Raw genomic sequence first — 72,089 nt, forward strand, 5'->3', positions numbered from 1 at the left:
GTGTATTTTTTGAGTTATATAAGAACATATGCTAAGAAGAACATATGCTCTTTCTTTTGCTAAGTTTAACTAGAAGTAGTAAATTGGATTGTATTTCTTTACAATCAGTCACGGTTTTCTTTCAGATAAGTCAAAGTTGGCTTTTGCTTTTAACATATAATTGACTTTTATTATTATTTGTTTAATGTCATGTTGAATCGGAATGTTTCAGATGGTAAATGTAAAACTCTTCTCAAATCTATAACTGAGGTTCATTGGATTAATTTGTAACATTGTGTCATTGACATGATCATGCTGAGTACTGCAGTTAAATTGCAATCAGCTTGATTATGCTATATGGATTACAGATCTGATCATAAACCGAGAAAATAATATCCCAGGAGCTGAAATGGAATGATATACAGTGGTCCCTCTACTTACGAAATTAATCCGTTCCGAATGCACATTTGTAAGTCGAAAAGTTCATAAGTCGAAAAGCGGTTTCCCATAGGAATGCATTGGGAACGGATTAATGCGTTCCGGAGCCTAGAAAAAAGACCCAGACCCCCAGTAAGGCTTGCAAACTGCACAGGAACATTTCTTTTCAAGAATAAACAGGCAGTAAACAGGCAGGCAAGTCAAGGAAACCGCATGTAAAATTCGTAAGTCGAGGAAACCCCATCTAAAAATTTGTAAGTCGAAAAAACCGCATCTAAAACCGGATCTAAAACTGCTGTTTGTAACTCGAAAAATACTTATGTCGAGTAGTTTGTAAGTCGAGGGACCACTGTAGTTAAAACTGACTGGAGTCCACACAATTGTGATAAGTAGGGGGAAGCACAAGAGAATTTACCATCGAGGGAAGGTTATATTATCTTTTTGACATTTAAAGCATGGAAACATTCTGAGTGGAAAATGGAAAGTAAGTCAGAAGATGAACATCTTGATTTTTTATTAGAGTTGGACAGCAATGCTTCAAAAGAGAACTACTGAATGAACTGGGACCCTGTTAAAGGAGAGAACATAAAGGGATTGTTTTTATTCTCTACATCCACTGATCATCCAAATGTCTGGCTTTTTCAGATTCTGCATTATTTATGTATTTAAAACATTTATATCCTGTGCTTGAGACAACTTACAGCAATACATAACATCAGAAAATATTATCAGAATATTTTAAAAATAATATAATACATACAGTAAAACAAATCTGCTGCAGTAGAAACTGCTGCAGCTTTCAAATGCTTTCCCAAAGAGTAGCAATGGGCGAACTTCTCCCACTTTCTAAGCTCACTTCGTAATTACCTTTCCCACAGCTTTTTATAACAAACATTTTCATTTTCAGCTGATTCAGGGAATGTTTGGGGTCTTTCCGAGAGGCCTTCGGCAACCCATTACAATCTAGATTCAAAGTTCAGGGCATTAGAGGCCTCACTTTATAATGGGGCCATGAGTAGGGGTGTGCAAGAACTGGTCTGCAATGAACTGTGCCAGTTTGACAGTATTGAGGATCTGGTGAGGATTCCCCTTTACAAGCAAAGGGGAATCCTGCCTTTAAAAGGCTTCTAAGGGCAGCTGCGGGCAGGTCTGGTGCTACCATTAAGCCAACTAGGCAGCCGCCTAGGGCGCAGACCGCAGAGGGGCGCAGAGTGTAGAGTGTCAATGTGTTAAGAGTGTGAGAAACCAGAATAATGAATAGAAATATGAGGGGGAAACCAGTTCATAGTTTTCAACACTGACAATACTGTTAAATTTAATTCAATTTGTATCACAGTGATCTCATACTATATATTTTTATTTCATTTTACTAGTGAGCTTTGGCTGATAGAAAATGACCTTCTGGAGCTCAGTACCGCAAACGAAAGGCAGAAAAAGCTAAGGAGCAAGCAAAGCAAGAGGGGTTCTTCTTCCTGAAATACCTTCGTACACAGAAAGCAAATCAAGAACAAGCATATGACTGTACTCTTGTTGAAACTAGCACTGGGGGAGCTGAATATGGTGCTCCTACTACAAATTATAGAAACTATAAGACAGAAGTTTCACAAATTGGAGATATTTCTGGAAAACTCACAGGGGGGAAAGGATGTTAAGAAAAGTGAGAGTACTGCAAAGTTTGCAAAAGAAGATGGTATTGTGCCCGACTTAAATTACAGTGATCCTGCCAACTGGCCTTCCTGTTGCAGTGATAATTTGTGACAGCTTATAATATAACATGAACCACAGCAGGTTGTATCACTTGATTTCCCCAAAGACTAAAGAACCCGAAGATTTTCTCCTATACACTACAAGAGGAGACAAGCAAATGGTGAAGAAGTGTGCTCTCAATGGTTGATATATTCAACCTCAAAATATGTGCTTTTTTGTTTTTGCTGTAAATTGTTCAGCCAAAAAATGGTGCATCATCCCTACAAGAAACAGATTCAAAAGACTGGAAGAACATTGGAGCAATTCTTTCTTCACATAAGAGGAATTCTGACCATTTAGAAAACTATCAGACATGGAGTGAACTTGAATTGCACTTATCTAAAGGAAAAACAATTGATGATATTAACCAGAAGAAAATTAGGCAAGAACAACAATATTGGTGACAAACCTTGGAATGGTTGATAGCTTTGGGCGTAACTATAATAGGGCAAGGGGAGACAGTTGTCTGGGGGCCCACTACCTTGGGGGGCCCCCAGAGGCAAGTCACATGACTGACTCCCCCAGCCACACACCCGCCTGGGCTTCCTTCAGTTGTATTCATCCTCCGAGATTGATGTGAGTGTTAAGACCTGGAGCTACCAGAACAGCATGTCTTTCTCTAGTCCCATTAAATGACTTGCATCGCCCACAATTTACAAAATCTTTAAAAAAAATAATTTAGGATGATGTTCTATTGTGGCACATAGGGGAGATGGGGAGATAGCTAGCTAGCTAGCTAGCTAGATAGATAGATACAGTGAGGGAAATAAGTATTTGATCCCCTGCTGATTTTGTCCATTTGCCCTCTGACACAGAAATGACCAGGCTATAATTGGAATGGTAGGTTATTATTTATTTCCCTCACCGTAGATAGATATGCTTTTTGTTACCACTATTCAGCTTCATTTAAGATTTCTTTACTTCATGAGCTGAGCTTCTGTGTGTGTGTGTGTGTGTGTGTGTGTGTGTGTGTGTGTGTAGGGGGGGCATTTTAAAATCTTGTCTCTGGGCCCACTCCAACCTTGCTACGCCCCTGCTTTGGTGAGAGTTCTTGGCATGCAAAACTTGTCATTCTGGGGTACAAATGAGAATTTGTACAGTGCTAGCAATGGAAATTTTTTTATATTTGTAGAATATTTAGCCCTTTTTGATCCTATCATGAATGAACATTTGCGCAGAGTTAAAGTTCAAGAAACAATGGTTCACTACCTAGGAAAAGATATCCAAAATGAGTTTATACAGCTTCTAGCAGGTGCTATAAAGCAGCAAATTTAACACATACAAACTCAGCCAAATACTACTCAATTATTCTGAACTGCACACCTGATATTAGTCATATTGAGCAAATGACAATGATTGTATGTTTTGTTGATGTAATCAAATCATCAGATAATGAGATGTCAGTGCCTGAAGTTATCATAAGAGAACATTTCTTGGGATCTGTTTCACTAAAGGAGACTACAGGTGCCTTTATGACAGAAACTCTTTCTTGGACAGCTTGAGCAAATGGGATTACCAGTTGAGAATCTGCATGGTCAAGGTTATGATAATGGGAGTAACATGAAAGGCAAAGAAAATGGCGTACAAAAGAGAGTCCTGGACATAAAGCCACGTGCCTTTTTTGTGCCCTGCAATGCACACTCTTTAAGCTTGGTAGTCAGTGATACTGCTAAGTGTTGTCTGGAAGCAACTAGTTTCTTCAGTTTGGTTCAACAGATCTATAATTATTTCTCTGCATCGACTCTGTTAGAGGTTGTTGATTTTTCCCCACAATAGGTAAAACAGCAGAGCACTAAGGAATGAGCACACACTCCAGTTACAGAGTAGGTAGCAGAGGATGGTTTGGATATTGCAGCTATTTAGAGAAAACACATGGAGATCCTTGTATGACTAAACACTAAATATTTATTGGTTAAATACACTTAGATAGGAAAGACCTATATCTAATCTAAAGGACTACATAATGGATAGGTAAGGAGAGAGAGAGAGATGTTTCCATCTGCTCTCTAGGAGGAAAAGGAAGGATTGTGACTCAGCACAGGAAGCGCTGCAGAGTCAGTTCAGTGGTCATAGAGTAGGGACAGATAGGGAGACCCTGACTGACTGTCTCTACTCCCAATGCCCCTAGTAGTCATTAGGAGAGTTGGTGCAAAAGGTCGATGCACTGGAAGTTCATCTCCAACAGACTCGGCATTGGCAAATTCTAACTAGCCATATATCAGACTTAGGCATAACTGTTAAGCCATTGAGTGAAACAATATGGAAGGGCTGAATCGATGCTTTGAAACCACTGAGATATCATCTTGGTAATATATATGATGCTTTAATAGAGCTCTTTGATAACACAAGGCTAAAAGGTTCATCTGGCAATACTTCCTAAATTGAAGCTAAGGCCCTTGCTGATGCAATTTGTAAGTTCAAGTTTTTGGTATCCCTTGTTGCATGGTACAACATACTTTTTAGTTAGAAAAAGGAGAAAGAAACAGCTGTTTGAGTATGAGGCCCAAGAAGAGGCACTGCAAGATCCAAAGCAGAAATTCAAAGTAGGTTTCTACTATAATGTCTTAGTCATGGCCATATAATCTGTTGAAGAGAGATTCCAACAGCTACAACAATATAATTCCCTATTTGGTTTCCTGTATGATATATACATGATAAAGAAAAATTCTACTGAAGATGTACTTAAGGCCTGCAAGAATTTGGAAAAATCATTGATGCATAATGGAAACAAAGATATTGATGCTGAAGATCTGTGTTGACCAGATCTGTCCTCACCAGATTCCCTCATCAGACTATGCCTGTAAAAGGGATAGATAAAAAGTGAACAGATTCCCTTTTACAGGCATAGTCCCTCAGACCGTCAGACCAAGTGGAACTGGTTCGAGCCAGTTCGATTGAACAGAATGGAGTAAATTTGGTGTGGATTTGAACCGAACCACAAAAATCAGTCTGTGCACACCCAATGTCACTATTGTCCTCTTTGCCCCAGACTTTGGTCAGTAGATCGTTGGCCTGATCTGGGTAGTTTGGAGATGATCTTAATGGCTGTTGGATAGGCTCATAACCAGTCTAAAAAAATTTGAGGGCTGCCAAAATAGTAGGGGGCAGCCACACAGATGCCCCCCCCTCACCTAGGAGTCCTTAATATTTTGTTTGGAATGTATTTTTTTTAGCTGTTGAACATTGCTATAAAAACAGCAATATTTTATTATTATTATTAATAATAATCATATTTATGTACTGCTTGATATATAAATCTCTAGGCATTGTACACACTCCAAATTACAATATAAAAACAAAAACAAATAAAACACTTTCACAGAACAAAAAATATTAAAAACAATTCACAGGGTGAAACAAAGTAATTTCACAGGATAAAAACAATTAAACAGTTTAAAATTAATTTTAATTAAAAGCCTGATAAAACAGGTGTGTCTTAAGGGTCTTTTAAGAGATGGAGAGGCTCTTATTTTGACTGGGAGTGCATTCCAAAGCTCTGGGGCAGCTACAGAGAAGGCCAGGCCTCAAGTTGCCTCCAGACAAGCTGATTGCAGCTGTAACCGGAGCTCCCCAGATTATCTTAACAGGCAACAAGGTTCATGACAAAGAAGGTGATCTCTTAAATATGCTGTATATCACCTTGTGAACAAATGATGAAAGTTGGTATATGCATTTATTATTTATTGGCTGAGAATCATCATAAAAATCTTGCTCTAGCACGAGGCTGCTGTGCTAGTTACTTGTGCTAAGGCTGGAGGTTGCATTCCAAACTAGTATTGTGCTAGTGCAAACATGACAGTGCTTGTGCAACTGATGCGCAACCTATGGCACACCTCATTGTTTTAAAGAGATCTTTTACATAATTGCACAACAGAGCAATTCTGAAAATTCTCATGATTTTTGCATAGCTATATGGTCCTCTTGCACTAGCACAATTGTTCATTGAGTAAATTGGCCAATAAATTATGTTGGCCAATAAATTATGTTGTTGATGATGATGATGATGATGATGATGATGATGATGATGTGGGTTCTCATGACCTACGCAATGCTGGCTGACCAGGAAACATGAAACCCGTAAAGCATGCACACTCCCAATTTCCAGCTAAATTTCCAGCTAAATTTTTGTGTCGAGCTGACATTTAACTGGGATTGGCCACTCTAGATCAAATCCTAGATTACTGATCCCAGTTCTAGCCAGCATGGAGCAGTAGGATTTCCATCATCTCCCTTCTCACTGTGTGAACTGGATACTAAATGAGAGGCATGCCTACGCCTGGATTAGGCATTGGGCACAGGCGTGGGTCCCATTTAGTATCCAGCTCACACAGTGCTAGGAAGTTTGGTCGCATCTCTCCTGCTTCAAATGAAAAGGGAGGCAATAGAACTCCTTCATGATGTAACTGCAGCATGTTGAAAACGACCAGGAAGCCTTGGGGAAGGTGAGGAGCGGCAGTGGAGTGTGTCTGGCTTCCTCTCTGCTACCCACCGGGCAGCAAGAAGAGTTTGTATGTATTTCTTCAAAAGGAAGGCATGGAATGAAATATTTACAGCTTTCCCCCCACTCCCTCTCTGATGGAGCGTGGCTGATGGGGAGTCCCACTTGCCCCTAGTCTTGCACCCGGAGCATATCCTATGCCCTCACTTGCTCCAAGGACACAAGGCATCACACACACACCCCCCAGCCAGTTTTCTCTCTAATTTTTTTTTCATCTGCGCGTGGAATGAATTTTGTTCCGAGTGGCAGTACCAGGACAGTGTGTGCGCACACATATATATTCAGAGTATGCCCTTCCTGATTCAACCTGAGCAGACTTAACTGAGCAGACTTTTTTTAAAGGGGGGGAACACACATGCACACCTTAGAGGGAACACTGCCCCCTGAGCATGGGGGGTATAAAAGGTACAGGAGGTGGCAAGGCAAGGGAGGGCATGGGAAGAAGCTGGGTGCAGGGTTTCTAATTTATTTTTAACAAGAGCCACACAAAACTGTGGGCTCTAAACAGGTGTGGGCACTTGCCATGGGCAGGTTATTGGTGCGAAAATATAGTACTCAAGAGCCTTTGGTGGGAAATTTTGTCAAAAGCTTTTTGGAAGTTCAAGTATCCTATGTCAGCCGGTTCACCTTTATCCACATGCCTATTGACACTCTCAACGAACTCCAACAGGTTAATGAGGCAAGACTTGCCTTTGCAGAAGCCATGCTGGTCCTCCTTCAGCAAGGCCTGTTCTTCTGTATGTTTTAACAATTTTGTCCTTAGGTATGCTTCCATCAATTTACCCAGCACAGACATTAAACTAACTGGCCTGTAGTTTCCCAGATCCCCAATGGATCCCTTTTTGAAAATGCCTTTCCTATGTAATCTCCTTGGAAACTTTTTTGTTGAAAAGTAATATATAAATTTGAAAAGCCTGTCTCACAGGATTGTTGTGATGATAAACATAACCAAGTACACTGTTCATGACTCCTTGGAGGAACAGAGGGCTATAAATCAAAGTAAGTAAGTAAATGAAATGTTCATATAAGAGCCTCTGTTCTCACCAACATCACTTCTATCCATCTTATTCCCCTCACCTGGTTTACCAATAAGCAGCAGTACTACTTAGTTATACTCATAAAACACCATATGCTAGTTCCTGTAGGTTCATCTTTCCAATCATAACCTCATGACAATGTGCCTTTAAACAGAAGCAAAACAACCCAAGGGTCCACCAGTAACCTAAAAGGCCATTTTAGCCACTATGGTAGGATATTATGGTCCACAGTGTCAAATGCCACAGAGAGGTCCAACAGATCCATTGAGTTCCAGATGAAGATAATTCACCAAGGCATTCAAGGCTGCCATAATGCCATAACAACACCAGCTAATTGGGCAAAAGGACACTTTTTAATGTAATGGCTTTCTTATGTTTGCCAGGGGAAGAACAACTGTCCCTGTTCAGCTCAGCAGTGTCCTTCCCAGTGACTGTTGCTGGTATCTCACTTGAGTTTCTTTATTCATTGTGAGTGTTTTTGCTATGTAATCACTTTGGAACTTTTTTGTTGAAAAGCAGCATATAAATATTCTTATTTATATAAGAATATAAATTTTTATTTTTTATTACATTTATTACATTATTACATTTATTACATTTGTATACCACCTGAAACAAACCATCTGTTAAAATTAGGAACAATTAAAACATTAGCAGGACAGTTAAAACACAGATTAGATTAAACACCTCCAAATGCCTGAGTGAGGAGATTTCAAAGCCTCCTTAAAAGCCCACAGAGAAGTCAGACCCCTCACCTGCGTGCATTCATTAACTGAGGAGTGGCTTCTGAGAAGGGCCAGTTCTGAGTAGCTGCCAACCAAATAGATCTCTCCAGCTGATCTTCCATTTATACATACCAGAGCACTTATTAATTGATCATACAGAATGCAAGCAAATTGATTAGTCTGGAGGCCTTCTATAACGTATAAACCAGGGTAAACTATATGCACAGGGCGCTTTCCAGACTAGCTGCTGGAACAGCAGCAAAATGCCTCCATTCAAGCAAGTCAGAATTGAAAACGTAAACAGCAGGGGGAGCAGTCTCGCAGCAACTAACAACCCAGAAAAACAGCAACTTCCTTATGCCGAATATACAACATCCTAGCTATATATCACAGCGATTAAATTCGAGACAAGGATGTGAATGGCACCAGGGGCGTAACTATAATAGGGCAAGGGGAGACAGTTGTCTGGGGGCCCACTGCCTTTCACATGACTGATTCCCCCAGCCACGCACCCGCCTGGGCTTCCTTCAGTTGTATTCACCCTCCGAAATTGATGTGAGTGTTAAGACCAGGAGCTACCAGAACTGCATGTCTTTCTCTAGTACCATTAAATGACTTGCATCATCCACAATTTACAAAACCTTTTAAAAAATAATTTAGGATGATGTTCTATTGTGGTACATAGGTTCTAGCTATCAATCGATCTATCATCTATCTATCTAAATTTTACTCTGCTTTTTGTTACCACTATTCAGCCTCATTTAAGATTTCTTTACTTCATGAGCTGAGCTTCAGTGGGGGGGGGGGGCATTTTAAAAGCTTGTCTCTGGGCCCACTCCAACCTTGCTACACCCCTGAACGGCACCCTGCTGTCTGAGTATGGACTGCGGTGTCACAACGCAGGAAGTGTGAAAGCACACATCCGGAATCCGACGTGACCCTGTTGCAGGTTCTAATCTGGAAAGCGCTCAGGAGGTCCCTGTGCTGCTGCTTAGGCCATCTTTCTTGAGATGCTGCCTTCCCAGCTAGACTTCCCATCATGCCTTCCCAGCTGGACTTCTTTCACTGCAACTTTGTTCACATCACGTTGCTATTTGGTTCAAGCTGGAACAATGCACATTCTTGGGCCATTCAAGGACCACGCAGCTAAAGACCAGGAGAGCCAGCATGGTGTAGTGGTTAGAGTGCTGGACTAGGACCGGGGAGACCCGAGTTCAAATCCGCATTCAGCCATGATTATTGCTAGGTGACTCTGGGCCAGTCATTTCTCTCTCAGCCTAACCTACTTCACAGGGTTGTTGTGAGAAGAAACTTACGTACACCGCTCTGGGATCCTTAGAGGAACAGCGGGATCTAAAATGTAAAATAAAATAAAAATAAATAAAATAAATGCTGCAGAGAGCCTTCCATTGCTGCAGTATGGACTTGACTGTCCATGGAACTGTGCACAGTTCCATGCGTGACCCCTGCTAACTGGGCAAAGAGGCACTTTTTAATGTGGCGATTCTTTTTAGTAAGCAGGGGGAGAGCAACTGGCCCTATCCATCCCCAGCACAGCATCCCTCCAGTGGCTGTTGTTGGTATCTGCCTTATGTTTCTTTTTTAGATTGTGAGTCCATTGGGGACAGGGAGCCATCTGATTTATTTGTTGTTTCTCTGTGTAAACCGCTCTGAGCCATTTTTGGAAGGGTGGTATAGAAATCAAATAAATAAATAAATAAATAAATAAATAAATAAATGGACATGGTGCAATGGAAGCTCTTTTTTCTGCAGCTCCCAGAGGGGCTAAATGCTAAATGGATATCTGCTTCCCCTCCCTCTAGTTGCATGTAGAAAGGCCTCCATGTCCTGTCCTTTGCTTGTGAGTTCAGAGGGTATGTTGTGTGCTCTTTTGAATAAGCTTGTGATAACAACATGAAAAAATAGTCTTCTGAATTTACCCTTTGTTGCATGGTTTTAGATGGCAGACAGATGGGAAGACAGGCAATTGTCTTATACGAAGCCAGATCACTGGTCCATCTAGGTCTGTATGGTCAACATTGATCGGCAATGGCTCTCCACAGTTTCAGGCAGGAGCCTTTCCCAGCCTTACCTGGAGTTGCCAGAGATTGAATAGGGGATCTTCTGCATGTGAAACCAGATACTCTACCACTGAGCGATGGCTGCGGCCCAATCCCCAAAATAAAGAAGAGCCGCTCTCACTATTTACAAGAATGGCAAAGTGGCAACCAAGTGGCTGCTTTTCTGATCTACTGAATATCAGTTCCAAAAGTTACCAACGGAAGTACGAGCTTTTGTGTTGCAATCAATGTTATGGATCACTGGAAATTTATGCAGTGGCTAAGGAGAGGAGAGAAGAAATTGTGTTTGAAAAAATCTGTTTGAATGGAAGAACCCCCCAAAAGGGCAAAGCTTCACATTTGGAATGAATGTACTTTAACTCTAATGGATCCCAATATATCACTAACTCACATTGACTCTTAAGCATGACAGTTTCCTCATTTTACACCAGTGTCCAATTAATTCCGAACAATAAAATATCATCCTTTACTGTGTTGATGTCCCTATATGATACTTACCACCATGTGTTGCAGAGAGGCTTGGTGGGGTGACAGAAGGCAAGCTGTGAACACAAGTAGACTTTGAGAATGAATTCTTTTACATGATATATAGAAGGGAAGACCATCCATCACAGTTATAAGCCATAAAGCTGACAAGAAAAAAGAGAAAATATGACTCGTTGGCTTGGAGGAGGAGGGCCAGAGAGGGAACCATAAAATGAAATGTTCATGATGAATTAGTTTGTATTTTCTGTTTTCATTTCTGACACATGGAAGGAAATGCTCCATGTTTTCTTAAGGAAGTGCAAATTTCTCCACTTCATCCATTTTAAATCCTCACCCTTAGGCATTTTGTACTGAAGCATAAAAGCTTGGATACCTTAAATGGACATAATGATTCCCTGCAGATTCTGTCCTCATCAACTCACTAACAGTTCAGCAGAGCTCAAAAGGAAAACCATTTTATAGCAATTTGGCATCATCCATTTACCAAAAAAAAGAGGTTCATATGGAGCATCCATTTATTCTCATGGTTCCTTTACCATATTTGATGAAATATAAGATGCAACTGGAACAAGCACTCAAGGAGAAAAAGTCATAAACTTTGAAACAGTGCTGTAAAAACACACAGTGTGTTAACGTGAAATAAGTTACAGACTTGAAAGAATTTGCAATGGCTTGCTCGTATAGCAGTAACACAATAGGACTGTGAGTTACTGACTTTTATTGGCATATCTGCTTTTTAAATACTTTGTCCCCCTATATGTGGAGGTTCAAGGTGCAGATTCAGATGATAATAACACAAAAAGTGGGGGGGGGACAAATATAAAGATAAGGAAAGCAAAAAAAAAAAAGATTTGAAAGAGTAACTGATGATGTTAGGTGGAAAAGACTGGGAAAAATCAGGGGGGGAGGAATCCTAGGAGACCCATTTATTTTCTTTTATTAATTTATATACTGTCTGACTCCAAAGGCTCTAGTCCTTGGTAAGCAGAATACTTGATCTAAACAAGGAAATGGTACTGTTATGTGAAATAGCCAACATGATGCACAGTTCTAACATCTTTGGTAGAAACTGTAGTGCCACTGCTGCAGTGCAGACCTGGAAGCAAGATAACCGGCAGCACCACTAAGGGCATTACTACAATATTTTCCATTCACGACAATGGGAAGAAGTACAGTAACATTCATAGCACTTCCAGTGTTTCTCTACAGTCTTCCAAGTTTTCAGCAGTGGCACCACAAGTTCTGCTGAAGATGTTAGAACTGTGCATCATGTCGGCAACTACATTTTGACACATTAATTCTCTTGATCTACTAAATCTATCAGGGTAAAAAGATATTAGTGGTGTTAAGAAGTGCATAACTAAAGCAGTGGACTTGATGTTTGTCATCTGTGTGGTGTGCCTTCATGCACAATAATGCAGCATACGCAACTGAAAGACCAGATCCATTTCTGCAGTCTTGAAAACAGTTGTCTCATTTGTGTGACACGTTGCTTATCTCACTGAACTAAGTACAGCTGGACCACACCATTAACATTATTGGAAGAGACCTATGGTTATTTAAGTGAATTAATTCAAATCCTTTTGTAAAACCTGCTCTGCTTGAATAACAATGTTCCCACAATCCAGTCATTTATTAGTCGACATTAAATTGATAACTAGATGAAGTTGTATATTGTCATGCCCTCTTTCCTTTTGTGCTCTTTGGCCCCTTGCTCTGTTGTGTTATATTAATAAATCCGGGGAAATTGTCAAAATATGCTTTCACTGAAGATTAAGGTCATATAGGCTCCTTTCCGTTTTGTATGACATTATGTTTTAATTATTGTTGGAAATGTCAATAAAATAGGGATGGTTCTGTGCTATAATATTTGTGATTCTGTGCTTCTGAAGTAAAAATAACAGTCACTATTTTGCAAACATGCCCTGAATTAGCGGTAAATTTGCCAATAGCTTTAACAACTCACAGAAACCTAGGAAGTAGCCTAATACCAAGTCTGACCATTGGTCCATCTAGCTCAGTATTGTCTACATGAACTGGCAGTGTTTTCAGGCAGGAGCCTCTCCCAGCCCTACATGGACATGCCAGGGAGTCAATCTGGGAGCTTCTGCATGCAAGCATGAAGATGCTCTTTCACACTAAGCTTTGTCCCCATCTCCTAAAGGGAGGTATCTTACAACCCTCACATGTAGCCATCCAAATGTGAACCGAGGCAGGCCCTGCTTAGTAAAGGGGACAATTCATGCTCATGGCCACAAGACCAGCTCTCCCTCACATTCTCTCCATTAGAAAAGGTTAAAAAGTTATGTGCAAGATTGCAGAATTAAGCCAATAGCATGAAAGTGATTTAGCTGGACTTTTGTTTGGGCTTCCAAATGGAGAACCATGTGAAAATTAAGCCACTCCCCCATCTTCATATTTGAAACACTTTAATATGGTGAAGGATTAATGCATATGCCTTAATCTGGCACTGTTACTTTATTCTCAGGTGGAAATAACAGGGAACACCAGGCTCAGTTGAGTGAGACTACGAGATCAATACAGTGAGACTACGAGATCAATAACAATATTGTGGTTTTTATATATTTTCATGCATAAGTGACTCATCAAGCACATGTGTGTTCTTATTCAATAGAGACCTATTGTTTTTCCTTGTACAGTTCAGTCCTGAGGTCACCTACATTATGAAACAATTCCAGCACATCATTTCTTTGTGCAGAACTTGCCAAAATGCTACAGTTGATCTACTTCCCGCACCCTTCATACATACATCCAAACAAACCAAGAAGAATTTTCATTTTCTACATTCCCCATTGGAGGGTTGAAGAAGCTGCCAAATTATATGATTGAACAACACCTACACAATAAACCTGGTAGATCATTAAACCCCTGTATATTTCTTAAATTATAACTCCAGATGCTTTTATCCTTAATTCTCCTCAATGACCTTTCACTTGAAAGTCAATTTGTCAGTCTACTTCCAGCATCTGAAGAAATCATCAAAGCCACAATACTAAATTGTTCCAAAAATGGTGTTCCTGACACAATTGCAATGTTCTTATGCTCACTTCCTGATGATGGGAACACAGCTTCTATTCCCGCTAGCAGCATTTCAATAAATTCTGTGTTTCAATCAGCAACTCTAGTACAAAGGCTGCTGTTTTACCACCCAAGGAAATGTATGCACCCTTCCTGGTGTAGTCTCTGAGGACAGACATTGGAGAATCTAAGAGCTCTGCAGTTGGTTAGTACATGCCATGGGTAAATTTGTCATCCCAAACTTTTCCTACAGTTTTGCAACTATCTAAGTCCATGGTGTCAATCTTAGAGATATCCAAAACTTCATAAAAGGAATTACATAATTGACTCATTTTAGCATGTGATAGGCCATGTATCTCTGTGGGAAATTCATTTTCCCTGTTGGGTTCTAGTTGGTTGTGGTCACAGTGATATATTTATTAGTATTAACAAACTGAGTGTATAAGTTGGAACCATGATCTCAGGGATGGATCTAGTTGAAAGTTTGGTTTATTACAGTCATAGACCAGCAAAAGGGGTGGATCTACCCAGAGGCACTCTTACCTAGGAATGAGCCCGGACCGGTCTGGAGGCCATTCTGAAGGCCTCCAGACCGGTCCGGACATGAGGGTGGTCCGGCGGTCCGGCACTGGTGTGTGGAGCTCTTTAAGGGCAGGGAGGGTGTACTTACCCCCGACCCGCCATGTTTCCCCCACCAGCGCGTTCATTTTGAAAAGCTTTTGGGGCGGCAGGATACCTCCCTGCTGCCCCTTCCCCCAGTCATAGGAACATAGGAACATAGGAAACTGCCATATACTGAGTCAGACCATTGGTCTATCTAGCTCAGTATTGTCTTCAGACTGGCAGCGGCTTCTCCAAGGTTGCAGGCAGGAATCTCTCTCAGCCATATCTTGGAGAAGCCAGGGAGGGAACTTGAAACCTTCTGCTCTTCCCAGAGCGGATTCATCCCCTGAGGGGAATATCTTGCAGTGCTCACACTCAAAAAGCCTTTTGCGCATGCGCACGTTGCACGCACACGTCACGTCTCCGTGTCACGTGCACGCGCATCGCAGAGACGTGACGTGTGCGCGACATGCGCACGTGCAAAAGGCTTTTTAAAGCCTTTTTGCCGACAACTGGGGGAAGGGGCAGCAGGGAGGTATCCTGCCGCCCCAAAAGCTTTTCAAAACGAACGCGCTGGTGGGGGAAACATGGCGGGGGGGGGGGTAAGTACACCCTCCCCCGCCCCTAAAGAGCCCCCCACACCAGTGCCGGACCGCAGCTCCGAGGTTCTGTGCACATCCCTACTCTTACCCCTGGACTTTGAGGCCGAAGTCCAGGGCCTCCAAAGTCCCTGGGGGCCCCCAAATTCTCTTTAGTTTGGTGTGGTCACGTGGCTGAGCATGATGATGGTTAATTTGCAGGGAGGGGGAGAATCATAGGAACACAGGAACATAGGAAACTGCCATATACTGAGTCAGACCATTGGTCTATCTAGCTCAGTATTGTCTTCACAGACTAGCAGCGGCTTCTCCAAGGTTGCAGGCAGGAATCTCTCTGAGCCCTATCTTGGAGAAGCCAGGGAGGGAACCTGAAACCTTCTGCTCTTCCCAGAGCGGCTTCATCCCCTGAGGGGAATATCTTGCAGTGGTCACACATCAAGTCTCCCATTCATATGCAACCAGGGCAGACCCTGCTTAGCTATGGGGACAAGTCAAATCAAAAGGCCTTTAGGTCCAAGGGCTCCAAAATTACCTAGGTACACCTCTGGATCTACCGTTGAGTGAGAATGTGCAGTGAACACGAGACATCCAATGGGACTAAGGCAGACTGCCCAATGTGGATGAGGTTAGCAGGGGCGTAACTATAATAGGGCAAGGGGAGACAATTGTCTGGGGGCCCACTGCCTTGGGGGGGCCCCCAGAGGCAAGTCACATGACTGACTCCCCCAGCTGCACACACCCCCGGGCTTCCTTCAGTTGTATTCATCCTCTGAAAGTGATGTGAGCTACCAGAACAACAGGTCTTTCTCTAGTACCATTCAATGACTTGCATCGTCCACAACTGACAAAACCCTTTAAAAAATAATTTAGGATGATATTCTATTGTGGCACGTAGGATAGAAATAAAAATATAAATTATACTCTGCTTTTTGTTACCACTATTCAGCCTCATTTAAGATTTCTTTACTTCATGAGCTGAGCTTCAGTAAGGGGGGCCCATTTTAAAATCTTGTCTATGGGCCCACTCCAACCTTGCTATGCCCCTGGAGGTTAGTGTTGGAAGAGCTGTGCATCACCTGCCTCTGTAGCCAGCCACTCCCCTCCCTCCCTCCCTCAGCCTTCATCACCAGTGGCAAACAGCCAGCACACAGGCTAATGATGTCACTGCCCAGTGGCACACACTAGACAGTGATGTCAACCCACATGCTGGCTCTTTGTCACCACTGGCAAGAGGGAGGGAGGCGGACAGGTGGCTGTGGTCATTAGCAGCAGCAGTGGCAGCACTAGGAACCACCAAAAAGATCTAACCATGGGCTGCCACGCATGTCATTACACCACTGCATGATCTCATGACTATAAGAAGCTTTATATGATATTATAATGTTGCATGTTTTAAGCATATCAGGATTTATCTTGCAGCTTCAGGAGTGTAGATTTTGAGGGTTGATTTGGGGTTGCCTCCATTGAAAGTGTGTGTCCCTAATTTTCCATTTCCTAATTCTGTTTCCCATAGACAGGTTTAACAATAATTGTATGGTTCATCATGGTTGTGTGGATCATAGGAGGTTTGTAAATTTGCTGTTACATTTGCTGAGCCCAAGGCAGCTGATGGGAAGTTCAAATGTCACTGTCAGAGCTATGGTGAGAATGAAGATGGGACATTTAAAATTTCCATCTCTTAAGGAGGGGATGGGCAATATAATGTTTCATATTAAGAATAAATAAAATAATCACATTAAATAGCATACTAATGGAGGATTAGAGAAGTCAGTGGAAGCTACATTATATTCAGATGCAAACGTTATTTTTCCCTAAACCTTCCTTTCAGAAACCTTCTGCTAAATGAAAGTTACGTGTTATGCTTGTATGAAGCCTGCTTCCCACTATAGATGACTGGAGGCCAGAGCACACATCACAGACCTGGTGTCAAATGCTTTATATTGGGTCAACCTGGAATTTCTTTTATATCTCCTTCATGTGCAGATTCCAAAACCAGATGATGCCACTTCGTAATCTTCAGGAAATTTGAGATATCTTGCACCAAACTTTCAGCAACTGAGAAAGCTGAAAATGATCACACAGTGATGCTAATTGAAAACAACAACAATACCCTCCTCTCCGGTCCCCAGAACCTCTTTCACTGCCACCAGGACCCCAAGAATGGAGGCAATGCTGCAGAAGGCCCAACACTGGAGGCAAAGTGCTCACCTGGCTGCCAATGGGCCTATTTGGGAGGAGGGGGAAGCCAGCTCAAGCACATGATTTAGATCAGGGCCCATGGAGCTCCAAGAAGTGGCAGTGCTCCGGCCTCATCTAACTCCACCTTTTGCAGCCAACCTTTGATGATTCAGTAGCTGCTTCTTTGAGCTCTCCCTCCAGTTGCTGCCTGGCTAAAGGCTATGGACAGCTTCTTAACAAAGGAGACCTGGAACATACAATTCCCAGCAACCTTTCTGTGTGGGCTGCTGTTGCCATAGAGTTCTTTAACGTCTAGAGCATAATCAAGAAAGTAGCAGCAGCACTTGTTGTTCCCACTGCGACATATGTTTTGAGGAGAAGGAGAAATCAGGGTCAGTGGAGAGAGGCTCACAAGGGGGTTAGGAGGACTTCCAGGCCATGCCTCATCACAGGAACATCGAAACATAGGAAGCTGCCTTGTATGGAGTCAGACCACTGGTCCATCTAGCTCAGTATTGTCTACACCAGGCCTGTTCAACATAGCCCCCCCCCGCAGCTGTTTTTGAACTACAACTCCCATAATCCCCAACCACAGTGGCCAATAGCCAGGGATTATGAGAATTGTAGGCCAACATCTGCAGGAGGGCTGAAGTTGAGCAGCCCTGCTCTGCACAGACTGTCAGCGGCTTCTTCAATGGCTTATCTTGTAGTCCTGTCTGGAGATGCCAGGGAGCAGGCGCGGCTCGTGAACTCTCCTCGGGGGGGGGGCAGCGGGCAGTTTCTTTAAGGTAAATGGAGCCGGTGCTCCGTGCCGCCCAGCAGCCCCCGCGGCGGGGAATCGCCTCCACCACTCACCTGGCCGCTGGAGGGGGCTCACCTCCGCGGGAGCCAGGTGAGTGGTGGAGGCGATTCCCTGCCATGGGGGCTGCTGGGAGGCACAGAGCACTGGCTCCGCTTACCTTAAAGAAGCCACCCACTGTTACTCCCCCCCGGAGGAGAGTTCACAAGCTGCGCCTGCCAGGGAGGGAACTTGGAACCTTCTGCATGCAAGCATGCAGGTGCTCTTCCCAGAGCAATCCCATCCCATCTTACCGTGCTCACATATAGTCTCCCATTGGAATGCAAACCAGGGCAGACCCTGCTTAGCAAAAGGAACAATTCATGCTTATTACACAAGACCAGCTCTCCTCCCTTATGTTCCTCCATCATGTGCCTGTTGAGATCATCTGGAGTGCAACAAGTCCTGGAGCTTGGAATGGGCCTAAAAATGAACTAATTCAGGCCAATCCTAAATGGGCCCGAATTAATTAACTTTAGGCAGACCCATTTTGAAATGAACCCTAGAGAAGCTTGTCCATCACAACTGAATCATGTTGAGCTTAGCAGAACCTGCTCATCCTGCTTCTGTGCATCTGAAAATCAGAATGGGCTGATGAAATACTGCAGCTGTCATGGGCTCACTGGGTGGTCAGAGTAGCTGGATAGTGAAATATTTATTATCAGAGTAATTATATATTGAAATATTAATAATGATATTAAATATAGGAACATAGGAAGCTGCCATATACTGAGTCAGACCCTTGGTCCATCTAGCTCAGTATTGTCTTCACAGACTGGCAGCAGCTTCTCCAAGGTTACAGGTAGGAGACTCTTTCAGCCCTATCTTGGAGATGCCAGGGAGAGAACCTGGAACCTTCTGTTCTTCCCAGAGCGGCTTCATCCCCTGAGGGGAATATCTGACAGTGCTCACACTTCTAGTCTCCCATTCATATGCAACCAGGGCAGACCCTGCTTAGCTAAGGGGACAAGTCATGCTTGCTACCACAAGACCAGCTCATTATATAGCACCTGATATAAAGCACCTTCAGGCAGTTTATATAAACATTTGAAATTTTAAAGCAGCTGACAATTAAAAGCAATTAAAACTGTTAACCATTTAAAACTTTTGGTTTGTTAGTTAAATTAGCACTGTATTTTAATTAACCTTGATTGGCATACAGAGCAAGGATGCACTGGTGCAGTGAGAGAGAGCCTAACAGAACTTCTCAGCTAACTCTACCAGTGCATTGGGGAGCCCCCTGCTTTTCCAGGAAGCCCTTTGTGCCACCCCCAAAATATGTCCCTGAGGGCTACTCTCTTCCTGCACCAGTGCAGCCACCCAACACTTTATTTTAATTAACTTGGATTTTGATTTTATACTGTGATCTACATTTTATGTATATTTCAGTGAAAGCTGTCAAACACCTTGGAGTAGGACCTTTGAATTCTATGGGGTGAAACAGCACCTCCTCCCCTAAAAAAAAAAAAACCACATCCCAGCAATGAGCAAGTTGCAATGTATAAAAGACACCACTTCTCTTCTGACAAGTACTGCACATTCCACAGAACTTGCTCATGCCACTTCCTTCCCTACGGAGCTGCTGCTTGACTTTCCCAAAGCCAATATTAATATCACAGACCATTATAATATAGTTATTTTGATGGAAGCTTGGGAGGAAGTCACGTGGCTTTAATTGGCCCCAGGTGACAAGAAGGCCTCCATTTAGGTTGTTGTTTTTACTCATATAAGCAGCAATGGAGTGGAAAAGCTGAGGAAGTCCCAGTGATTGTCTTCAGTGAGTGATAACCCTTTTCTTGCCTGCTTTGTTAATGAATCATTATGTCCCTTTTAATTGGATGAACATGTGCAGCTGGCAATTCAAAAGCAGATCCATGCACATGCTTAAGCAGCTCATGTTAAGACAGTGTCCAAACATTTTAAAAAGATCCCAGAAAAAAAGATGGAAACAAGTGTCCAGGAGGAGGATTGGATCAGGTACATAAAAAGATGTAAAAAGACAAGGTATTGCATGTAGATGACACTTTAGAAAGACTTTCCAAAGTTCATATATCTAGCTACCCCTGCTAAATTTAGCAAAGAGGCACTTTTTAACGTGGTGATGCTCTTTATTTAGCAGGGGGAGAGTAACTGGCCTTATCCACCCCCAGCGCAGTACCTCCAGTGACTGTTGCTAGTGTCTATCTTTTTTTTTTTTTTTTATAGATTGTGAGCCCTTTGGGGACAGGGATCCAGCTTATTTATTTGTTATTTCTCTGTGTAAATCACCCAGAGCCATTTTTGGAAGGGCGGTAAAGAAAGAAAGAAAGAAAGAAAGAAAGAAAGAAAGAAAGAAAGAAAGAAAGAAAGAAAGAAAGAGAATTCAAGCCCATTCACAAATATCTATCTACCTATCTACCTATCTATCTATCTATCTATCACCTTTATATACCACCTGATGTGTGTATCCCTGGGTTTTTGTTCCTAAGGTGGATTTGGTTTGGGGGGTTGTTTTTAAAAATTGCAATACGGTTTCATATGGCATTTCTAATAAGAATGGGCAGCATCAATTGGTGCATGCAGTGAGCAGGGTGCAGAGGCCTCCTCTTGTGCAAACAGGCCCTGAGGGTTTGACGCATGTGCTACTGGCACCCATAGTGGGCTGTCTGAGTATGATGTCCTTCTCTGGCATGCCAGTCATAAGAACAGCCCTGCCAGATCAGGCCCAAGGCCCATCTAGTCCAGCATCCTGTTTCACACAGTGGCCCACCAGATGCCGCTGGAAGCCTACAGGCAGGAGTTGAGGGCATGCCCTCTCTCCTGCTGTTACTCCCCTGCAACTGGTACTCAGAGGCATCCTAGTCACATATCTAGCCACAGAAAGCTCTCTGCATCGTTCTGCAGGTATCCCATCCTGAAGCATGGCATCAGCCCAGACATGCTAGTTAAGCCTGCTCAGAGCGTATGGGAGGCCATGAGGCACAAGCTCACAAAGGGAGCTGTTGAACCTGCAAAAGGCTGGTGCCAACTGAAAGTGTTCTATAACCATCACCAGGAGCCACACCCTTTCCTGGATCTTCAGGCCAGCCCTGTTCTAGGGGAGGGACCTAAGCTAGCTTCCCCCTCCTCCTGACTGGGCCCATCAGAAGGGAACCCTGAGCAGCCAGGAGCTTTCCCACACAGACTTCCAGCTCTCGGAGTATCAGATGAGGGAAGCCACTTCGAATGAAACTCGCAGCATTAGGGAAGCAGCCCCTCCCCTCTCTTCTGCGAATTTTCTTCTGTGTAGGTTCACACACAGCTCACTTCTGGGTTTTCCTTGTGGCCAATGGCTTCCTAGAGGAGGCGGGATGCCACGCCTCCCTTTCCCCCAAGGGTTTAGTCATTAAAGCACCCTTTATGATCTGGCTCTGTTGTAGTCGACACACACACAATTCTGCTTAATTGGTTTATAGATCAGACTCCCTGTTAGCCATCAGCCTTGGCTTTCTATTCCACTCCCCCCGCCAACAGGACCCCAACACACACAGACACACACACACACACACACACACACACACACACACACACACACATTCCCAGCATGTGTCAGCCCTCCTGCAGCATCACCTTTGCTTTTGCAGCCCCATCCCCACTTGAATGGCATGCAAGGAGATGCTCATTGCTGCAAAAGACTGCCAATCCTCTTCCCAGATCTCCCCCTTCTAAAAACTTTCAAAAAGCCAAAAGCCTGAAAACTGAGTTTTCAACTCTTTGCTTCAGGGTCAAATGCAAGGCCGCTGGGCAGCTTTGTTTTCAGGGCCGTATCTAGGGTGGGGCGGGCAGGGCACGTGCCCCGGGCGCCACTTGAAGGGGGGCAACATTTTGTAAAATTAAAAAAAAATTAAAAATGGCTGCCAAAAACAAAATGACCACCATGCATGCTCAAATGGCCTCTGTGAGGCCCTAGGTCATGCCAGGCCTTGCAGAGGCCATTTGAGCATGTGTGGTGCCCATTTTGTTTTCAGTGGCTTTTTTTTTTTAAGATTATTTTAAAAATTGGCCACCGCACATACTCAAATGGTACCTGTGAGGCCCTAGAGGCCAGCGGGGTGAGGGAGAATCTATGCAACCCCCCCAACTTTAGGAAGCCCCCCAAAGGGGCTACAGGTTTAAAAAAATTAAAAATTAATATAATATAAGACACTGTACACATATTCAGATTGGCACTATGTACAAAGAATCAGGGCTTGTGAATACTGAGCTGACACTTATGAGCTAGGATTGTATTCATTTGCTCTTACTTTGCTTCTTGTGATAAGTGAGTTAAATGTGATGTCTTGCTAATATGGCTGTTAATGGTGAGTTTGTCTTTGAATCAGTGTGAAATCCTTAATATTAAGGCCCACTGGGAGTTTCTTGCTCTCTTTCTCTCATTTTAACTGTCTTTCTGAAAGACTAGAATATATTCCAAGCAGTGACACAGTTTACTCTGCATATCCTTTAATTATTTTCAGAGTATCTGGGAAAAGTCAAATTCTCCATTGATTTTTAAACTTATGTAATAGTGATGCTACAATGCATAGTAGAGAATTAGACAGATACTTCTAGTTTTCCAAGTACACCTCCACATAGTATTTGGGTATTTCATGAGCCCCAGCATACTGAAATTTGTAGTTTTCCAGCATTTTTTGATCTGGCTAAGTCCACTGCTAAATAGTTTTTGAAATATTAAAAGATTAACGAGCCTGACTTGTATTTTTCAGCTGATATTATGGTAAAGTTATCTGAAAGATGGGTGTCAGATGTTTGGACAGGGGGTGCAATTTCAGTGCTTTCCCTAGGCGCTATTTTCTCTAGATACGCCTCTGTTTGTTTTTGCATCCTATAGGCATGACTTGCACTTATCATGTAACTGCAAAGACTGATGCCAGCGCTTTGCATCAGATTTTCCAGGAAACTTCGCTGGAAAACAGCTTTTTAAAAACTCGGATATAAACTGGGATGAGGTGATATCCAGCAGGAAAAGCCCAGTTTGTGTGGGGGGTGCTTCCAAAGACATCGAACTGACCTCAGTGGGAATCTGGATGTAATGAGAACACACAGCCTGCCTCCCGGAGATTCGAGGTAATGCCCCTGTGTGGGAAAGCTCCAGGTGAGCATGCCAGGGGTGTATCTAGGGCACGGCAGGCAGGGCACATGCCCTGGGTGCCACTTGAAGGGGGGCGCCATTTTTTTAAATTTAAAAATTTGAAAAATGGCCACCAAAAACAAACTGGTCACTGTACATGCTCAAATGGCCTCTATGAGGCCGTAGGCCATGCCAGACCTCACAGAGGCCATTTGAGCATGCACGGCAGCCATTTTGTTTTCAGTGGCCATTTAAAAAAAATGGCCACTGCACATGCTCAAATGGTCCCTGGCTATGTCCACTGCTAAATAGTTTTTGAAATATTAAAAGATTAATGAGCTTGACTTGTATTTTTCAGCTGATATTATGGTAGAGTTATCTGAAAGATGGGTGTCAGATGTTTGGACAGGGGGCGCAATTTCAGTGCTTGCCCTAGGTGCTATTTTCCCTAGATACGCCTCTGGAGCATGCTGCCTTCAGAGTTCGGAGCTCAGAGTTGGCAGCTCAGCCTTGGTCCAACATCTTCTCCACTTCTGGGGAATGGGAGGTGATGGAGGGGGTTCTAAGGATGGGGCAGGAGCCTCGCTGAAGGAACCAGGTCCTCAGAGCTCTGGGGCTCTTCCAAGAGGGCTTCCAACTCTGGCTGCTTTGGGTCAGAGGGATCTGGAAAGCTATCATGAGGACTGGGCATCCAGGCTAGGACAGGCTCCTCTTCCTCTGACAGAGTCTGAGGGATTACAAAGGCCACCCAGTGCCTTTCTTCAGCTGGGGTGGGAAGGAAGCATCTCTCCTCTGAACTTTCCCACTCACTACCTGATTCCAGAGCATAAAAATGAGTGGGATCTTCTACATAGTGGCTTCCAGCATCGGCACACACCCCTTTCCTATATCCTACAGGTTATAGGTGTGCACAAGTACACACCTGCACTTCCCAACCCCCACATGTAAGTATAGGAACAGAGCCACTGATTGACCTCACGGATGCACAGTTTAAACACTCTGTTGTATGTAAGCAGATACCCATTAAGAGTTGGTGATCAGGAAACATAGCAACTAGACTCTGCTCTTGTAAATGGTGGGTGTGGTATTTCTAAGGGGATGTTAACACTGCAATGTGTGCATAATACAGTTCAGTCATCTTGCAGATGTGGGAAGTAGAAAACTTAAGTGTCTCCTTAATATGGTCTAAGTGCAATTCACTAATGGAACCAACTGCAGCAGGAGGTTGAGGAATCTCCTTCCTTGGAGATTTACAAGAGCAGGTTGATGAGCATCTGTTAGCTAGAGGATGTCCTGCCATGATTTATAATGATTTATTTCAGCATATTTGTTTCAGTGAGGGATTAAAAAATTTCCACACAAACAATCAGCACTGGAGATACACTGCAGAGTTCAAAGGCCTCACAGTTCAAGGTGAAACCTTGCTTTTCTCTCTGTGAGCCATGAGTTCAGGATGATACACAATGAATTCAGAATCCTAGGCAATATTTGGAAGGTGATGCATGCTCCAGAAGTGTCAGTCGTATTCACAGAGGAGACTGAAAGAACTTGAGTGCTCTTCTAATTTTGACTGATATGTCAGGGGCAACCAAGATAATGGTTACTTGATGATATAGCATAGCTACTATATATATAGCATAGCTACTTGATGATATAGCATAGGTCTCCTACTACTACTACTACTCTTCCAGAATATGTTTATCTTTAATGCAATGAAACTGACTGACAAAAGAGTCACTTCCAGGGCCAACATATTTGTGGGCCTGATACAAGAAATTTTTTTTGGGGGGGGGGGTGTTAATTCTCACAGTTGTTGAAGTTTCTCTCAAGGTTGTCATCTCAGCTTGTCAGATATTTAGGGCTGAAAATCAATCACGATGTGTTCATCATTTGGAAGATTTCAGAAATTTCAAAATAACCTACCTTAACCTACCTTATAGTCAGATTATATTTAACAAAATGTTTTTTCCTCATCCCAAAATGTATACTTTAGTTCAAGCTAAATGTCAGAAGCAGAAAAAGTACTAACCCAAGAACCTTCTCTCCCTCTCTTCCTTCTCTGGTCCCTCTTCCTTCTCTGGTCCCATGGCTTCCTCCCTTTGGGGAGACATTGGCCACATTTGGATGGAACATGAAACCGGAGTTGACGGGTCCTCTGGTTAAAATTTGTGTAGGTCTGAATGTGTGAAAACACTGTTTTGACCAAAAATGGACCGGCAGTTTCCCTCCCTAGACTCTGATTTGTACCTTCGGTTTGTAGTGAGCTTCACCATCTGTACCTGTGGTTTAGCGGTGCCAGCATTATGTCCAAACACAGCACCACAGTCTCACTTTTTGGCAACTGGAGTTGAAGGAGGAAGCTTCTCCCTCACTCCAGCTGCTATTGGCTGCCAGGCTGTCTTTCAATCAAATAGGAAGCCCAGGCAGCCAGTTCTTCCTCCTCTCTGCAGTCTCACGGACTGCAGAGAGGGAACTCTCTGTTATGTCCGAATTTGGACGGGAAAGTGAGGGGAGGGAACCTACAGTTCTGCGTTACATGCGGATGTGGTCATACTCTCTTTTCTTCTGCTGCAGCGAGCTCTAAGAAATACCACGTGGCAGCTAATTACTGTACTGCAGGAGAAGAGTCAGTTTTCGTATGGGTCAAAGGCAACTAACAGATCTTATTATTGTGACCAACATTTCAACTTCCCCTTGCTATCAGATATTTTATTTATTTATTTAACATATCTGTGTGCCACCCACTAACCAAAGTCTCTAGGTGGTTTACAGCAATAAAACAAACCAAGAAATTTTAACAATTAAAACATTAAAAAATATCAAATTAAAAGACCCACCAGGCCCAAGCCAAATGGCCTTCCTGGCTGCCACCCCATGACATACCGCATAGTGTTCCAGATGTGTTTTAATGCTGTGTGTATGAAGTTGCACAGGAGTGCTGTTGCCCAAACACAGCTGCACAATGGTAAGCCATTATCTCCAATGGCCTCCCATCAAGCAACTGCATTCACACAATTTCCAGCATCTGCGCAACAGCACTTGTGTACAACTGCACACTGTAGCATTAAAATACATGTAGAATGCTGGACAGTCTGCCAGAAAATGATAGTGGTGGTGGTGGTGATGATGAACATAGTGGTTCAGACCACAGTCAGGGTGACTCTGGTTCATATCCATAGGAAATCTCTGGGATTTTGGGCCAGTCATGATCACTCCACCTAACCTGCCCCACAGAGTTGTGATGAGGATAAAATGGGGAGGAGAACAATATACACTACCCTGAGCTCCTTGGAGGAAGGGTGGGATACAAATATAATAAGTAAGCATATGTTTATTGTTTATCTGGTCAATGTCTGCAATAAAGTCTCTAATAAGTAAGCAGTCCAGCTAAACCATGGATCCAAAGAGATGTGCTCTGAGGCAGGAGGTCCTATAGCCTGGATCACTGACAGGGTTTCACAAGCCTCATTATAAAAATCTCAAGTAAAGAGGATTCTGCAGACTTCCTACGTAGAGCTGTGCTGTTTCCCAGCTGATCTCATTGTGAGGATTCTTGCATACTGAATGGCCACAAGACAGATCAAGATGATTCAGTTGACATTGACTTCTGGCTGACTTAAATGCACCTGGGCGAGCCACAGCTGTTGCGTATAGCAGACTGATGGGAAAAGGAGCCCTCAATGAATGAGAATCAGCCCTACCCTCCCTTTCTCCTCCTCCTTATCAGCTCTTTTCTCAATATGCCTCACATTCTGGTAGTTCTAATATTTTTGTTAAACCATGAGGCTATTCTCATGATGTGACATGATATGCATCACTTTACACTTGCTACACTGTTGCCAGCACTGCTGTTTTGCAGGCTCCCAGAATCCTCTCTCTTCTCATGTCTAGGACTACAGGTTTGTAGTTCCCGCTCTTAACAGAGGCACTTGACACGATTAGTGTGAGGCGCTGGAATGGTTACTGTGGGGAGAGACTGGGTCATTCCGACCTGACAGATAAGTCCTTGCATGTCTATTCAGTCAATTTGCATATAGGTTGTTCCTGACCTATTCACAACAATTGTGCTAACTCTAGCACACCCAACAAAGACAATGGATTTTTATTTTTTAGATCCACAGGAATACCTCACCTCAGGAAGGAGGAGGAATCAGCATTTCACCTCAAGGCACATTTTGGGCTATAATTGACCCTGGTTTCATGAACCAGTGTGTTTCATTTGGTCTCTACACCTTGGAGTCACCCATTGTTTTGGCGATTAACCTGATACCTGCCATAAAATCTAGCTGTGTCTTGCTTCTCACACCATTCCTGCTCTCAGCCTCCAGATAAGCCTTCCTCACTGGCCCAATCTGCCCTGTACACCCCGCTGCTATGAGAAATGAGCTACATGAGACCAGATCCCTTTGGGATTTACCCTTGTTGCCTAACCACAGAACAGTTTTTGGTTCCCTGCTGCTGCCTTCCGACTCCTGGACAATTCCTGAATAAAGAGGTCTTTTGGTTGCTTCGGAGCGATAAGGAGTGAGGTAGTATAATAACCCTCTGGACCCCTCTGGGCCTCTCCCTATCCCTGTTCTTTCCTAAATCCAAAAACCTGCTTCTCTGAAGTCTTCGTTCACTAGCCAGCCTGGAGTTCATCTAATTCAGACATCAAGCTAAATTGCCTCTTGTAAGTTATCTGGTTAATCTCTGTAACATGTTTTAGTAGTAATATTGCCTTAAACACGTCTCTTTTTTTAATTCCTGTACTCCCAATCCTTCAATAAAGTATTCATGAACTTCAACCTCTCTGTTCAGTTCTGCAACTGAATCTTTTATCAAATTATTCTGAAAGTGGGACTGTTCCATCCAAAATAACTAATTCCCCACACACAAGCCTAAAACCTAAACTTGAGGTCCCCACCCAGTCCCTGGGAACAGTTCCATTAACAGCTCTGAATGGCATTGGCCATCTTGTTGCCCATTTTCCCAGTTTGGAGAGGTCCTTTTGGAGCTCATCACAATCTGTTTTGAATTTAACTACCCTGAAGAGTTTGGTGTCATCTGCAAATTTGGCCACTTGGCTGCTTACTCCAACTTCTAGATCATTTATGAATGTTAAAGAGCACTGGTCCCATACAGATAACTGGGGAACCCCACTTCTTAATTCCCTCCATTTAGAGAACTGTCCTTTTATTCCTACCCTGTTTCCTGTCCTTCAACCAGTTACCAATCCACACATGAGCCTGTCCCCTTATCCCGTGACTGCTAGGTTTTCTCAAGAGTCATTGATGAAGAATTTTTTGAAAGCTTTTTGAAAGACCACCTTTTTATCCACACACCTTTCCTGCACCCATCCATTTTCTATTGTGGTAGGTCCTTCCAGAATTCCTTTCCTCCTATTATTGGCCTTCTTTAAGTGCTTGTTCATTGCCTCATCTTTAAGTGACTTCAAAGACATTCCTGGAAACTTTCCCCCCCTTTTCTTGCCCTTCTGATGGCTGCATTTCTTTCACTCCTCTTTTTAAGTTTTGCTGCTCATCTCCTACTTTCCATTTCCCTCATTCTCCCTCCTGCATGTTTGTCATATATCATGTCTCTGTTAGACTGTAAGCCTGCAGTACAACTCAATGAATTGCATCCACACCAAGGTAGTCATAACTAAGCCATTGAAACCAGTGTAAGTTAGTCAAGAGTAACTTATTTTTAATTATTATTTCTTGTTTACACAGTCAGACAGGTGTTATTGACTGGTTTGTTTTATCCAGACATTGAGTCCTTCCCAAGGACCTGGGATGCCAGAATTTTATTGTCAGTTGTTATAGATATCATCGCAGAATATAGGCTGTTCCCAGTAAAGCTGCTTTTTGTAATTGGCTGATGGTGATTTCTGTGACCCCTATGGTGTTGAGGTGCTCTTCAAGGTCTTTTTGGAACTGCACCCAGGGCGCCAATTACCACTGGGATGATGATGATGATGATGATGATTTTACATTTATATCCCGCTTTTCCTCCAAGGAGCCCAGAGCGGTGTACTACATACTTGAGTTTCTCCTCACAACAACCCTGTGAAGTAGGTTAGGCTACTTAGTCTGGATGCTTTCCATTGAGGTTATTCATACGATCACTGGATCCCACAAACCCCATGAGTCTCTACACATTGATCATGTGTAGAGCCTCATTGTTTCTTTACTTGCTATATGTACATACCTAACTATTGTAGGTATTTGCAGGGTCACAGAGTGATAACTCAAGGCCCGGTGCAAAACATCTCTTTGGAGCCCTCCTTCTGCACACATACCCCAAATGTTGTCTGGGGTAGGCGTTTGGTAGCTCCTGGACTTACCTGAAGTAGCTCTGCAGGCATTTGGGCCTCTTCTTCCTCCCTTCCCTTCCAGCCAATACAGAAATTGAGTGGGGACATGGCTGTCCCATTTTTAATTTCTCTTTGAGTGATCAGTATTGCTTTTACTTTCTCTCACATAATTGCTTCCCGGGTTTTCCTCCCACAAAACAGCCCTTCTTGCTCCCCTCTGGTCCTCCAACAAAAATCTCCCAGAATTCAGAGGTTTTGATGTTAAAAGCCCTCTCCTGTCAGTGCATATTTTTGTACAAGCTGTCATTCTGTGACTGGCACTATCCGCTCAAGTCACCATTTTGTGACTGATCCTGCCTCCCCAAGCCACTCTTTCATGCTAAGTAGTCCCCAGAGCCTTGACAAAAAAAATCCTATGATGGTGGGCACTTCCATGATTGTGAAAATGGGACAATCATATGCTGCTGCAGTGTGGTGATGGAGCTATGGGAAGTGCTCCCCATTACAGACAGACTGCTTCCATATTCACACAAATACCACTCTAAGTATGAGTGGTGAGGAGCAGCAGCGATTGATGACTCAGAGGTGGGAATTCCAACCCACTGACACCAAAAGCTGGGTAGCTTTTCCTCCTACCTTGCTTCCACACAATCACTTCTACCCAGGTTTACCTTTTACCTTGCTTTCACACAACCAAAAACTGGGAGCACACATAGCTCCCAAACCTGGGTAGAACCCAGTTTTTGATTGTGTGAATGACCTCCTTGTCCGTTGAATTTTTTGATTGTGTGAATGACCTCCTTGTCTGTTGAATTTAGGCTCCCCGTAGGTGTTGGCAATTAAACTGATTTATTTGCAAGTTTATACCCAGCTCCCTGGTGGAGCTAACACAGGTCTGCATGAGATTTTCCCAGTCTATGGGATAAGAAAGAAGACTGTGAGCCGGGTGGCAGCTGTGAAAAAGGCCAATTCCATGCTTGGAATCATTAGGAAGTGGGGTTGAAAATAAAACTACTGCTATCATAATGCCCTTATACAAATCTATGGTGCGGCCGCATTTGGAGTACCGTGTATAGTTCTGGTCACCATACCTCAAAAAGGACATGATAGAACTGGAGAAGGTGCAGAAGAGGGCAACCAAGACGATCAGGGGCCTAGAGCAACTTCTTTGTGAGTTAAGGCTACGACACCTGGGGCTTTAGAGAAAAGATGACAGAGGGGGAGACATGATAGAAGTCTATAAAGCATGCATGATGTGAGAGAGTGGAGAGAGAGAACCTTTTCTCCCACTCATAATACTAGAGCCAGGGTTATCCCATGCAAATGATTGCCAAAAAATTTAGGACCAACAAAAGGAAGTACTTTTTCACACAAAGCACAATTAACCTATAGGATTCCCTGCCACAAGAAGTGTTGACAGCCACCAGCCTGGATGGCTTTAAGAAGGGCTTAGATAAATTCATGGAGGACAAGTCTATCAATGGAAACTAGCTCACCTCCAACCTAAGAAACAAGATACCTCTGAATACCAGTTACAGTGGGGCAACAGCAGGAGAGAGGGCTCTTGCCTGTGGGCCTCCCAGAGGCATCTGGTGGGCCACAGTGTGAAAGAAGATGCTGGACTAGATAGGCCTTGGGCCTGATCCAGCTGGGCTGTTTTTATGCTCTAATGAAAGCCTGAAGTGGGTCCAAAATTGAGAGTTCTGCCAACAATGAAATGTATTTTTGAAATATGCTATTAAGATTTTATGATATTATTAGGTGATTCCTGGTCATTTGATAAGTTCTTATTTTCCCAGAAATGAAGATGAAACAGTGTGTGAGGAAGTTTGTAGCGCAGATAAGAGCTCTGGACAAAAACTTACCTTAAAATTGCTTTCCAACATCTGCCCTTCAGTTTAATCACAAAAGAAAAAAGGGAATCTTGTAAATGAATATAACTGATTAGAACGAAAGTGCCTTCCTGTGCATGCTACATCGCAAATGCTGGGCCAGCTGAATGTAACATGGGGTATCTATGAGTGAATCTCATGGTTGCATCCATGGCAGGGGGAGGCAACTTGACTGGGACGATGCCACTGGACCACATTCACTATTACTTGCAGGTAATATATTACACACTTTGGCATTCGAAAGCAAAAACACTCCATCACCACACTGCAGCAGCATATGATAATTTAACTAGACTAAAATTTTTACTATTTTAAGCATGAGCATAAAAGAGTTTTGCAGACAAAATAAACAATTAAAACCCAAGATAATTAAGTATTAAGGCAGAGGAGCAGTTCATGGCAGTCTATGACCAGTAATCTTAAGCTTTAATCATATATTAACGTTGGCTCAGGAGCCAAGGAAGTTGCCTTCTACTAAGCCAAACCATTGGTACATCTAACCTAATATTGTTTACACTAACCGGCAGCCGCTCTCTGTGGTTTCACTCAGGGAAGTTCTTCTCACAATCAGTGAGAAGAGCTTCTCGGCGGTCTTCAGGGAGAGTGGGTTTGTCCGACCCTCCCCACAGACAAGCACTCACCTGTCGCTGGGTGGTGGCTCTCTTGTGCCTCACTTGGCAGCTCCAGGGGTCAGACACAGGGAAATGCCACCCTGCCCCACCCCTGGAGCCCCAGTAATGCACCACATGAGTGCATGGTGCATTTCTGGGATCCCCCCTTCCCCCTCCCTTCCCCCGAGTGTGCCCGCCACGGCTGCAAGGATCTGCGCCTGACATACGATCCAAAAACCGGCTCGCTCTGTTAACCTCATTTAATGAGCCACTTCATTTAAGGGAGTGGCTTCTTAGGTGGGCTTGCTGCTGTGTGGCCACCAGGCTCACCCTCGAGCCCAGTGGTTCTCACGAGCAAGCAAAACCGGACTGGGCCCCCTTAGCCCAGTTTTGCTCGCTCCTGAAAATAGCTTCAGGGTTTCCTCCCAGTCCTAACTGGAGATGCCACCAAATGAACCTGGGATATTCTTCAAATCATGTGCTCATCTATTAAGTGACAGCCCCATCCTACTGAGCTATGGATCCTACAGCTCTTTTATTGCACTATGGCCCCAGTAATGTTAGGATGTATATAGTATGAATATGAGATCACAAGTCTATTCAACTTATATGCCAGGATCTTGCTCTAGGTAACTCAACTCCTATTCCATTGTGATTTGAAATTGAAACTATTTCCATTTTATCTTCACAATGAAGTAAATTTTGTGAGAAGGAACATCCTTTATGGACTACACTAACAGTAGAGTGGCCAGAAGATACCAGCTGACATCCTGACAAATGAAGCACTGGTGTAGCAATATTATGCATACTCTACAGAAGAGGGATGATTTTTGTCAATCAAACCTTCCCTCAAAAGTTGACTGTGACTACTGAAAATATGTCCCTATAAATAGGGGGCATATATAGCTTTCAGGGACATATTTTTGGGAGTCACAGTGGGCTGTAGAGGAAAAGAGAGATCACCAAACATCAGCCCCCTATAGCATGTGCAGAATTAACAACACCAGCTCTTTGTTAGTCTGGATGTCAGCTATTATCCTTTATGGCTGCTAGTGCTGTCCATAAAAGAGATTCCTTCTCACACACAAAAAGAGAAAAATTAGAAGATACCCCTGCTTATTGAGCAAAAGGCACATTTTGAAGCGTTGACTTTTTTATATTTAGCAGGGGAAGAGCAATTGTCCCTGTTCAGTCTAGCATAGCATCTCATCGTATTTTGTGAGTGTGTTTGTATGTGTGTGTTAGACTGTGAACACTTTGGTGGCAAGGAACCATTTTCTCATACCATTCGCTGTGTAAACTACTATGAGAACATTTTCTGTGGAAAATCAGTATATTTATATCATTATAACTAATAATAATACCATGCTTGTATGGCAAGGCAAAAGTAACTACTCAGAGAACTCAGTCCTTGAAACCACAAACTATGGCCCAAAACATTGTTGTTGTTTTTTAAATTAAGGATTGAATCCAGATACACATCCCCAATAAACAGTATAGGACTTCCAACCATTAGAACCAACTACCCATCATTAGTTCTGACTATAATTCTTCTGGTTTAGCCTGTCTGCTGTTATTATATGCTATTCCTACAAAGTCTGTTTTTTTCCAGTGGTATTTGGAGTACAAGAGGCCCCTTCTTAAATTAATGTTCAATTCTTTACATTTTTTCAGATGGTAAGTACAGCTTATAGAAAGAAAAACTGTACAGTTAATACAATATCTGGCTCCTTTTCTTCAATCCAGAATGTACTATGTGTTCCTTGGAAAATGGACAACTTTTTGGGCAGTTCCAGATAAGGTATCCAATAACTCTTTGCTGCATTCCCATATTTCTTGCCCTTCTTCCAGATAAAATTGGCTGAGTTCCTCCCAACTAATTTTTATTATGAGTAGAATTGTTATGAAAATGTGTTCCACTATTTTTTTCCTTGACCTCGAAAGTGAACTCCTTAATTAAGTGGAAATGGGAAACCAACTTAGAGCGGGCTTTCTTGGATCTGGGACAGAAGAAATGTAGTAAAGTTTATGAACTTGATACACAATATGGAACTGCAAAAATTATTTCTCCTTACATTCTTATGCTGAGCATAGAATATTTCTCCACTGAAAACTATGAAACTGAGAGATTCTTAAACCATCTGTGTGTGCTGGAAGTAAAATAATACTAATATTAAAATGTGTAGAGTGGTTATTTCGGATTATGAGGATTTGGAAATATCCACTAATTATTTGAGCAAGAACATTTTGCTAGCTAGCACACAGCTTCATTTCAGTTTAGCATAATTTTAACACTAACATGTTATGACTACATTCAATATACAATCCTGTGCTATCAAAGCTACAAACATCCATAGGACCAGAAAGCAGCTGGTGACTGACACACAGGAGGGTTATCCTCCATCTTTTTGTACCCGTCTCTGCACCCCTTCGGAGTCTTTTTTCCCCTGCACCCCTTTAGAGACTAGGGAATAGGGATGTGCAAATCAATTCATGGCTGAATTGATTCAAAATCTAGGTGGTTCAAGTGATTCTACCCTGAATTCAGTCAACCTTGAGGATGGCTACCAGATTCGAGGTTGAATCAAATCACCCTTGATTCAAGCTCAAATCAATGCTGCAAACCAGGCCTCAATCCCCCCACCCCCAGCAATCTCCATTTTGTCCCCTCTGAGGTTCTGCCATCATTGCCAGGGATGAATTTTTAGGAATTTTTATGTGTGGATTCTCAGTTGTGAAATAACTTCTTTATTGGGATTCCCTATGAAGAAGTCCTTTCACAACTGAGAATCCACATAAAATTCCTTACAATTCACCCCTTTGCCCAATTCCTTTGGAGGTTGAGTGGCAGTTGGCACCCATGGGGCTCTGCCACCCAACCCACTTTGGTGCCCCCCAGCCCATAAAAATTTGGCTGAATTGATTCATATTTGAATCAAAACAAATTTGAATTGAATCAACCCAGATTTGAGGGCAGCATATTTGAGCTCGAATCAAATCAGGCTGATTTGATTAAAACTTGAATCAAATCACAAAAATCAATTTGTGCACATCCTTTCTAGGGAAATAAGTCTGCAAATGAAAATGTCAATTGGACCCTATGTGAGATCTTAGACTAGCAGGCTGAAATCTATGCACTATTTTTTCTATTGCATTACAACACTGTAGAGTTCCAGTAAACTGGCTATTGCCCATGCCAGCTAAACAGAACCTACATGTACTATGTCGGTATACCTATGAATACCAGATGCTGGGGACCAAAATAAAGGTTATCAATTTCAGGCCTCTTTGGGATCCCCAGTGGCATCCGGCGAGCAATCCTTGAGAGAGAATCCTGAAACAAGTGGACTGTGATGTGATCTAGTGATACAGTTCATATCAGTCACTTCTTATAATGCTAGGAGACACAGGAGACTGAAGCTAGGAAAATCAGGTTAGTCTCATCAATTTACTCTTCATTGGCTTACATGTCCCACAGCGTAACACAGGCACTGCAGAGTGGCCCACACTGCTATGGGACTCTAACACATGTGGCAATGATGCTGTGCAAGAGGGCAGTACCAGTACTACTGGCCTCTTGCACAATTGCTCATTATGACCTCCATTAGGAATAGTGGAAGCCATACTCAATTTACAACCATGCCAAGAGGTCAGTTGTACCAGTACTGTCCTCTTGGGCAGCACTGTTGCCACATGTGTTAGAGACCTGCAGGGGCACAGGTGGTTCTGCACTGTGTTACATTGTGGGCCATGTAAGCCAGCATCCCCAACTTACTGCACAGTATCTGTAAATAAGAGTTAATTTTGCTTCCACTAATAGGTGTTGACATCTGGTAAAGAACCGAAATATGAACCCACCTACATCCCTATTCCTCTTCTGAACTTGTATTTACACAGAACATCTGTTGGAATGATTGTCTGTGATTAAAAGATTCCCCCCACCCGATTGCCCATTCCAGCATTTCATTTTACTATTGGATCTTCTTCCACTGTACAACTCTCATGTGTTGCTACTGCTTGAGCATGATGTTCTCATCCATTCTCAGCATCACTTTGGGACAGAGACCAGTGTCTTATCTGTTTCATTGTGTAATAACATATGTGAACCGCCTTTTAGTAAAAAGCACTCAAGGCAATGTGCAAACATATCTTAAAATAAAAACAAAGCAATAACAAGAAAGGCAGTGACACAGACTGAACTTATTCTAAAAGCACAGGAAGACAGAAAAGACAGAGGCGAGTTCATTCTGTTAATTGCCCTGAAGTAGCTCACATAGTTTTGGAAGGAAACTGCCTGAAGACTAATGTCTGGTTTGTAACTGGGAGCAAGAGCCCTCCAGAAGACTGCAAAGAATGCACAGATTCATGTGGGAGGAGACAGAATTCCTGCTCATCTAGCCCTCAGAATGCAGCAGCAGCCCTAATGTTGAATTAAGAGCCAGGTTTTGAAGCCATTTGCTGTATCTCTCAGCTTATTGTACTAAAAAGGTAGCTATTTTCATGATTCTGCCAAGGATGACTCCAAAGGGTAGCAAGAGGCAGTGAGCACTCCTCCCCAAATGTTTCAGCTCCCCCTTTCACTCCCACATCCACCAGACTGGAACTTGACAGCAAAGTGTCAGTCCTGGCATACTATAGTCCTTATAGCATGAAATAATTATTGTAAATGGTCGGTCTTGTTTTAAAACGTCTGATTTACTTACTCCTCTCTACCCCAGAAGAAGAAGCAGAAGCCAATGCAGCTATAGGAAACTCCTCCAGCCTCCCAGGAGCCAGGCCAGCCCCTTATCTTCCTTCCTGGCCAGGAATTAAGCTGGGTGAGACCAAGTGTGAGACCATGGGTGAGGCTGAGGGAGCCCAGCCCAGTTTTGCAGGCACATGTGTACCGCTGGGATCAAGCCGACCCCAGTGCCACCACAGCGGCAAACCCACCTATGAACATAGGATGCTGCCATATACTGAGTCAGACCATTGGTCTTAAGTATTGTCTTCATAGACTGGCAGCAGCTTCTCCAAGGTTGCAGGTAGGAATCTCTCTCAGCCCTATCTTGGAGATGCCAGGGAGGGAACTTGAAACCTTCTGCTCTTCCCAGAGCGGCTCCATCCCCTGAGGGGAATATCTGACAGTGCTCAAACTTCTAGTCTCCCTTTCATATGCAACCAGGGAGGACCCTGCTTAGCTATGGGGACAAATCATGCTTGCTACCACAAGACCAGCTAAAACAAGGTTCAGTGAGCGAGCACTCCCTTAACCTCATTTTCTGGATCGTCTGTCAGCCGTGGCTGCAAGCTCTTGAATGGTACATTACTGGAACTATGGGGGTGGGGCAACGCGTCCCAGACCTTGACTCTCAGAGCTGCTGGCAGCAGCCAGTGCTCGTTCTGATGGGCAATCTGCCTGCCCAGGGAAGGCGGGAATGATCACCTGCGGAGAGATAAGCTCTTTAGGCCTTCTTCCTCATAAACCCTGTAGCCCTTTCTCACTGCTCATGAGAAAGGGCTCAATGTGAGATTAAGGCCAAACTGCCCAAAGAAAGGCACATCTATTTGTGCACAGAATGCATCCTAGGCCTCAGAAGGCACACCATAGGGAGGAATGGGGGAAGCAAGGGGTTGCCTAGAAAATGTATTAAAACAGCATTTCAGTCTTTAGACTAAATGGTACCCAAGCCTTTTATCCTAGAGATTTGTTATCCTATTGAAAATAATGCTGGACACCATAGCCCTTTTCAGAAACCCTCCACACTCCTGCACACACATGTTCAGTTAGTGCATAAGCGGGAGCAGGAATGTCCCTACTTGCTGTGCCCACCATTGGTCATGGCCCTGGTCATCAGGGGCAGACTAAAGTTTTGTGCTGTCTGAGTCAATGCACAAGGTGTCTCCTTGCCCCATGATCCTGAAGGGACCAACCCCCTTTCAAAACTGATCCTTGCAAACTTTAAAAGTGCAACGATGGGGTGAGAGGAGGAAAGATTACCAGTAGCCTCCTCTTCTCTCCTGCTTCTTGCAAGCTTTGCAAGAAGTGTGAAGAGAAGCAGCCCTTACAAAGCTTGCAAGGGTCAGATCAGTTCCAAAGAGCTGCTTTGTGGACAGTGGCAAAGGGCATCTTGACACTCTGATGGCTCCCCAGAAACCCACCACCTGATATAACAGCCTTACCATGGTTCATGAAAGAGCCACCATTGCTGGGAAACCACAGATGCAGTGTTTGTCTGCAAAGGACCCTCCAGGTGTACAGGTGTTTTGGAGTCTGGGACTGTGGCTTGCAGGAACCTCTTAGGAAGTTCTGATCAGGCCATATATCCAAAGCACATTTCAAGCCTACATATAGCCATGCATGTGCAGCACATACAAGTGTGTGCATGCGCACACACATATTTAGAGGGGATTCTCACGATCGGGCAAAAGCGGGCTAAGGGAGCCTAGCCTGCCCTTGCCAGATCATCTGCTTCCACGGGAGCCACGCGGCTCTCAGCAGCAAACCCTCCAAATTCCTCCTCCCCTTAGACAAGGTTAGCGGAGGGAGTGCTCCGATAACCCCACCTTTTTGATCATGTGTTGCCATGGCGCACCTCCGTGTCATGGCAACACACAAGGAGACCCCTGCCGGGATGCTGAAACAAGCCTCACAGCCCTGGGGGACTCTCCAGGATGGCCTGTGCCCGATCCCCACAGCCCCCAATCCCCACAGCCACCGCCGGCTCCATTACGGAGCCGGCAGTCATGTGGGCAGCCGATTGGGCTACCCAGGGCTGCTTTCCTGCTTGTCTGCGGGGAGAGCGGGCTAAGCCCACTCTCCCCGCAAACAAGCAGAATGTGCCCTGCAAAGCAAGCAGAATGTTTGGGAAAAGCCTAGCCAGCCACAGCTCTCAGCAGCACTCGCTCTAGCTTTCTTAGTGACAGGCACCTTGCAAATGAGCCCAAGGGAAAATATGAACATAGGAAGCTGTCTTCCACTGAGTCAGACCATTAGTCCATCCAGCTTAGTACTGTCAACACAGACTGGCAGTGGCTTGCCGAGGCTCTCAGGCAGGATTCCCGCTCAGCCCAACCTGGAGATGCCAGGCAGGGAGCTCAAATCCTTCTTCCAATAGCAGCCCTATCATCTTCCTATAGCAGCTCTATCACAGACACATATGTCATACTATTCATTCATTTTACATTTTACTAGCTGATCCTGCACAGAACACCTGTGTGGGTTTGTACTTAGCCTGTGGCATCGCACCCACACAATGCTCTTGCCTGCTCTTGCTACTCCCACAACTCTCTCGCCTGCTCTCGCCACCCCCGCAAAGCTCTCGCTCACTCTCGCCACCCCCGCGACTCTCTTTCCTCCTCTCGCCGCCCCCCGCAATGCTCTCACTCGCTTTTGCCAACCCCCGCAACTCTCTCACCTGCTCTCGCCACCCCCCGCAACTCTCTCGCCTGCTCTTGCCACCTCGCAACTCTCTCGCCTACTCTCGCCACCCCCGCAAGTCTCTCGCCACCCCCTCTCTGCCCCCACAAGTCTCTCACCCCTGCTCAACCCCCGCAAGTCTCTTGCTCGCACTCTCTGTCCTCCGTCTTTCTATCTCTGTCTCACAGTCCTTGCTTCCCCCTGCTACTGCCAGGGACTGTCACCCGCTCGCCTGACAGCCTCTGAGCTCCCTGCCACTTCACGGCGCAGCTAAGCCAACCGCCTGCCACCCGCAGCCCCCAGAGCTAAATGTCCAGCTCCCGAAGCTGCCCCCAGCCTCCGAGCTCCCTGCTGCTTCACAGAGCCCCCCGATCCAACTGTCAAACTGCTTTCCACCCTGTGAAGTAGGTCAGGCTGAGAGTGAAGTGACTAGCCCAGAGTCACCAAGCAAGTATCATGGCTGAATGGGGATTTTTGTGCTCCTCCCTGTTCCCTGCAAATCACTGGACAAGAGCAGGAGTGTCCTTGCCCTTGCCTGCAGCTGCCCTTGCCTGCAGTGTGGTGTAGTGGTTAGGGTGCTGGACTAGGACTGGGGAGACCCGAGTTCAAATCCCCATTCAGCCATGAGACTTGCTGGGTGACTCTGGGCCAGTCACTTCTTTCTCAGCCTGACCTACTTCACAGGGTTGTTGTGAAGAGGAACTTGAGTGTGTAGTACACCGGTCTGGGCTCCTCCAGTTCCTCCTTCCATCTGCTGCCTCAGAGGAGATGCTTCCCGACACACACACACACACACACACACCCCGCTGCTCTCCCCTTCCTGGTGCCAGTGGGGGGGGGGGAGGGAGTGCATGCTTGTCCACTATATGGTAAGAAGACGCCTGCAACAGGGTGGCAACATCAAAGGAGAGAGAAGCTGCCATGGGGAGAATGGCTTTCATTAGTGGGGACCCACCAGTGCTCCCCTCCCAGAGGTAGCAGAGCCAGTGCACACAGCAAAGAGTGTTCCTTGCCAGCGTCTCCTCCTTCCCAAGCCGAAAGCAGCTGCTCCAGGTGGGTCCGACAATGTCTGCAACAGGCAGGGAGCGGATGGGATGGCCGGCCAAGCTTCTCGCAGGCAGGGGAGCCCCTTCCCGAAGCTCAACAGGCCCCGCCGCGCATCCCACCTCCAGAGACTCCCAGAGGTTCGGCCCGCGGTCGCGCTCGCTTCCAGGCTGGGCCATGGAAGTCACAACAGAACTGGCCACTGCTGACCAGGGCCATTCTGTGGCACCCTGCTGGAGGATGAGTCTCTCCTTCCTGAGTGTGCTCCTGCCCCCACACCTCGCAGCTGCACGAGAGGGAGCCCTTCGCACCCTGCAAGGGGATGCGGCAATGCACTCCATACAGGGAGCGTGTGGGGCCCTCGAACATGCAAGGCCGTTGCATATGGCCAGTGGATGGGGTGGGTGGACAGATGTTCAGCAACACCCACCTGCCGAGAAGCCAAACTGCTGATCTTTGCAAGTATTCTAGCCACCATGTGTGTGGCGGGGGGGGGGGAGGCTGGAGCAGGCTCCTGTGGCGGCGGGGGTAGAACAGGAGTGGCTGCTGGACTGACAGACTGTCAACGCAAGGGTCACAGAGGCGAAGGGTCAGCCCAGCAGCCGCTCCCGCTCTGCCTGCCACTGCCCCAGTGGCGGGTGGGGAGCGGTGCGCACATGGTCACTGGGGTACTTGCACAGTGTTTCAGCCTCATGGCGGCAATGGCAACGGTGGCGGGGGTGCTTGCGGTGGCAGCAGGGGTCTCAGTGGTGGGCAGAGCAGCTCCTACGCCCACTCGCCTGGTAACGTGAGTGGCCTCTGTGCACGCGCAGAGGACCAAAATGGGTTGCAGATTGACTTCCCTGTTATTTGGGAGGCTGGCAGGGAGTGGCAGTGGCAGATTGATGGGAGGGCAGAGTCGCCACTTGGCTATGGCGGCGGGGGGGGCAAGGGGGGTTCTTACCTTCTACACACACTATACAGTGGGATGGGGGGGTGCCACAGAGGCCACAGCTGCAGGGAGGGTGAGGGGGCGTGGCAGGTTCTGGCAGTCCATGCTGTTGTACGGTGGGATGGGGCAATGGGGACTGCCACAGCAAGAGTGAAGGGGGTGGTGGCACATGTGGCAAGGAGGGTAGGTGCACACTCCCCATTGCCTGCTTGTCTACCCATCCACTGTGATCAGGGGGGCAACTGGACAGGGGTGGTAGAAGACACAACTCATCGCACTTACCACCAGCTTAGTGCCTGGGCTAGTTGTGGGGCATCTGGCAGCTGCTCTCACTGGCATCTGGCAACTGCTCCAGGGGGCATCTGCTGTGTCCCTCCTGGATCTGGGGTGTGTGTTGGGGTTTGTGTGTGTTCATGTTGGCTATTCCTTTGCTGGCAGCTGCAGCTGCTCTCTTCTCTCTCCTGCCCTGTTGTGAGCAGGGAGTTTTGGGCATGGGGATGGAGTTCAGTGCCTTAGACAGTGCTGCAGTTGCCAGGAAAGGGTTAACTGAGGCTACCAATCAGGGAGCAGCAAAGCGGGACTGCAGCTTGGAGCCCTCTGAGTGGTCTCCTTGGGTCATGTGCTTCCTCTGTCCACTCACGGAGCTGCTGTTGCCATGGGCGGGGCTGGAGGACCAACAATGCTAGCTGTGGCTGGAGAACCTTAAAAAGTTAATCGTCTGTTGCTCACACTCCCTGCCGGGTCTGCAGCATGTACCCGTCTGTTTGCTATGAGGTAAAAATAGGGTTCTGTCTACTTTCAGTGGCTCACCCTGTTTTCTGCTTGTGTGAATAGCTTCAATGAATGAATTAATAAGATGGCTCCCTGTCCCCAAAGCACTCACAGAGGCTATTCCCATGATCACTGGAAAGTGGGCTAAGAGCACTCGTGAGAGAGCCCGGTGCTCCTGAGTAGACCCCCGACCGGGAGGCTACAAGCAGCCTCCTGATATTGGGGGTCTCCCTAGAATGCCCCATGCACTCACGCGGGGCATCTTGGGACTTCTGGGGACTAAGCGGCCCCCAATCCCCTCAGCCCCCACCGGCTCCGTGACCGAGCAGGCAGTCATGTGGGCAGCCAATCCGGCCATCCAGGGCTGCACGACTGCTTGTGTGCAGGGAGAACCCTCCCAGGTTCTACACACAGATCGTGTGTAGAGCCTCATAATCTAAAAAGAAACATAAGATAGGCACCAGCAACAGTAACTGGAAGTACTGTGCTGGGGGTAGATAGGGGTAGCTACTCTCCCCATTATAAATAAAGAGAATCAGCATGTTAAAAAGGTGCCTCTTTGCCCGGTTAGCAGGTTTCCTTTTGGCATACAATTTTCTGTGGAAAGGGTCTCTGAAGGTACAAACTTTGAAAACTATTGATATACTCAGCAGCTATATAGTTAGCATAAACAGTTTAGGCAAAAAGAGGGTGACTAGCAAATGTGTAAATAAATAGTGGTCCATTTGTATTTTGCAAATAGATTTCAGCTGATGGCCAGTGCCAATAATGAATATAACTGTTTAGACAAACCTGTTGAAAATGGTAAATGGCAAACCCTATGAGTTTTTCAAAGCTCTTGTCCTGTCAAATGGCTTAAATATAAGGCAATTTGCCGTACATTTATTTACTAACACCTCCTTCAGGATTACGTCACAGGACTCCTTCTTAGACTGTTGGCCTGTGTCCAGGAAATATATTTGATATAATGTCCTTACTTTTACTCTCTCTCTCTCTCTCCCAAATTTAATAAAAAGGGGAACAAACACCTGCTTAAACCCCCAGGGCCCAAGTCCTAGAAGAACAATAAAAAGATTTATGCCATGAATACAAGACTCAGTGCAATGATTTCTTGCAATAGCAATACTGAATTTGAGCTTTCCCTGGGGTAACCTCTGTATGTCAGGTGCCATGCAAGGTTGTGACTGCATACCAAATAAACAGAGACCTCTATGACAGTCTCTCCACTGAATTTTTCACCTCATAAATAGCCCACCAGTGGCAAATCATTCTTGGGAAACTTTCCCCTGACAAGATGAAACTGTCCAAGAAATACAGAGAAAATTGGACTTTTGATATCACTGTGCATGGAACGCTCTTGCTTTAAACACCATCATTTTCATATGGCATTATTTGTGTAATTCTACCCAGTAATCATATTTCATCATGCGAGGGAAACATGTTTATTTGCTAATCTTGGTTTGAAATTGGCCTGTAATATGGCATGAAGAAGAGAATTGTGGGGGAAACTACCTGAATTTATGCAAAGAGTTAAATCATCTGCATTCCATTCTGGAATCTTCAATGAGCTTCCTTCAATGACTCAATAAATTTTTCCTAGCAGTAGCTAGAGGATGAATGGAAACTCCCCACACGATGATGGCAGTCAAACTATATATTATAGCAGCTCCCCCAAATAGCCACCATTTAGGCTAATGAAAGTTGCATTGGCTGTCATAATGTGCAAAGTGTCGTAATTGCAAAAGTGCTTGCAGTTCTTGTTTTACTGTTTAAACATATGGGATGTCTGCTGTGAGCCATATTGTTGTTGTTGTTCTTGTTCTTGTTCTTGTTTACACAGTCAGACAGGTGTTATTGACTAGTTTGTTTTAGCCAGACATCAGGTCCTTCCCAAGGACCTGGGATGGCTGAATTTTATTATCAATGTTGTTGCTGTTATTATTATAGATATCGTCACAGAATATAGGCTGTTCCCAGTAAATTTGCTTTTTGTAATTGGCTGATGGTGATTTCTGTGGCCCTTATTATTATTGTTGTTGTTGTTGTTGTTACTGTCGTTATTATTAAAATTTTCTTATATACCACCGCTTCCAAAGACTCTAGGATAGTATTAATCATAACATGTATGATTAATACTGGCACAGTAAATAATTTTCATTGTGCTATCTTGAATCTCTAATATAGAGGAATTTGTTTGTCTCCTTCAAAATGCAATGCGGGTTGTGCGATCCAGATTCACGCATGAGTAACCCTATTATCACTGCTTCTGCTGTGGACCTCATTGTGGTATGCATGCCATGAAGGGTAAAGAATTTCCTTGCCTTTGTGCATGTTGAATGACTGCCTAGTTACCTCTTAGGAAAGCATGTGACCCACTAAGATGGGGATGAATAATTGGTAGCAGATAGAACAGACAGATTTGCTAACTAGAAGCTGATAGGGATTGGAGAGAGAGTGTTTTCACCTAGCGCTTCTCCATTCTGCTTGCTACTAACCTCAACCTAGCTCCCCACCCTCCCATTGGCAGTCCTCCTCATCTGTTCACTTCATCTGTTGTGGAATTTCATCTGTTGTGGAAGACAAAAATATCTATTATATGTGATGATGCTCTGGGACAACACTGTTTGGGGAAAACTAAAATGGTGGACACCAGGAGACAGTTGTGAAGAAGATCTCTGCTGCCCACCAAAGGTGGCAGGCAGCCACCAGTGCAAAGCCTGAAAATGGATGTGCATAGTGAGACAAAAAACAATAACAAATGAGTACCTGATTGATAAAGGAAAAGAAGAGGTGTGGCCTGTTCTCTAGGACCCAGCAGTCACCTTCAGAGCTTTGATTGCAGTGCCTGGGAGCAGAGTTTAGCTGTAGAGGGAGGAATTGAGTTGGGCAGAGCTAAGAGCTAAATCTGTGGAGAGAGTGAGAGAAAGGATTAGTTGAAATAGGGTAGGGAGGCTCAATTCTGCAAAATTAGTTTATTATCGGGTGCTTAGTCCCAGGTAAGTGTGCACAGGCTGCACTTATGAGTGTTCCTTAACTGAATTTTCATTTCAGCCATTTAGAATCTTGCCTTCTTCAGAACTGAAGCTCATGATACTATTTCTCTATTTTAGAAAGTCTATGATACAGACAAAATCATTGTTTTTGCAGAAAGCTGGAGATAAGAGTTTTCCAGGACAAAAATAACCTAAGCTAAGACAGTCCTGAACTAAGCCATCAGTACAGAGGAAGATTTGGCCCGTTCCTTTTCTACAGCTCTCAGTACCCATCAGACCTCATCTTTCACTAGGTTTCCTGTGGATGGCTATTGGCCTGTTTCTCCAAAAACCACTAATCCTTGACTAGTTCTGAATGAAATAGAATATTAAGAGAAATTTTCTCTTGAGCCCAATAAAAGAACTTGACATTCTTCCAGTTCTTCGAGCCTGCAAATCCTTCAATTATATGTGTTTTTTTAATCTGGTCTAAGCTACGTAGCTCTTTCTGCTTTCAGTCATTGACAGATATGCCTTAGTGTTGTTCTTGTTTCCCCTAATTTAATTTCATGAACTGTACTGTGAAGAATGACCTTCTCTGTTTCACTCTTACGGCTTTTCCTGTAGCTAGCTACTCTGAAGCACAATCATGCTGCTTTTTTAAAAAAAGTTCCTGAAATTGACTATGCACAGGAGGCAGGATTTTCATTTAGATTCAGGGAGGCAGGTTTGGGGTCCCAGGTTGTTAAGATTAAGGGGGATCAACAGATTGTTGCCTTAAACCCCCAGCCCCAGCCCCCTATGCATAACCCTGTTGAGGTTAAACACTGGCAGGGGGGAATCGTCATTCTAATCTAGGGACCAGTTTCTATAATCACCAGTGTCAAGTAGTAGAGCTTTTCCAGAACTATACCACTTCAAGCTGAGAGTGGAGAGTTGCCTATCTGGTCTCTCCCACACCCAAAACAATGTATTTTATTTATTTATTTAACATAGTTGGATACCACCCAAAACACAAGTCTCTCAGCGGTTTACAACATTACAATAAAAACAACAAATAAAAAGGTTAAAACATTTCAACAATTTAAAATTTAAAACAACGTTAAAACTATATTTAAAAAAAACATCAAACTATTAAAACATTGAGGCTATTCACACAATGGAGGAAAACCAGCCTGGTTTTCCTCCATCGTGAGAACCACCAGGCTCACGGACAAGCCTGGTGGTTCAACGGTGGCTAGCCTGCCAAAGTAGCCTTCCCCTTAAACAAGGTTAGTGGAGCAAGTGCTCCACTAACCTCCTTTTTTTTATCATGAGTTGCCACAGCACAGCTCCGCACCACAGCGTCTCATGAGGAGACCCCTGACTGGGAGGCTACAACAAGCCTCCTGACCTCGGAGGTCTCCCCAGAATGCCCCGCACAAATGCTGAGACATCCTGGGACTTCCGGGGGCTGGGCGGCCCCTGATCCCCGCTGCCCCACCAGCTCCATGACAGAGCTGGTAATTGTGTGGGTGGCCAATCCAGCCTCCCAGGGAGGGCGGAATGCTCTTGTGTGGGGAGAACAGGTCAAGCACTAATTAAAAGATACTGTTCTTTTCTCTAAACAGAGAAAAACAGCATGTTAGAGAATGACCAGGATGACTATTTCTCAATAACATGATTAATTTTTAATATGCAGGGATATTTTTAATGGGGGAATATTCAGACATGGGATTTTCTCCACCCTGGAAACTTTAAGAGCCCTTTCTCATGAGGAGTGAAAAAGGGCAAGAGGGTTAGTGAGGAGGAAGCCCTAAAGCGCTTACCTCCCCGCAGACAATAGACAGTGTCCTCTCTGGAGGGCAGATCACTTGCTCAAACAACTACTGGCAGCTTGGAGGGCCGGGGTGCTGAGACACGTCGCCCTACCCTGCCCCCAAACTCCAATAATACACTGCGCAAGTACAAGCAGCCACAGCTGGCAGACGATCACAGAAACGGGGTTAGGAGAGCACTCACTCTTCTGACCTCATACTGGAGGGTGGCTGCCTAGGTGGGTTTGATGCCATGGCACCACCAGGATCAGGCCCGATCCCAGTGGTACACACATGCACCAAAAACTGGGCTGGGCTTCCTTAGCCTGGTTTTCGGAGTGTATGTGAATAGCTTCTTCATGGTCTAATGTTGTGGGAGGGACTTTTAATGTCTAATTCTGCTAAAAGTGTAAACTGGCCCTCCGTGCATTGAGCAATGGAACAATGTGCTTAGTGGGCTTTTAAGAATTCTCTTTCTCTAACTGGATAAGAGGATAGACATCACTTGATAGGTGCTATACATCTGATGAGGTTGAATTAGATTACTATAATTTTATGATAGGCCCCTTGAAACTGTTTGGAATTAGTTGGGCAACCATTTCAAAACACTGGATCACTCTTATTATTTGTGTGACATAGGCTCTAATGCAGGTTGCCAGCGCTGACTGAAGCTATTTCTAGATATTTTTCCCAATATACAGTGGACCGGGTCTCACGATCAGTGAGACCTGGTTTCTTCCAGTGCGCAGGGAGAGAGGGCTAAGCCTGCTCTCACCGCACACGAGAGGGCAGGGAGCCCTGGGCAGCCGGATTGGCTGCCCACACGATTGCCAGCTCCGTGACGGAGCCGGCAGGGGCTGGGGAGCTCGGGGGCCATGCGGCCCCTGGAAGCCCCAGTATGCCCTACGCTAGCGCACAGGGCATACTGCGGAGACCCCCGGTGCCGGGAGGCGGCTTTTCGCCTCCCCTCTGGGGGGGCTACTCAAGACCAGATAGTCCGGGTTTGCAGAGCGCTTGCTCCGCAAACCCGGGCTATGAGGAGGGCTACAGGAGTGGGTTACCTGCTCGAGAAGCTTGCAGCCGAGCCGGGTGGTTCTCACGATTAGCAAAAATCAGGCTAGGCTCTCCTAGCCCGATTTTTGCTAATCGTGAGAATAGCCCCAGTGTTTAACAGTATCAGCCATTACAACCTCCTGGATTGCTTTTCAGTTTTTCCTCAAGCTTAATGCCAGTTCCCAGAGACTCCAGGCCAGTTTGGGGGAGTTGGCAACGCTAAATCTAATGAGTATATGATGTTGGTGTATCAGTAGATGCTGGGGTGGAGGGGTCATGTAAGGCAAAATGAAGAGCAGTGCCACTCTCCCTACCCCAGCTCCTTATCTCTATTGTTTCCATTCAGAGGTTTGCCGAGATAATCTTATCACTCAAATGCCATTTTCATAATAACCATGCAATTCTTTCCTGTTCTGTTTGTTGTTGTTGTTCATGAGAAAATTTCACAAGTCATTTCTTCTCATTTGAGGAAGTTGCCCCACTGAGAAGTGACAAAAGAAACAGTGGTTGCGGGCACAGAAGTCTTGTTAGAGAAATGACCATTCTGCTTAAAAACCTGCCGAATTCCTGGGAAGGACCAGGCAAAGTGCTTGTTCTCACTCTTCTTATTAGGGCCGGAGAAACTTCCTATCCTAGTGTGGGAGCTGCATACTGTGGGAATAAAACAGAGGCAGGGAGCTTGCTTGTTTGCTAAGCCCCAGTGGGGTAGGATAGTTTCCCCTCCTACCTCGTTCCATATCTGTTGACAGAATCTGAGCAAGGCTGGGGCTGAGCACACAAGCAAGCTCCGTATATCTGACCTTGTTTCTCTTTAATAGACAATGGGGCTATTCATACACACACGCAAAACCGGGCTAAGGAAGCACAGCCTGTTTTTGCTGGCATGTGTGAACTGCTCGGAGCCGCTTAGCCTGGGTTTGGGGAGTGAGGATGCCCACAAACAGGGATAACTGATCGTGTGCCGGTGCTGTGCAGCTCCACACGGCACCTACACATGAGTAGCCTCCCAGCCAGTGCTGGGAGGACCCTTATAATGCACCACGCTCTCGTGTGGGGCATTATAGGAATTCTGAAGGCTAGGAATATGCATAGGAACATAGGAAACTGCCATATATTGAGTCAGACCATTGGTCTATCTAGCTCAGTATTGTCTTCACAGACTGGCAGTGGCTTTTCCAAGGTTGCAGGCAGGAGTCTCTCTCAGCCCTTCCTTGGAGAAGCCAGGGAGGGAACTTTGAAACCTTCTGCTCTTCCCAGACCGTCTCCACCCCAACCCCACCCCACCCCACCCCACCCCCAAGGGGAACATCCTACAGTGCTCACACATCAAGTCTCCCATTCATATGCAACCAGGGCAGACCCTGCTTAGCTAAGGGGACAAGTCATGCTTGCTACCACAAGACCAGCTCTCATCCCAGCCCCTGACCCTCCACGCAGCCAGTAGGAGCTGGCAGTCGTCTGCGAGGGAGGTAAGCAGTTCAAGGCTTCTTCCCCTCACCCCTTTAAGCCTTTTCTCCTGATCGTGAGAAAGGGCTCAATGACAAAATGGGGGTGTGCATGCACACAGCTTCCATACTAGGCTAGGAGGTTTTTCCAACTCTAATAATACTCAGGAGAACAGGCCTAAGGTTTTCCGTGCAGTTCAAGCCAATGCAAGTCCAACTGTGTTGGACGGACTAAATGGAGTTTACTCCTAGGCTGGCTGCCTCAGGAGCATATATTTTCTGGTATTTAGTTCTTTTACGGAAAAAAAAGCTTCTGAAAATAGTAGTTCGATGGGGATATGTTCAAAGATCTCACACCAATTTCTCCCCAGATTATGGGGTGCCAAACTACCTGGCCTTGTTTCTGCAGTATAACTGATGTATTAAGAGTCCTGCATTACCCTTTCCTGCCTTGCATTAAAAAAAATTTCCCCCCAAAAAAATTCTCCCAAACCCAGTAGCTGACAACCAGTCTACATTACTGGTTGAAGTAAATTACTCCTGAGTAGTTCCATTTAGGAACAGGGGAGACTGTCTTATACTGAGCCAGCCCATTGGTTGAGGAGAGGAGAGCTGGTCTTGTGGTAGCAAGCATGACTTGTCCCCTTAGCTAAGCAGGGTCTGCCCTGGTTGCATATGAATGGGAGACTTGATGTGTGAGCACTGTAAGATATTCCCCTCAGGGGATGAAACCTTCTGCTCTTCCCAGAGCGGCTTCAAGTCCCCAACCCACCCCCCGGCATCTCCAAGATAGGGCTGAGAGAGATTCCTGCCTGCAGCCTTGGAGAAGCCGCTGTCAGTCTGGGTAGACAATACTGAGCTAGATGGACCTATAGTCTGACTCAGTAAATGGCAGCTTCCTATGTCCCTATGTCCATCAAGCTCAGTATTCTCTACACCAACTGGCAGCAGCTCCCCAAGGTTGCAAGTAGGAGTCATTCCCAGCCCTACCTGGGGATGCCAGGGATTAAACCTGGGACCTTCTGCATGCAAAGGAGATGCTCTACTAATGGGCCACACCGCCACTCCTTAATTTACTATACATTGAAGCTATTTGCACGATCGCCCAAAAGTGGGCTAAGGGAGCCTAGCCCGCTTTGGGGCGATTGTGTGCTGCAATGGGAGCCACATGGCTCCCGGCAGCAAACCTCCCAAAGTACCCATCCCCTTAGACAAGGTTAATGGAGTGAGCACTGCATTAACCTAATCTTTTGGCTCATGTGTTGCCGCAGCGCACGGCGACACACGAGTAGACCCCTGACCGGGAGGCTGCAAGAAGCCTCCTGGGCTCGGCGGTCTCTCCAGGATGCCCCACACACTTGCTCGGGGCATCCTGGAACTTTCGGGGGCTGCATGGCCCCCGATCCCCACAGCCCCCGATGGCTCCGTGACGGAGCCGGTAGTCATGTGGGCAGCCGATCTGGCCACCCAGGGCTGCTTCTTGATCGTCTGTGGGGAGAGCGGGCTAAGCCTGCTCTCCCCGCATACCCCCTTACAGCTCTTCACACTTCATTGTGTGAAGAGCCTCACTAAGTAGTCCTTTACAGTAACTCCTGGGTAGTACGAGGCTGAATCTCAGCCAATGTAACAGAAGCAATACAAAACAAAACAAAACAGACCACTCATTTTAAAGAGCTCTGTGCATTTGCAGTTCAGCAGTTCATAGTCACTTTCAGTTTCTTTTATTCATTTGTGTCTTCCTTCCCCTGAACAAATTCAACACTGGGGGTTTTGTTTTTTGTTTGCATTGTTTTATCAGTCTTTATTAGGTTGTATGACTGCATGAAAGTTTCTTTCTCTGTCGTATTTTACTGATACACATGTGCACTTGTCTGCAAAACTCTGCCCTCACCCCAAAAAGCCCACTGTCTAGATGTGATTGTACATGGGGTTGTATCAAGCTTCTTTGTGTGTGGTTCTTTACCAATGCAAAGAATCACAATAAAGCACAATAGTGTGATAAAACATCACACTAAAAAAATTCTGATCTATGATCACATCAAAATTGCTGTTTTTAAATGTTGGGGTTTTTTTGCAGCATTTTAGCAACATGCACATGCACATCAGTAATGCAGAGTAGGAATGTGCACAAAACAGATTTTGCATTTTGTTTCAAGCTCAAAACAAAATGCAGATGGCCAAAACGTTTCGTTGAAACAATGGTTGACCCCAGTTGTTTCAATTAAACAAACAAGAAATGTTTTGCATGTTCTGGCCATAGGGATCAATAGGGACACCCAAATACCCTATTGTTCCCCATGGGTAGGTCATTGGGACAAATCCTTGTTTAAAAACAATAATACAGGGCAGTATCCGGAAAATCTGTAATATTATGGTACATTGTTTGTTATACTGTATGTTATTTATATTCATTGTTTGGGATATTGTACATTGTTTGGTCCCTAAAGCACATGGTTGGATTACTTATATTATCTCCACCTCAAACAAACTGAGAATGAGAATGCTTTACTGAGAATGAGAATGCTATTACATCATGATGAGAAGTTTTCTCCCTATTGGATTCAACTGGTATTGAACTCCATCAGTTGACTATCAGGACCACAAGATAAGAACTGTTTACACCCAAGTGCCTAATTGAACTATACATCAGTTTGAGAATTTTGGACTATATTTTTATGCACTTTGTTATATCAAGTGGGAATGTTACTTTAGCTCTGATATGTCTAATATATAAAAGAATTGGGGGTGATTAGTTTATATCTTGAGCATTCCTCTTTTAATATATTCAGTCACAGTGTGTTATTCATTTATCTGTGCCTAGGTCATTGGGACACCAAAGTGGGTTTGGCCGAAACAAGCTGCACTCACAGAGTGCAGAGGGCACACACAAGTTTTGCATTGCAATCTGCAATGCATTTTGAAACCCTGCCTTGAAAAACACTGCAGAAGCACACAGTAAAAGGGAATCTAACCCTCCCAACACAGAACACACATTTCAAACAGTCCAAAAATGTTCAAAAAAGAATCACTGTCCTAGAATCCACTGCCAGTCACAGTGCCTGTGCTGCAGTGACATCATTGGCACAAGTTGCTCTCACACACACAATTATGACTCCTTACACTTCCTAGCATTGTAACAGCCAGAGCAGCACCCTTAGCAACAAGCATAGCATAAGCTCAACTAGAGCAACTTCAGCCATATTTTGACTGAGTACACTTTGCAATGCAGATTTCAGAGCAGACCAGAGAAGTGAGTGAAGCACAAGTTACTCTCAAGACCAGCCATGGAGCTCATCACAGCAATCACAAAGAAATATTACACACAGAGCGAGAGAGAGCACTGTCACTGCCCATTTCTGACCACAACATTATCTCACAAACAAAACAAACCACAACTCAAGGAAGGCAGGGACCCAAGTTCTCCCTTTGTCAATTTGGTCCAGCAAAACCAGATAGTTATAGTAGCAATAGCACAGCATATTATACTCAGTGCTGAGAAAAGAAACCACAAATTCTAACCTTCCATCCTCCTTTCCTGATATATCTTCTTCAACAGAGGCATAAAGACTCTCTCTGCCTCCCAGTCCTTTGAATACATTTTGAAAATTCCATCCTTTTGTGTTCCTCCCTCCCTCCTCCCCTAGCCAATGGGGGTACAGTTGCCCATGACAACACTTGATTTGTATGATAACAGGCCAACCAAGAAGCAAAAAGATCGTAAGCCAATCAGAAGCCAATGCCAAAAAACCAAACAGAAAGGGGGAAACAGGTTTCCAAAATGGCGCTCGAAATGTCAAAACATTTCGATCAAAACGGGGTTGTTTTGTTCTGAGCTCGAAACAGGGCTTTTGTTTAGAAGGCATTTTGTTTTGAACTCTAAACATTGTAAGCGCCCCTTTTCGAGTCAACACATTTTAACTTCAAAACATTTTACAAATCCTGATGCAGAAGAGGGGGAAAGATGCAAATTAACTTAAGGAAGTAAAAAGTGGAGCAAACTGCACATGCTCCAGCTGCAGGATCAAATTTCAAATCTCTCCTCTATAAAACAGAATTCTTTGGTATAAACCAGAATTCCCAAGACACAACAAGCACAGAGAACTATAAAGGAACAGGACAAAAGGGAGAACAGGCTTACGAGTCCCTCCCTTCTAAAAGGAGCATGAATCCAAGTAGTTAAAAAACTGATGTACAGATGTCTGATGCATTTCAAGCCCTTGATCTTCTTAATGGCACATCATGCAGTACTATACAGAACATTCAATTCTATGGTATAGTATATGATATACCAGGTTCTTTTTATTTAATTCACAGTTACCTCTGATTAAGAATGGGAGCTGAAAATTCATCAGTTACCTCTATGAGAGTCATTTGTTGGTTATATAAATGGCCTGCGCATGTGCAGAGGGCCGAAAGGGCCCCAGGAGATGCGGGGAAGCTGGTGGGGGGAGGTGGAGCCACCAGACACACACACCCCTGTGGCCACTACAGCATCCTCCAAAGCTTCTGCCACTACCAGTAAGTCATTTTTTTATTTTAGAATATTTTTATGCCCACCACCACCTTCAAACCGGGCCAAAACTGGCTCGAATTTGAACCGATCCAGGCACCCCGTTCAGGGTGGGGGACCAAACATGTCCGGTCCAAATCTGGTTTGGATTCAAACAGAGCTGGGCAAACCACTTTTGTGCCCATGCCTAGCCTCGAACACCTTCCTTATGAGGCAAGACTTCAGTATCTGGGAGCTTTTCAGTTTAGAAAACTAAAAACATGAGAGGGAGACATGATAGAGGTTTATAAAATTATGTATGGAGTAGAGAGAGTGGACAGAGTGAAAATTTTCTCTCTCACACACAACCAGGGCTCATTCCATGAACCTGAATGCCAGGAAATTTAGGACCACTCAAAGGAAATACTTTTTTACACAGCACATAATTAATCTACGGAATTGTTTGCCACAAGATGTGGTGATGGCCACCACCCTGGATGGCTCTAAGAAGGGATTAGATCATGGACAATAGGTATCAATGACTACTAGCCTGGTGGCTATAAGCCACCTCCAGCCTCAGAGGCAAGATGCCTCTAAATACCAGTTGTAGGAGAGCAACAGCAAGAGAGAGGGCATGACCTCACCTCTTGCCTGTGGGCTTCTCAGAGGCATCTGGTGAGCCACCGTGTGAAACGGGATGCTGGACTGGATAGGCCTTGGGCCTGATCCAGCAAGGCTGTTATTATGTTCTTATGTGCCCAGAAGACCAGGCATGTGTTCGCCACATCTTGGATACATGTGTGGCTGAGCCTATGCATGTTTACTTGGAAGTAAGTCCTACTCAGTTTAGGGCTTACTTTCAGAGGTAAATGTGCGTAGGATTGGGTCTCCGTTGGAAATACTGTCATCAGGTTGTTAATAACAGAATCATACATCTAAATCACCTAAGACCATCTGGTCCAACCTGGTCCACAGAGGAAGGCTCCTCTAATCTAACAGAGTAGCTCTTATCATATCACACACTTGTATAGGCCTTAATCTGGTGCTTAGTTACACAGATCAAAGAAAAGCACTTTGAAACACAGAGCAGTTCTTCCTGAGGATATGGCTACAAGCACTTAGTCCCAATGTATTAAATAGTTGCATTGAGGTACAGGATTGTAGCCATATTGTTCCTTTCTGGTTCTCCTTACTTTCAGGCAGATGACAATGGCTGCAAATGAAAGATGTCCAGCTTAGAAATTCAAATTATGGAATTCAGTTTTGCCTGGCAATTCTTTCAATTCCATGCCTTTAATGGCCAATATACTGGTAGTATGAAACCTGCAAAAGATAAATGTGCGCAGATATATCTCTACACTCATCGAACTCCAGATGGAATGCCTCTTGAATGTCATTCAACTACCTCAAATTGTGTCCATGCAGCTCTTTATTTGTATTCTTTTCGCATAGCAATGGGAAAGACACTATACTGAGGTCAAAGCCAAGAGGTTGTAAATAAAATAACAATTTTATTTCTAAGGAAACTGATTGTCCTCTGCTGATACAGCGGATGGCTAATGTTAGCTCCATCTGGGAGCTGCATGAGTACAGGCTTCTCATTCTCTTCCACCCCTGCTGAAATTCTCTGTGTATTAAATATAACAGGTGCACGGACTCGGTTTGTTTTTCTTCCTTTACTCCTAAGGAAATCATAAACAAAATATATTGCTAGAGGATGGTTTCTGGGGTGCCCTGTGAGCAAACTGAGAGGGAAATGGATCAATGAGTGATCAGCAGGGACAGTAAATCAACACACTAAAAAGAGAGTTCAATATACTAGCTAGGCCTCAGGAGCTCAGTCGAAGGACAAGGCCTCTGTCAGTCAGGGCCTAGCATTAATGTCAAAGCCAGCTGGAGCTAGCTATGAGGAAATGATTGAGCTGTCTGTCAGTTGCTAGCGATCCACTAGAGGCCATTGTGGCATAAAGTAAAAGTTGCTTTAGAGAGCAGTGTGTGCTGTTCTCTTTTGCTTTCTTCTTGCTTTAAATGCAGTGGCATGCACTGTGATCCACAAGCTAGTAAAAGGAACACAGAGTCATATGAGCCAGATGGTGATGGTGATGATGCCACTTCAAAAATAATAATCCTCAAAATGGTTTATAAAGAAGAAGTAAGATGGTTCCCTGTCCCAAAAGGACTCAAATCTGAAAAGAAACACCAGCAACAGGTACTGGAAGAAGGATGTTATGCAGGGGTTGAATAGGGCCAGTTGCTTTCCCCCTGCTAAATATATGAGTTGCCAAAGATTCCTCTTTGCTCAGCTAGCAGGGGTACAGTTTAATCATGTGGAATTAAATAGGACTTCATATGCTGATATATGACAAGCAAATAAGTTCTAGCTATCACTCACACTTATCTTCATGTAATATGCCAAGGACTCGAAACCAGTGTGGTATAATGGTTAGTGTTTTAGACTTTGACCAAGGAAACCTAAGTTCAAATCCCTGCTTGACCAGCATGCTCACTGGGTGGCATTAGGCTAGTTGTAATCTTTCTCACCCTAGCCTACCCCACAGTGAGGTAGTTGTGAGGATAAGGTGGGAGGTGTGCCATGCATGTCACCCTGAGTTCCTTGCAGGAAGGCTGGAATTACAATAAATAAGGAAGTGGTTCTGCTTTAAGTCACAGTGGGGGGATTAAAAGGGTTGGTGCCTTTTATATGGCTCTAGACATGGCACCTGTGACTTCCAGGGGGTAGTATTTTTCACTGGGATTCCCACCAGCAGCAGGTTGCTACCAAAAGGGGTGGCACAAAGGGGAATTTTTTCTTTGGGTCACCCTTTGGGGATCGATAAGCATACCTGATATTGATTGTATATAGTTTTCCTCCAGTGAAGCCAGACAGAGATTTGATTGTTTAGACATCAGGTTAATCTTTCCAGGCATTTAGCAGCACCATTTGGGTATATTTTCTGCAGTACCCATTTTGGGCATTGTTTGGCAGTTGATGACAATTGCAAATTTTTGTGCTACTTTATTAAATGATTGATTCACATACGGTACAATACAACAGGGACAGCTGGCACACTGCCCACACTGCTGCATCTGTGTAAACACCATCGATGTTGCACAACAGGACAGTTTTGCTTCATCAGAAAGTTGCACAAATGCAGTTGCATGATGGGACACCCACTATTGCCAGTGGGCATCCTGCCGCATAACTGCATGTGCACAACCTTCCAATGATTTGGAATTGTCCTGTTGTGCAGCTCCATTAACAGCATTCATACAGATGTCACAGTGCGAGCAATGCTCTGACTGCCCATGGTATGCAAGCACGGTATGCAAGCCATTGTTTTTAATGTTTTGCTTTGTAAGCTGGCCTAGGGGATTTTATGGTCAAAAGGAGGAATAAAAATATCAATAAATTTTGATATTAGCAGTTGTGTGACCAACAGAAATTTCTCAAGGAGTTTTCCCTTTATTTCTGTCAGAAAGACTGTTGCCTATTGTCTTTTGCCTGTTTTGTTGCAGAAATCCATCTGTCTTTATAAATAAAAAGTGATTGCTTTGATCAAGTAGAATCGTGCATTGCTGCAGCTAAAACCTGAACCTATGGTTGGGAATCCGTGAAAAATGGGGAGATAGTTTAAAAAAAAAAAAAAAGCATTGCCATCCATCTATTATGAATGATGTAGTCATCTCCGCATTTCATGTGAACTAAAATGGGCTTGGGGTTTCCATGTCAAGGGACAGCAGAGGAATTTAACTTCTTCTTTCCCACCCTTCACCTAGCAATGACAATTCCTTTGTGTAGCATAGCTGTGTCATAAGTACTATTCAGGTGTTTCCAAAAGTGTGCTCTGAAGCCATGCGCCTGTGCTGTCATGCTCAGAAGCCCTGCTCCGTCAATCAATGTACACTGCTGCGTCCCAATTATGGAAAGAATATTTCCACGAGCACAGTGTTTGTCTCTGCAGATAAACATGGCAACCGTGAACAGGGGGCGGAGCTTCTGGGCAAGGGGTGGGGCTTCAGATCACGCTCTTAGGGACACTGTATGCAAGTGCAGCATCCCCATTTTTTATAACACCCAAACAGATCTCAGGTCAGAATCACTAGTGCAGGAGGACTCCAGGGAAGGTCCCAGTGCCAACATGTGCTTGTTCCCTTGACATTATTCCATAAGAAGGAGAGAAGGTCATGCTACTAACCTGAAATCATTACAGCTAATAAAGACGAAAAGTCAGTTGTTTGTTATTGTGAGTGAAGAGAAAGGGAGTTTCTCCTCCACTTCTCTGCAAGTTGTGAAATTTCACCCACATCACAGTGGAAATCCTCTTAGTCAAGATGATTGCTGTTGATGTCACTTCCACAGGATATAAAGTAATATGCTACAGCTTGCCGGCATTTTGAACTAGCTCCTGTGGCTCTCCCTTCAGCAGCAGTTTAACATGCAGCAGTTCACAGGTTACCATGTTTAGTTCCATGTCGTAAAAAGCTTCACCTGCAGATTTCTGCTAAGCCGGCCTCTGTTAAAAGTATAGGAGCACATGTGGTTTTTCTTTTTCTTTTTTGGTGGTCAGTTGGCCACCTTATAGTATACAAATAATGCCTCTGTCACATTTAAAACATTCACATTATTATTTTACAAAAGCTATAATCCTAGGTGTTGAGTTTCTAGTGAATTCATTCCTTGATCCAGGCCAGGTTGTTGTTGTTGTTATTAATTCAATTTCTATACCGCCCTTCCAAAAATGGCTCAGGGCGGTTTACAAAGAGAAATAACAAACAAATAAGATGGCTCCCTGTCCCCAGAGGGCTCACATTCTATAAAGAGACATAAGACACACACCAGCAACCGTCACTGGAAGTACTGTGCTGGGGGTGGATAGGGCCAATTACTCTCCCCCTGGTAAATAAAGAGAATCACCACGGTAAAAGGTGCCTCTTTGTTCTAGATTAGTTACAGTTTTCAGTTCAGTCCAAGACTGGAAGCAGGCAGACAAACAAGCAGCAGGTGAACAGAAAGTAGTCTGCACTTGCCTTTCTGTAAACCGGACATATTTCATAAAACTATTAGTATTCTTCATCAAACTCTGCTGCCTGGATTGTGTGCCACAACTCTTTCCTCTGGATTCTACGCTAGGGTCATGACAAACATCACTTTACTTTTAAATATGTGAGTAGGGCTATCATGTTTCACTTTTAATTCAATAAATAGCAGCCAGATTGGACCTCCCATGGCTTGGGACTGAAGTAGGGGAGAAAGGGGCTAACCCTCTTCCTATACACATGGCCCTAATCCAGATCATCTCCTCTATGACTGCTATTTGTGTTGGGGTGGGGGTTCCCATTGTTTTTAGAGTTGTCAACTGTTATCAAAGCTTTTCCTGGATTCATCTCCCCCCTCCCCCGCCAACTGGTGCCAATGCAAGCTATATTCCTAGGGCAAATAGCTGTGGGGGACCTGATCTGGTGGTTGTTTAGTGAATTAAAAGTAAGCACATTTGCTCAAATCGCAAAAGTGCTTAAAGTAACATTTCATTTTACCCTTACACATACTAGGAAGTAAGTACAGTTGAACTCAGTGGGACATAATGGTGAAGTGTGCCGTCGAGTCGGTGTCGACTCCTAGCAACCACAGAGCCCTGTGGTTGTCTTTGGTAGAATACAGGAGGGGTTGACTACTGCGTCCTCCCGCGCAGTGTGAGATGATGCCTTTCAGCATCTTCCTATATCGTTGCTGCCCAATATAGGTGTTTCCCATAGCTTGGGAAACATACCAGCGGGGATTTGAACCAGCAACCTCTGGCTTGGTAGTCAAGCCATTTCCCCACTGCACCATTAGGTGGCTGTACTCAGTGGGACATACATCTGAGTAAATGTATTTAAGATCAACCTGTTCTCTCCTGTTTACTTTTATTAGGTAAGCACTTCTGAGAGCTTGCAAAGAGTAAGTGGGTATGACCATCATTTAAGTTCAATCCTTCTCCCTTTATTATAGCAATCCTTGATAATACCCAAAGAAACAGTTTTGATAGGATCCAGCAGAGACAGAGAGGGAGAGGGAGGTGTTCACATAGGAATTCTACTTCGGACACATTGAAAAGGCAGATATTGTGGTTATTTAAAAAAAGTCAATAAATAGTTACTGGAAATGAAACAATAAACAGGTGCTATCTTGTTAACCAATAATCTCTTTAACATGTTAGTAATATATGTCCATTCTGAGAATGTGAACAGCTGAAAAATCATAAAGGCTTTCTGAAGGTTGCCATAGCCTTAAAAATAATTCCTTCTGTAAATTTAAAATTGATGCTTTTTTCTTTTTTTTAAGAACTAGGGCTGCTGTTGTTTGTCCTTTGTTTTCACTTCCCTATGAACACCTTTCTAAAACTGACCCATCAAAAACCCAACTTCCCATTTTTCTGGCATTTCATATAAGCAAAACAGACTTTGCAGCTTTTCCTCACATTCCTCAGAGGATGGCATACCCTTTTCTGATGGACTGCCTGGAAACACAGAAATCTAATGAGTCCTGTTGGAGAATGGAGGAAGTCAGGGGCGTAACTATAATAGCACAAGGGGAGACAGTTGTCTGGGGGCCCACTGCCTTGGGGGGGGCAGAGGCAAGTCACATGACTGACTCCCCCAGCCGTGTACCCGCCTGGGCTTCCTTCAGTTGTATTCATCCTCCAAAATTGATGTGAGTGTTAAGCCCTGGAGCTACCAGAACAGCATGTCTTTCTCTAGTACCATTAAATGACTTGCATCATCCACAATTTACAAAACCTTTTTAAAAATAATTTAGAATGATGTTCTATTGTGGCACATAGGATATATATATATATGCTTTTTGTTACCTCTATTCAGCCTCATTTAAGATTTCTTTACTTCATGAGCTGAGCTTCAGTGAGGGTGGGGCTATTTTAAAATCTTTTCTCTGGGCCCATTCCAACCTTGCTACGCCCCTGGAGGAAGTGGACAATTCTACTTTAAATGCATGGAAGAGGCAGAGAGTTATGATCAAAACAACCTGTTTATCAATAATTTTGCTGGTCAAATGACCGTAACAATAAAGATTTGAGTTTATCAACAATTGCTTACAATTATTTAAAGAAAGAATAAGAATGATGCCTGGCAGGCTGTGGCTGATTCTTTGGCAAGCCAACATTACGAAATGTTGGTTAGGAGGAACAGCAGCATTAATAAGGAGAACCACATGTATCATAGCTCCATTGCAGCCATTCATTATGAAGACATTTGGGGATGTTTTTTAGTAATGATGAATGGCTGACATCCAGACTGCAAAAATAAAAATTTACATAAAGCAAGAAGATATAAATGTGTGTGGGGCAAAGTCTGATGCCAAAAGAAAATGTTTTATTTAAAAGATTACAAGGTCATTCTCATGACCAACTCTACCTGGGCTAGCACAGCCCTGCCCAGATAGAACTGCTTGTGAGAACCTCCAGGATTGGTACCAATCCCAGTGCTCCTGGACCGGGTAACTTGGGCTTTTTACCCAAGCTAAAAGTGAGGTCGGAGGGCACAGGCACATCCTCCCCCCTCACTGCTAACCCAGTCTTGTGGGCAGCCAGGCTACCAGCAGCCATTTTAATGATAGAAGTCAGGAGAAGGATCAACCCGGCCTCTAGCATTTCCACAATGCACCACACTGCTCATGTGGTGCATTGTGGGATTTCTGGAGGCCTGGCTTCATTTCCTTGGCCTCCAGATTGCCATGCCACTGCAGTGGCGATCGTGTGAGCAGGCAAGTGGTGCAGCTGGGAGAGAAAGACAGTTATGTGGGGCAAAGCAGGTGTTATCCTGCCTTACCCCAACTCCCCAGCCCCACAGGCAGCAGAAGTGTGAACGACCCAAAAAAGAACTTGAAATACATGTAAAAGTTATTGGGAAGTGTAGGTAATGTAAGCTAAAGTTGAAAAGCGATATTTCAACAAAAAGAAAGTTGCATAGGAAGCTGGAATGTTACACAAATGTAGGAACAACATTCACAAACTGTTATCTTTTTTTTGTGGTTTCCACTTTTCTCGAAAAGGGCAAGTTTTGTGCACTTTGTGTTTTACAGCTTTTTATTGCATTGATTGTTATTGGAAAAAGATGCACTGAGAACGGAGCTGGGTCAGTTAAGAGTCAAATTAGACACTGTTAAATATGTATTCACCTAGCAGTCTGTTTTGTTTTAAACCTTGCCTGAACAAAATGTTACTTTGCTAATCTGATGTCAGAAAGACAAGAGAGAAGCAACATGAAACACCACAGAACAATTGACATCATTAGGACTGAGGAACATTAGTATTACATAGAAGACTGAAATCAAAGGTTTATTAATTTTTTTACCCCTCTTCTGCCCCCACTATTTGAGTGGGAGTTAAATAGCCAAAAATCTTCCTGTAACTGCAATTTTCTCCCTCCCTCTCTCTCTCTCACACACACACGGGCAAAAATACATTTAACATCACATCTAATTTGATGCTAATTGGATATAAATTTTTAACTAAGAAAAATAAATGAAAAAGTAAAAGCATGGAAGTGTCACAACCCTGCCCTGAATGCCTTAATGCCCCCTCCCTCATAAACGCTAGCCCATTTGGTCATTCTCTACCTGTGTCCCTGCACACTGTTTCAGGAGGTAAGGAAAAGTAACTTCCTAAGATTTACACCTAGGTGTTGAGGTTGTTTCTACAAGTATATGAACCTACTTAATGGTTCCTGTATTGCACACCAATGACTGCTAACTTGTTTACTTTGAAGTGATTTAGCTATCATTTTGGCTGCATAAAAACCCCCAGAAGGATATAATTTTGCAATAAATATTCAAACCGTTCCTGTCAAAAGAATTCTCCCTCAGCTCCCAGGGCAAAAACCACATCACCACAATTTTGTGCGACTTCAGCAGCTTATTTCCAGGACAAACAACCATGCTGCTTGAAAGCAAGTGCTTCCTCTTTCTCTCTCTCTCTCATTCTCTCTCTCTCTTTTTCTGGTATGCAACCAGAATTGTTGTCCTTCTTTGGCACAGAATACAGCCATTCCTATCTACCCTGCAAATCAGAGATCTGCCCTGCACAACCATGTCTTGCGTTGACAAACTATATTTGTCTTGCATGAGCCCAGCCATATAATCCCTCTGTGTAAAGCTTGGAATGAGAGGAAGGCTGAGTGTTTCTAACCTGCTTGGGAGATGCACAAGTTGGTGGAGTTCCTCAGAATGATTCAAAGAGTGGAAACACATAAAAAACCACAGTGATATTTGTAACTTAAATGTGCTTTAAGTAACTGCGTTATGATGACCACAGCTTCTCTTTAGCTTCCCGTTATTGCGATTTGCACATTGCCATCACTTCCTAACCAATGATTGAAATAACCAATGTATTTCAATCATTGGTTGAACAGCTTTTGTTGAATGCTTTTAGTGTCTGTGTGTGCATTTTAGTGTCTCTTTGTGTGCATTTATATTCATTCATTCATTCATTCCTTATATTTCTCTATTGCCTGATATAGACATGTCTAGGCAGTGTACAAAGATAAAAGATAAAGATAAGACAGTATAAACAGTTAAAATTAACCGAAAACATCTTCATAGATTAAAAGATATTAAAAATTAAAAATTTCAGTTAAAAGCCTAAGAAGAGAGGTATGTCATAAGGGTCTTCCTAAAAGCAAGCAGAGAAGGAGATGCTCTTATTTCCACAGGGAGCAAATTCCAGAGCCCTGAAGCAGCCACAGAGAAGGCCCGGTCCCAGTTCACCACCAAACGAGCTGGCAGCAACAGTAACCAGACTTCTCCAGATGATCTTAATAGGCAACAGGATTCATGTCAGAGAAGGCACTCTCTTAGGTAGCCTGGACTTAAGCCATTAAGGGCTTTATAGGTAATAACCAGCACTTTGTATTTCGTACAGAAACGTATTTGCAGCCAGTGCAATTCTTTTAAAATTGGTGTGATATGGTCCTTTTGGGTTGACCCAATCTGGCTGCCGCATTCTGTACTAGTTGTAGTTTCCGAACTATGTACAAAGGCAGCCTTAAGTAGCATGCATTACAATAGTCAAGCCTGGAGGTTACCAGCAGGGGTGTAACTAAGGTAGGGCAGGTAGGGCATGTGCCCTGGGCGCCACTTAGTGGAGGGTGCCAAAAAGTGACCAAAATCTATAGCAAACAATAGGCAGGCTGCAGCACTAGCAGCAGCAGCCATGACCGCACGGCACCAGCAGCGCCTCTCTCCCCCAGCGAGTGCCAGCCACCTGGGTGCTGCCGCCTGCCTAGACACACGCTCTTCTCTTCTGTTGAGGCAGGAGCGGCGTGGCACCCCTCCCCTAGCAAGGGTTCCGAGTCCGGCTGCCCAGCGGCGCCCTCACTGCTTGCCATGGACCTCCTCGTGGCACTCCTCCCCAGTCCCCACCCACCCCCACTCGTGCATGCGCGAGTTTACCTCCTGCTCTTGTCGCCTCTTACACGCACGTGCATTTGTGAGGCGACGACGAAAGAGCGGGAGTGTCGTCTTGCTGCTTGGCTGCTCTCCTGCAAGGACTTCAGGCCAGGGCCCAAGAAAGAAACCAGCAACACACAACAACAACAGAGAGAGACAGACATCATCTCCAAGTTGGAAGGACGACTTCAATAAAGTGTGTGCAAGTTCAGAAGGACAAGGTGTGTGTGTGGTGTTTTTTATTTTATTTTATTTGTTAATTTTCATTTAACTGAACTGGCTGGGTGGGTGGTGGCACGGCTGGGGAGTGGGGGGCGGGCGGCAGCAGCGGGTGGCCACGGCCCAGTTGGAACTTGGAGGTGGCGGCGCCGCGGCAGCAGCGGCATGGCCCACGCCGGGCAGGTTGTTGGGTCGGGCCGGCTGGCCGGCCAGCCGCGGCAGCTCAATCCGCGCCGTCGTGCTGGCTGCGTGCAGGACTGGACTGGAGGCAGAGTGGACGGATTCCCTCCGCCTGGCCTGACCCCCTCCCCCCTCCGGCTGCCCTTTCCCTGGGCGTGCAGCACTGCCGCAGGTGCCGCACACCCAAGCTCGCCGCCGCTACCTGGCCAGCCCAGCGGCCCGCTGCCGGGGTCGTGTCTGGAATGGCTGGTGGGAGTCGCATAGCCCCCCTATTCTGGACCGCGGCTGTGGCGGGCGGCGGCGGATGGCCGAGAACAGAGTGACGCCGAGGCCTGCTGTCCGGCCCGGCGTCACTTCCCAACTGCGAGGCATGCCTGCGCAGTTCAATTAATAGATTGAACTGCACAGGCGCACCTCGCAGCTGGGAAGTGATGCCGGGCCGGACGGCAGACCTCGGAGTCGCTCTGTTCTCGGCCATCCGCTGCCGCCCACTGCAGCCGCGGTCCAGGATAGGGGGGATAAACGGGGGCTAATGGGATTGATTGATGACCTTGGTGCTCACTCCCCTCCCCACCACTGGGAAGGATGCTGTGTTGAGGCCAAATATGGATTTGTTGAGGGGTAAAATTAAGCATTAATTGTAAGAAATACAGAGGAAATGCTGTCTAGCCCTAAGCTATCTTACTCTACATGCCAGATACTTTCCATTGATGTAGAACATTTACCAACTGGATATTGCAAATATTTACTCTCTGTAGAGAGAGCTGGGAAGCCTAACTTTAATAGGCTGGGGGTCTACAGGAAAGTATGAATGACATCTGGCTCATAGGATCATAGTGGTAGAATTCTCCTTCTACCACTATGGTCCGATATGCCACTCCATTTTGTGTGCAAGCCCCTTCAAGTATAAGGTCATGTACCTTTCATATTGGCTACCAAAATAGTTGTCCTTTTTGACTTTCAACACATCTCATTTCCCAAACACTAAAGTAAGGCCAGAATGAAGAAGATTTTTTTTTTAAGTGTACCCTTTCATTGGCTACCCAAGTTTGGCAATGAATACAGGAGGACCGTTGTAGAAGAATAGTACGTGACCACGAAGAACATTATGTGCTTCTTATAATTATCAAGTGCATCTCAGATTTATTCACAGCTGTCTTTTCAATGCTGTGAATACTTTTTACTTTTCAATGGTGTCATTTTGTAATGTCAGAATATTTTTGAGTTAGCAATGTAAGAACAGTCTACTGAAAGTTGCTTCTGCCTGCACTGCCTTCATTAAAAATGTTGGGGAGTTGTATTGGAGCAGTGCTTGATGGATTACGTCATATTTTGTTCAACAAACTTTTGGATGTAATATCTGTTTATATGGCACTCACTGCCTAAGAAGCCATGATAGATAGAAAATGCTTTAGAAACACTGCTTTAATTTTACAGATGGAGATCTAAAATATATAGGGCACAATCCAGATAAAGTTAAAGAACATGAATTACCATGCATTTATATGACTCTAAAGGGTATGTGATGTAAGCAAAGAGACACCTTTTAAAGTGGTGATTCTCTTGTATTTAGCAGGGGGAGAGCAACTGCCCCTATCCAGCCCCGGCACAGCAACCCTTCAGTGGCTGTGGCTGGTATCTGCCTTATTTTTTTTTATGAGCCCTTTGGGGACAGGGGACCATTTTAGTTATGTATTCTTTGTACATCACTCTTTTGAGCCAGTGTGGTGTAGTGGCTAGAGTGCTGGACTAGGACTGGGGAGACCCCAGTTCAAATCCCCATTCATCCATGAAACTAGCCAGGTGACTCTGGGCTGGACAATCCTCTCTCAGCCTAACCTACTTCACAGGGTTGTTGTGAGGAAAAACCTAAGTATGTAGTACACAGCTCTGGGCTCCTTGGAGGAAGAGCGGAATATAAACTGTAAAAATAAATAAAATGAAATAATAAAAAATAATTACTATTTTCTCTCAAAAATCAATAATATCTGCTGACTGGAAGAATTGCAGCCACAACCAACCACAAACCACCACTTAGTAACAAGCCTTCTAATGTAAGTAATTCAAACATTTCTAAGTCAAATGCAGTTTAATGTTGTTGTGATTTTCAGGCATGTCATAATTTGCTAATTAGAAAATTAATGAGCGTGAGTTGTAATTTCTGCATTTTTGGTTATTTATTGCATTTTTGGTTGTTTATTGCATTTTGTAATTCTTGGTAATTTTTGTGGTAATATCATGGAAAAATAAAAGTTTTCTGAAACATGCGTGTCAGATGTTTGGGGGGGCGGGGGACGCAATTTCAGTGCTTGCCCTGGGCGCCATTTTCCCTAGTTACACCTCTGGTTACCAGCATATGCACCACTGTTTTAAAGTCATTTACCTTCAGAAATGGATGTAAGTGGTGTTTCAGCAGAAGCTCATAAAATGTGTTCCTGGCCCCTGCCTCAACCTGGGAAACCAGAGAGAGTTTTGGATCCAGGATCACTCCCAGGCTACATACCTGATCTTTGAATGCTTGAATGCATTTGTTGTTGTTGTTTTTTGATATTGGTTGTTGTTGGTTAGTTGGTTGGTTTAAAGCAACCAACATTGGCCTGAGGGCCAATGGCTGCCCCCTGACTAATTGTTTATTGGGTCTGTGTAAAGCTTCAGTCAAAGCTGAGTACTCTGCACAGCCCCACAGCAGCTCCTAAGAGAGGGCTCTGTCTCTCTTAAAGGACCCTCCCAGCACTGAGAAAAGCACAGTACTGTGCAGAGGTCAGGACAGTTAAGTGGGAAATAGCTCTCACATCGAAGGTTTGCTGCCAAAGTGGTCCCCACTTAAAAATTAGTGAAGATCACGGGTTTAAAGCATTTTTATCCTAACTTTCAACTAGCAAGGCTGTTTTAAAAATTAAAAACAAAAAACAGTGGTTAACATTTGGACTAATACAGCAGTTTGGGGTAAGGGTGATTTTTGTTGATCTCCCCTTCCCTCTAAAGCGCACTGTGCCTCCAAAAGGTATGTCTCTCCCTGGGGGCCATGAGAAAATCACCCTTTCTCCAAAATGTGTGCTGCCCATTCACTGCATGTGTGGTTTGTTTCTCTGGATGTCAACCACTGGGCTGTATCACAATCTGTATCACAATCTGCTTGTGTTGCACAATCTGCCTTCAGTTCATCCTGTCTACTGCTTATGCAGGGGGTGCAACTTTAGCGAATTCTCCTTTTACTCTCCAATCCCCTACAACCCCTGAAAATCTGCTACTGAGGCTTGGGGGACACCCAGAAGCAGATCTGGGGGGAGGTACTGGGAGCAGAACAGGAAAAGAGGAAGCAGCAAAAAATGCACACACATCTTTGTGTGAGCAGTAGATATCAGAAGCCGGGTTTGGCCACCATTTAATAAAAGTAGGCGTTTTATCACCTTCCTTCTCCTCCTCCTTCTCACATGGCAGTTGGCGATATTAACTATCAATTTCTATATTTATTAGTCTGCTTTGTTAAAAAAATAAATACATTTACAATGAACCCACAAAAAAGCATCTCAATGACACAATCATAGTAAAATAAAATGATGTAAGACAGGATCCAAATAGACTCACACTTGCCCACACTCACAGATTCATGCTGTCGAAGTGTCTTATTGGACTTTAACAAGGGACTATCTAATCCAGGATTCCATCTCCAGTAGTGGCCAACCAGATGACACTGGGAATCTCGCTAGTGCTCCCCCAATCCTTTGGCCCCAGCAGAATATGAGGTATTCTTGCTTTTGAAAATGGTAGCTGCCATGGCTTGGTCTGTCCGTTGATCTAGCAATTCCTCTCTGGTCTAGGATGGCCATGTCCACATCACCAAAAAGAGGACATGGGGAGGGCTGGCTCTGGGCAGTCAAGATGGGTATGGGGAGGGGAGGTGGGAATACTGGGAGGAAATGGTTGTAAACCATACAATACCTTTAATAAAAATTGTTAATAACAAAACAGAGGACAAAAATGGATGAAAAGAGGACATTAATGTGCATAAAATCTGTATATGTTACCATATATGTATAGATATGCATCAATTAACACATAAAGAGTACAACCTTTTCTAATGGCAACATTTAAAAAAACAGGTATTAAAGTGTAAAATGTCTGTCTAATCCTTCCCCACCTCCCACTACATAAAAGGTTGCCCCGATCCTGGACAACGTAGCAATCCAGACAAAGCCAACTGGGCAGACTCTGCACCCTTTTGCTGACCCTCATCAACCAGTATATGAGCGCCACATTGAAGTGAGTCACTTTGTGTACCACCAGCTACCCACATTTATGGGAACTGGATGCTAATTCAATATGAAATACATAATCCAGTCCCCCAAGTTCAACCTCTTTCTTTCTTTGTTTTATTGTTAAATTAAACCTTGGTTCCACATTGCATTAGTGAAAAATCCTATCACCAACTCATTACAGTTGTTTCAGGGGATTTGTGAAGAAAAGTAGTGAAGAACATCCTCTTTGGTAACGTGCTGTTTCCTGCCATTTATCAAACCTATATTTTTCAAAAGCCCTGGCTGTTGTTTTTTCCCCTGGAACACTATATATCATGGTCCTACTGCTTTTGACCTTTCTTCATACAGATGCTGTACTCACTCTTGAAACAAATAGCAAAAGAGAGCCCAAATGATTTCATGTGTATAACATGAATGACAGATAAGTGCTAGGTCTGCTCAGTGCTGGGCTTATGCTCGGGCACTGGTAGGTAACCTCATAGGGCAGCATTCTGAAGGAAAACTACATTTGCTGCAATGAGGAAGGGGGCTTTTCCTCCCCAGTGCCTTTGTTGTTGGGACATGTGTTGTTGGGGCATGTTGTAGGGCTGACAGGTTAGAAAGGCCATTGACCTAGGCTCATAGATAAGAGACACATAGGAAGATAGCGTATACCAATGGATGAGGCAAACCATTGACCAATGGATGAGGAAAACCATTGGCCTATATAGCCCAAAATGGCAGCTCCAATGTCTTAGACCAAGACTGCACAATTTTAGCCTTCCAGCTGTGATTGGGTTACAATTCCCATCATTTGCAGTCACGATGGCCAATAGTCAGGCCTGATGGGAGTTGTAGTCCAACATCTGCAGGAGGACCAAAGTTGTGCGACCCTGTCTTAGGCAGTGGCTTTTCTCATTCCTAACCTCAGTAACTGAGATTCTTTAGCCAGAAATGTCAGGAACAGAACTTCTCCAAGGGAGGGGCTGTAGCTCAGTGGCAGAACACAGGCTGTCCTCTAACCTGTAGAGCAGGTCTCAGGTTTAAACCTCAGCATTTCCAGGTAAGGCTGGGAAGACCAAACCCTAGAGAATCATTACCCATCAGTGCCAACAATTCAGAGCTAGATAGACAAATGGTCTGACTTGATACAAGGCAGCTTCATATATTCATCTCCAAGGAGCCATTGCATCCTATGTTTATTTTGTTTATTTTATTATTTTATTATTGATTGATTGATTGATCAATCAATTGATTGATTGATCAAGGCACAAACTCAGATAGAATCCTCAGATTATGAGATGGAGCCTGTCCAGTCCACACACTGAGAAGAATGGCGTGATACAGGCCTCCTATGACTGCATGTTCGGGGTCAATGGAAATAACTTCATATTTGAAACCAGTCATACAAAATAAAACCTTGAATTAAAAAGCCAGACTAGAACTAGGATTGAGCAAAAATGAATCACAGTTTTCCACAAACATTTTTCTAAGTACTTTTTTTTTTAAGTTTTTTAACATTTCTTGTGCTGACTAGCTTGCCTTGCTTGGAATTACAATGTGCTTCACTTGCCCTCTGTGGCATCATCACATAGATAAATCTGGTCATGTAGCGCCATGACATCAGCCTGATTGGCTAGAATCATTTTCATGGCTTGTCTAGGAAGGAGAAAAAACACTTCTGCTAGGAGAAAATGGCACTGAATCAGCATCAGCCAAAGGGAAACAATGATGGCAATAAAAGAAATGTGAATAATCACACATTAAAGTTGGGGATTTTTTGAAGGCAAACCTTTGCCCACACTAAAGAAGTTCTTTTCACAGAGTTCAAGTGTTGCAAAAGACAGTGACTTCCCTCCCCAGAATAGCTGTGACCACAACTGGTGGTGAGACTTCTCACAGTATTTTCTTCAGAATGAACTGGTTCCTCAGCCACTGCAAACATAACATTCTACTTCCAAAAAGCCTCTATTTATTGCCCCAAACTCACGTCTCTGGGTGGTTTACAATAAACACATATTAGCCCTGCTAAAAGAGCAAAGAGGCACTTTTTAAAAGTGGTGATTCTCTTTAATTAGCAGGGAGGGAGAAACTGGCCCTATCCATCCCCAGCACAGCATCCCTCCAGTGGCTGTTGCTATGTATTTATATCCAGTGGCTGTTGATATTTATTTATATCTATGTAAACTGCTTTGGGGACTTTGGTTGAAAAGTGGTATATAAATATCTATCGTATTTGTATCCATATTAAAACAAATGTAAAAACAAAGATGAATTCTATCAGTCTAATTAAAAGCCTAGATGAATAAATGCGTCTTAACAGCCCTTTTAGAAGCTGTCAGAGATGGGGAAGCTCTTATTTTCTTGGGGAGGCAATGGAGAAAGCCCGTTCCTGAGTAGCCACCAGACAAGCTGATGTAAACTGCAGGCGGAACTCCCTGAAATATCTCAATAGACGGTGGGGCTCATAATGGAGAAGGTGGTCTCTTAAATACATTCTTTAGATTAGTGTACTGTTGTGATGCAATAGCTCTGAAAATAAGAACATAAGAACAGCCCTGCTGGATCAGGCCCAAGGCCCATCCAGTACAGCATCCTGTTTCACACAGTGGCCCACCAGATGCCACTGGAAGCCACAGGCAGGAGTTGAGGGCATGCTCTCTCTGTTACTCCCCTGTTACTCCCCTGCAACTGCTACTCAGAGGCATCCTGACTTTGAGGCCGGAGGGGGCCTATAGCCCTCCAACGAGTTGCCAATGATAGACCTCTCCTCCATGAAGTTATCCAAACCCCTCTTAAAGCCAGCCAGGTTGTTGGCTGTCACCACATCTCGTGGCAGAGAATTCCACTAGTTGATTATGCATTGTGTGAAAAAGTACTTCCCTTTGTTGGTCCTAGATTTCCCGGCAATCAATTTCATGGGATGTCCCCTGGTTCTAATGTTATGCGAGAGGGAGAAGAATTTCTCTCTGTC

The 72,089-nt window shown here is 44.4% G+C and overlaps 1 long non-coding RNA gene across 1 annotated transcript; it reads right to left on the reverse strand.

The window, feature by feature from the left end:
* Positions 1-11,035: 11,035 nt before the first annotated feature.
* On the reverse strand, positions 11,036-53,123 carry LOC128342551 (uncharacterized). Its single transcript, XR_008315073.1, has 3 exons — positions 53,068-53,123; positions 45,049-45,187; positions 11,036-11,133 (listed from the first exon to the last, which is right to left on the reverse strand). It is a non-coding gene; the product is annotated as an uncharacterized LOC128342551 (long non-coding RNA).
* Between the last annotated feature and the right edge of the window lie 18,966 nt (positions 53,124-72,089).

This window comes from Hemicordylus capensis, chromosome 1 (assembly GCF_027244095.1).
Source record: "Hemicordylus capensis ecotype Gifberg chromosome 1, rHemCap1.1.pri, whole genome shotgun sequence".
Taxonomy (NCBI): domain Eukaryota; kingdom Metazoa; phylum Chordata; class Lepidosauria; order Squamata; family Cordylidae; genus Hemicordylus; species Hemicordylus capensis.